Here is a 72089-nt window from a genome sequence, read left to right on the forward strand (position 1 = left end):
AGATAGCAGTCTGGATTAAAAGCCAAAATCCTACAATATGTTCTTTAAATTTTTTAAAATTTTATTTATAATTTTTTGACAGTATATATGCATGAGTAATTTTTTATAACATTATCCCTTGTATTCATTTTTCCAAATTATCCCCTCCCTCCCTCTACTCCCTCCCCTTGATGACAGGCAATCCTGTACATTTTACATGTGTTACAATATAACTAGATACAATATATGTGTGTAAATACCATTTTCTTGTTGCACATTAAGTATTACATTATGAAGGTATAAGTAACCTGGGTAGACAGACAGTAGCGCTAACAATTTACATTCACTTCCCAGTGTTCCTTCTCTGGGTGTAGTTGTTTCTGTCCATCATTGATCAACTGGAAGTGAGTTGGATCTTCTTTATGTTGAAGATATTCACTTCCATCAAAATACATCTTCATACAAGATTGAAATGTACAGCGATCTTCTGGTTCTATTCATTTCACTCAGCATCAGTTGATGTAAGTCTCCCCAAGCCTCTCTATATTCCTCCTGCTGGTCATTTCTTACAGAACAATAATATTCCATAACATTCATATATCATAATTTACCCAACCATTCTCCAATTGATGGATATCCATTCATCTTCCAGTTTCTAGCCACTACGAAAAGAGCTGCCACAAACATTTTGGCACACAGAGGTCCCTTTTCCCTCTTTAGTATTTCTTTGGGATATAAGCCCAATAGCAGCAATGCTGCATCAAAGGGTATGCACAGTTTGATAACTTTTTGGGCATAGTTCCAAATTGGATTCTTTCACAACTCCACCAACAATGTATTAGTGTCCCAGTTTTCCCACATCCCCTCCAACATTCATCATTATTTGTTCCTGTCATCTTAGCCAATCTGGCAGGTGTATAGTGATATCTCAGAGTTGTCTTAATTTGCATTTCTCTTATCAGTAGTGATTTGAAACACTCTTTCATAAGAGTGGATATAGTTTCAATTTCATTATCTGAGAATTGTCTGTTGACCATTTATCAATTGGAGAACGGTTTGATTTCTTATAAATTAGGATTAATTCTCCATATATTTTGGAAATTAGACCTTTATCAGCACCTTTAAATGTAAAAATATTTCCCCAATTTGTTACTTCCCTTCTAATCTTGTTTGCATCAGTATTGTTTGTACAGAAACTTTTTAGTTTGATGTAATCAAAATCTTCTATTTTGTGATCAGTAATGATCTCTAGTTCTTCTCTAGTCATAAATTCCTTTCTCCTCCACAGGTCTGAGAGATACACTATCCTCTGTTCCTCTAACCTATTTATGATCTCATTCTTTATGCCTAAATCATGGACCCATTTTGATCTTATCTTGGTGTATGGTGTTAAGTGTGGGTCCATATCTAATTTCTGCCATACTAATTTCCAGTTTTCTCAACAGTTTTTTCCAAATAATGAATTTTTATCCCTAATGTTGGTATCTTTGGGTTTGTCAAAGATTAGATTGCTATTGATGTACCCTTTTTTGTTCTTTGTATCTAATCTCTTCCAATGATCAATGGATCTATTTCTTAGCCAATACCAAATGGTATTGCTATATAATATAGCTTTAGATCAGGTACACTTAGACCACCTTCCTCTGACTTTTTTTTTTATTAGTTCCCTTGCAATTCTCGACCTTTTATTCTTCCATATGAATTTTGTTGTTATTTTTTCTAGGTCATTAAAATAGTTTCTTGGGAGTCTGATTGGTATAGCACTAAATAAATAGAGTAGTTTAGGGAGTATTGTCTTCTTAATTATATTTGCTCGGCCTATCCAAGAGCACTGAATGTCTTTCCAATTATTTAAATCTGACTTTATTTTTTGTGGCAAGTGTTTCATAATTTTGCTCATATAATTCCTGACTATTATTTGGTAGAGGGATTCCCAAACATTTTATACTCTCAACATTTTTTTGGAATGGAATTTCTCTTTGTATCTCTTGCTGTTGCATTTTGTTGGTGATATATAAAAATGCTGAGGATTTATGTGGATTTATTTTGTATCCTGCCATTTTGCTAAAATTCTGAATTATTTCTAATAGCTTTTTAGCAGAGTCTTTAGGGTTCTCTAAGTATACCATCATGTCATCTTCAAAGAGTGATAGTTTGATTTCCTTATTTCCTACTCTAATTCCTTGAATCTCTTTCTCGGCTCTTATTGCCGAGGCTAGAGTTTCTAGTACTATATTGAATAGTAATGGTGATAGTGGGCAAACTTGTTTCACTCCTGATCTTACTGGGAAAGGTTCCAGTTTATTTCTATTGCATATTATGCTTATTGACGGTCTTAAATATATGCTCCTGATTATTCTGAGGAAGAGTCCATTTATTCCTATACTTTCAAGAGTTTTTAGTAGGAATGTATGTTGGATTTTATCAAATGCTTTTTCTGCATCTATTGAGATGATCATATTTTTTTATTAATTTGATTATTAATATGGTCAATTATACTAATAGTTTTCCTAATATTAAACCAGCCCTGCATTCCTGGTATAAATCCTACTTGATCATAGTATATTATCCTGGGGATGATTTTCTGAAGTCTTTTTGCTAATATCTTATTTAAGATTTTAGCATCAATATTCATTAAGGAAATTGGTCTATAATTTTCTTTCTCAGTTTTCGATCTATCTGGTTTAGGTATTAATACCATGTCTGTATCATAAAAGGAGTTTGGTAGGACTCCTTCATCCCCTATTTTTTCAAATAGTTTATATAACATTGGGGCTAATTGTTCTTTAAATGTTTGGTAGAATTCATATGTAAATCCATCTGGTCCTGGGGATTTTTTCCTGGGGAGTTGGCTAATAGCTTGTTCTATTTCTTTTTCTGAAATGGGGCTATTTAAGCAATTTATCTCCTCCTTTGTTAATCTAGGAAGCCTATATTTTTGGAGGAAGTCATCCATTTCACTTAAGTCATCAAATTTATTGGCATAAAGTTGGGCAAAGTAACTCCTTATTATTTCTCTAATTTCCTCTTCATTGGTGGAAAGATCCCCCTTTTCATTTGTAAGACTAACAATTTGATTTTCCTCTTTCCTTTTTCTGATCAGATTTACCAAAGATTTATCTATTTTATTGGCTTTTTCATAAAACCAACTCTTGGTTTTATTTATTAATTCAATACTGTTTTTTACTTTCAATATTATTGATTTCTCCTTTTAATTTTTGTATTTCACGTTTGATTTTTGGTTGGGGGTTTTTAATTTGGACTTTTTCTAGCTTTTTAAATTGCAGGCCCAGTTTGTTAATCTTCTCTTTCTCTATTTTGTTCAAATAAGCCTCTAAAGATATAAAATTTCCCCTTATTACCACTTTAGCTGCATCCCACAAAATTTGGTATGATGTCTCATCATTGTCATTATCTTGGGTGAAATTATTAATTGTTTCTATAATTTGCTGTTTCACCCAGTCATTCTTTAAGATGAGATTATTCAGTTTCCAATTACTTTTTGGTCTATTTACCCCTAACTTTTACTGTATGTAGGTTTTATTGCATTGTGATCTGAGAAGAAGGCATTTATTATTTCTGCCTTCCTACATTTAATTTTGATATCTTTATGTCCTAATGTATGGTCAATTTTTTTTTGGATCCATGAACTGCTGAGAAGAAAGTATATTCCTTTCTATCACCATTCAGTTTTCTCCAAAGGTCTACCATACCTAGTTTTTTTAATGTTCTATTTACTTTTTAAATTTCTTTCTTATTTGTTTTGTGGTTTGATTTGTCTAAATCTGAGAGTGCAAGGTTGAGATCTCCCACTATTATTGTTTTACTGTCTATTTCTTCTTGCAATTCTCTTAACTTTTCCTTTAGAAAGTTAGATGCTATACCACTTGGTGCATATATATTTAGTATTGATATGGCTTCATTGTTTATGCTACCTTTTAGCAGGATATAGTTTCCTTCCTTATCTCTTTTAATTAGATCAACTTCTGCTTTTGCTTGATCTGAGATAAGGATGGCTACCCCTGCTTTTTTGGCTTTACCTGAAATATAATAGATTCTGCTCCAACCTTTTACCTTTACTCTGTATGTATCTCCCTGTTTTAAGTGTGTTTCCTGTAAACAACATATTGTAGGGTTCTGACATTTGATCCAGTCTGCTATCCGTCTCCGTTTGATGGGAGAGTTCATCCCATTCACATTTACAGTTAAAATTACTAATTTTGTATTTCCTGTCATCATATTATCCCTAGATTATCCTTTTTCCCTTGACCCCCCTGAACCCCTTCCCTGATATTTAATTTATAGACCCCACTTGTGATGCACAGCCCTCCCTTTTTTAGTATCCCTCCCCCTCCTTCCAAGTCCCTTCCCTTATTCCCCTTTTTCTTTTCCATTTTCCTCTCCCCTCTTTTAATGAGGGGAGAGAGAATTCTCTGAAAAACAAATATGTCAATTATTTACTCTTTGAGCCTCTTCTGATGAGAGTAAGATTCACACAATGTTTCTCCCCCTCTCTAAATCCCCTCAGATATGGTGTATTTTCTATGCCTCTTCCTGGGATGTAGTTTCCCTCTTTTTATCACTCCTTCCCCTTTTTCTGATACTACCCCCTTCCCTTTATTACACCCCCCTTTTTATATCAGTAAAATCAAATTATCCATGAGGACTTTCTATATATCCACAACAGAGATACAGTTCTCAAGGGTTCTGTGCACCTTTTTCTGTTTCTCTTCAGTCTTGTGGATGTAGAACAAATTTTTTGTTTAAGAATGGTTTTTTTCTTAGAAACAAATGGAATTCCTCTGTTTCATTGAATGACCATCTTCTTCCATGGAAGAAGATGCTAAACTTAGCTGGGTAGTTTATTCTTGGTTGCAATCCTTGTTCTTTTGCCTTTTGGAATATCAGGTTCCAGGCCCTTCGATCTTTTAATGTGAAGGCAGCCAGATCTTGAGTGATCCTTATTGTGGCCCCTTGATATTTGAATTGCTTTTTTCTAGCTGCTTGCAATATTCTTTCCTTTGTGTGGTAATTCTGCAGCTTAGCCTCAATATTCCATGGAGCTTTTTTTTAGGGTCTTTTTCAGAAGGTGTTTGATGAATTCTTTCCAAGGCTATTTTCCCTTCTGTTTTTATTATCTCTGGAAAGTTCTCTTTGATGATTTCCTGTAACATAGAATCTAGGCTCTTTTTTTGGTCATAGTTTTCGGGAAGTCCAATGATCCTCAGATTATCTCTCCAAGATCTATTTTCCAGGTCTATAGATTTTCCCAGTAAGTATTTGATGTTATTCTCCAGCTTTTCTTTTTTTTTTTTTTTTTTTGTTTTGTTTGACTGATTCTTGGGTTCTCAATGAATCATTCATTCTATTTGTTCCGTCCTGATTTTTAAGGAGTTATTTTCTTCATTCACATTTTTTAGTTCTTTTTGTATATGCCCAATTGAGTTTTTAAATGAATTATTTTGCTCTATTGAATTTTTTCCTTTTCCCTAATTTTTTAGAGAATTATTTTCTCTTTCCAATTCAGAAATCCTACTTTCTTGAGAATTTTTTATCTTTTCCAATTCAGAAATCCTACTTTCTTGAGAATTTTTTGTCTTTTCCAATTCAGAAATCCTACTTTCCTGTGATTTTTTAACCTTTTCTAATTCACAAATTTTGTTTCCCTGAATCTCCTGTGAATTCTTTATTTTTTCCAACTCAAATTTCAGAACATTGTTATTCTCTATCGTAGCTTCTCTTTCATTTCCCCATTTTTCTTCAAACTCTCTTAATTTTTTAATAGTCTCTAATAGGAGAGAGTTATGTGATTGGGGCAGGTATCGTTCCCCTTTAAGCTGTTATCTGCTGACTCTCTGCTATTAACTTCCTTGGGTTTGGATACCCACTCATTCTCTGTGTAGAATCAATGGTTCTCTTTAGCTTTTTACTCATATTTTAAAAAATCTTTTGGGGTCAGTTCTTGGGGTAAGAAATAATTTATTTATTACTTTACCAGATTCCTCCCAGACCAGATGGATGCAGTGGCTCCTGTGCCTGAGCTAAGAGAGAGCTCTCGGAGAGAGTTCCCCTCCCCATCCCTCGAAGTGCCTCAGAGGTGATTAGTATGGCTGTGGCTGTGCTGTGAGTGTTGCCCAGTGAAGGACCCCGCTGTGTGTCCTAGAGACTTCCCTGAGGTTTAAGACTGAACAGTAAAGGTGACACAAAGCCCAGCCAATGCGTCCTGTGGGGCGTGGATATCAGCAGCTGATGTGAAAAGCCCCTGCGCTCAAACTGGAAGTGTCTGCCCAGAAACCGTGGTCCCTATTTTAAAGGTTCTGCTTCTCTGGGGCTTCTGCAGCTGAGTTCCACAACCTCCAGCCAAGCCAGGCACTACGTGAATTATATGTTGCCTTGGGCTGTGTCCCCACTCTTATCCACCCCCAAGGTGAAGCCCTGGACAGCAGATGGAGGCTTCACAGCCATGCCAAGATCTGTTAGGTCACTTCAGGATTGGGGTGGTTCTAGGATCTGGCTTTATATTTTAAAGTGGCTTGATTTCTCTTCTGGACTGCTGTTTTATAAGCAGAGAAGAACTAACAGCCTGTGCCAGATTCTTCTATCTCAGTGGCTTCTCTGATTGCAGAGTTCTCCCCAGATCGATTGGCGCAGTGTGCTAGCACCTAACCCTGTCTTTACTGGCCTTTTTTTTTTCCTCCCCTGGGAACTGACCTTTTCTGTTGAAACTCCAGATTTTCTTCAGCTGGTAAGTTGTGCTTCAGAGCTTGTGGTTTCTATCAGTCCAGTGTTATTTTTGAGGCTGATTTAACTAATTGGTATTGAGGGAAGAAAGGAGCTCACAAAATCGCGTGTATCTTCTCCTCCATCTTGGCTCCGCCCCACAAGAAACACATTTAAAGCAGAGTTATACACACAGACTAAAGGTGAAAGGCTGGAGCAGAATCTATTATGCTTCAGGTGAAGTAAAAAAAAAAAAAAAGCAGGGGTAGCCATCTTGATCTCAGTTAAGATAAAGCAAAAATTGATCTAATTAAAAGAGATAACTAAGGAAACTGTATCTTATTAAAGGGTACCACATATAATGAAGCAATATCAAGCATATAGGCATCAAGTTGTGTAGCATTTAAATTCCTAAAGGAGAAGTTAAAAGAGTTGCAAGAAGAAATAGACAGCAAAATTATAATGGTGGGAGACCTCAACCTTGCTCTCTCAGAACTAGATAAATCAAACCACAAAATAAACAAAAAAAGAAGTTAAAGAAGTAAATAGAATACTAGAAAAGTTAGGTATGATAGGTGTTTGGAGAAAACTGAATGAAGACATAAAGGAATACATTTTCTTCTCGGCAGTTCATGACACCTATACAAAAACTGACCATATATTATGACATAAAGACCTCAAAATCAAATGCAGAAAGGCAGAAATAGTAAATGAATTTTTTCAGATCACAGTGCAATAAAAAATTACAATCAATGAAAGGCCAGGGGAAAATAGACCAAAAGTAATTGGAAACTAAATAATCTCATCCTAAAGAATGAATGAGTGAAACAGTAAACCATAGACATAATCAATAATTTCATGCAAGAGAATGATAATAATGAGACAACATGCCAAAATTTGTGGGATGCAGCCAAAGCAGTAATAAGGGGAAATTTTATATCTGTAGAGGCTTACTTGCATAAAATAGAGTAAGAGAAGATCAATGAATTGGGCTTGCAACTAAAATAGCTAGAAAAAGAACAAATTTAAAATCCCCAAATCAAATACCAAACTTGAAATTCTAAAACTACAAAGAGATTAATAAAATTGAAAGCAAAAAAAAACCTATTGAATTAAAAAATAAAAGATTTGGTTTATGAAAAAAATAACATACTAGAGAAACCTTTAGTTACTTTGATTAGAAAAAGGAAAAAGGAAAATCAACTTGTTAGTCACAAAAACGAAAAAGGAGAACTTTCCACCAATGAAGAGGAAATTAGAGCAATAATTAGGATTAATTTGCCCAACTTTATGCCAATAAATTTGATAACCTAAGTGAAATGGAGGAATACTTACAAAAATATAGACTGCCCAGATTAACAGAGGAGAAAATAAATTACTTAAATAATCACATTTTAGAAAAAGAAATAGAACAAACTATTAATTAATTCCCTAAGAAAAAATCTCCAGGACCAGGTGGAATCACATGTGAATTCTACCAAACATTTCAAAAATGATTAACTCTAACACTCTATAAACTATTTTTAAAAATAGGGAATGATGGACTTCTACCTATTTCCTTTTATGTCACACACATGGTATTGATACCTAAACTAGGTAGGACAAAAACAGAGAAAGAAAATTACAGGTCAATCTCCCTAATGGATACTGATGCAAAAATAAATATGTAATTTAGCATGGTTCAGTATGATTGATCTGATCCTACAAAGAGATGTCATAGGCCAGAACTTGAAAGAAGGTACTAATTGAAATTGAAGAGACAGTCATTTAATACTACAACAAATAATGGTTTCTTAGTGATATAATGATGGTGTGTACTCAGTATACAGAATATAAGCAGGAAGCTCTCAGGGCCAGACACACAAGCCCACTAGATGCTATTGGAGGAGGAGACAGATTCATTCCATCTTCCACCTTTGTTGTAGTTAGAGACTAAGCACAAACCCTTGGAAGTCGGGGAGATTTAGAAGCCAGAGCGCAAGCTCTCAGAACCAAGACTACAGAAGGCCCCTAAGAAAGCTAACCAGGCTGCAAGAAAGGAGACAAGACTTGGAAAGAGACCATAAAGGATTTGGACTTTAATCCCTGGCTGCATTTGGGTGATTACACTGAACTGAAAATGAGGCTGCCTCCAGAAGCCCCCCAAGAAACTTGCTCCCAGAAAATATTAACATTACATAATACACTATAACTAAATTCAATTTTACCGGAATGCAGGACTGATTCAATATTAGGAAAACTATTAGCATAATTGGTTATATCAATAACCAAATTATCAAAAACCATATGATTATCTCAATAGATGCAAAAAGCACTTGATAAAATCCAATACCCATTCATAAAAACAATTGAGAGTATAGGAATAAATGGACTATTCCTTAAAATAGTCAGGAGCACATATGTAAAACTGTCAATAAATGTCATATGTAAGGGCTATAAACTGGAATCTTTCCCAGTAAGATCAGGAGTGAAACAAGGTTGACCACTATCACCATTACTATTCAATATTGTACTAGAAATGCTAGCCTTGGCAATAAGAGTCGAGAAAGAGATTCAAGGAATTAGAGTAGGTAATGAGTAAAGGAAACTATCACTCTTTGCAGATGACATGATGGTATACTTAGAGAACCCCCAAAGACTCTGCTAAAAAGCTATTAGAAATAATTCAGAACTTTAGTAAAGTTTCAGGATACAAAATAAATCCACATAAATCCTCAGCATTTTTATACATTACCAACACAATCCAACAGCAAAAGAAACAAAGAGAGATTCCATTCAAATTAATTGTCAATAGTATAAAATATTTGGGAAAGTCAGGAATTATGTGAGCAAAATTACAAAACATTTGCCACAAAAAAAAATCAGATTTAAATAATTGGAAAAACATTCAGTGCTCATGGATAGGCTGAGTGAATATAATCAAGATGACAATACTCCCCAAATTAATCTATTTATTTAGTGCTATACCAATCAGACTCCCAAGAAACTATTTTAATGACCTAGAAAAACCAACAACAAAATTCATATGGAAGAACAAAAGATCGAGAATTTCAAGGGAAGTAATGAAAAGAAAAATCAAATGAAGGTGGCCTACCTGTACTAGATCTAGAACTATATTATAAAGCAGTAGTCATCAAAACCATTTGGTATTGGCTAAGAAATAGACTAGTTGATCAGTGGCATAGGTTAGGTTCACAGGACAAGATAGTGAATAAAAAGAGCAATCTAGTGTTTGACAAACCCAAAGATCCCAACATTTGGGATAAGAATTCATTATTTGACAAAAACTGTTGGGAAAATTGGAAATTAGTATGGCAGAAACTAGGGATGGACCCACACTTAACACCATATACTAAGATAAGATCAAAATGGGTCCATGATTTAGGCATAAAGAACGAGATCATAAATAAATTAGAGGAACATAGGATCGTTTACCTCTCAGACTTGTGAAGGAGGAAGGAATTTGTGTCCAAAGGAGAACTAGAGATCATTATTGGATCACAAAATAGAAAATTTTGATTACATCAAATTAAGAAGCTTTTGTACAACCAAAACTAATGCAAACAAGATTCAAAGATAACAAATTGGGAAAACATTAAAGGTTCTGATAAAGTCCTCATCTCCAAAATATGCAGAGAATTGACTCTAATTTATAAGAAATCAAATCATTCTCCAATTGATAAATGGTCAAAGGATATGAACAGACAATTTTCAGATGATGAAATTAAAACTATTTCCACTCATATGAAAGTGTTCCAAATCACTATTGATCAAAGAAATGCAAATTAAGACAACTACATACCTGTCAGATTGGCTAAGATGACAGGAACAAATAATGATGAATGTTGGAGGGGATGTGGGAAAACTGGAACACTGATGCATTGTTGGTGGAGTTGTGAAAGAATCCAACTATTCTGGAGAGCAATATGGAATTATGCCCAAAATGTTGTCAAACTGTGCATACCCTTTGATCCAGCAGTGCTCCTACTGGGCTTATGTCCCAAAGAAATACTAAAGATGAGAAAGGGACCTCTGTGTGCCAAAATGTTTGTGGCAGCTCTTTTCATAGTGGCTAGAAACTGGAAGATAAATAGATGTCCATCAATGGGAGAATGGTTGGGTAAATTATGGTATATGAATGTTATGGATTATTGCTCTGTAAGAAATGACCAGCAGGATGAATTCAGAAAGATTTGGAGAGACTTACATGAACTGATGCTGAGTGAAATGAGCAGAACCAGAAGATCACTATACACTTCAACAGCAATACTGTATGAAGACATATTCTGATGGAAGTGGATATCTTCAACATAAAGATCCAACTCACATCCAGTTGATCAATGATGGACAGAAACAACTATACCCAGAGAAGGAACACTGAGAATTGAATGTAAAATGTTAGCATTTTTTTCTCCCCAGGTTATTTTAACCTTCCAAATCCAATTCTTCCTTTGCAACAACAACAACAATAAAATTCGGTTCTGCACATATATATTGTACCTAGGATATACAATAACATATTTAATATGTATGAGAATGCCTGCCATCTAGGGAAGGGGGTGGAGGGAAGGAGGAGAAAAATTCGGAAGAGAAGGAGTACATTTATCATTATTTGTTCCTGTCATCTTAGCCAATCTGACAGGTGTGTAATGATATCTCAGAGTTGTCTTAATTTGCATTTCTCTGATCAATAGTGATTTGGAACACTCTTTCATATGAGTGGAAATAGTTTTAATTTCATAATCTTTAACTGTAAAAATGTTTTCCCAATTTGTTACTTCCCTTCTAAACTTGTTTGAATTAGTTTTGTTTGTGCAGAAACTTTTTAATTTGGTTTAATCAAAAATTTCTATTTTGTGATCAATAATAGTCTCTATTTCTCCCTTGGACACAAATTCCTTCCTCCTCCACAAGTCCGAGAGGTAAACGATCCCATGTTCCTCCAATTTATTTATGATTTCATTTTTTATGCCTAAATCTTGGACCCATTTTGACCTTATCTTAGTATGTGGTGTTAAATGTGGGTCCATGCCTAGTTTGCAGTTTTCCCAGCAGTTTTTGTCAAATAATAAATTCTTAACCCAAAATTTGGGATCTTTGGGTTTGTCAAACACAAGATTGCTATTTTTATTCACTATCTTGCCCTGTGAAACTAACCTATGCCATTGATCAACTAGTCTATTTCTTAGCCAATATCCAATGGTTTTGGTGACTTGTTTTATAATATAGTTCTAGATCAGGTACAGTTAGAGCACCTTCATTTAATTTTTTTTTCATTACTTCCCTTGAAATTCTCAACCTTTTGTTGTTCCATATGAATTCTGTTGTTATTTTTTCTAGGTCATTAAAATAGTTTCTTGGGAGTCTGGTTGGTATAGCACTAAATAAATAGATTAGTTTATGGAATATTGTCATCTTAATTATATTCGCTTGGCCTATCCAAGAGCACTGAATGTCTTTCCAATTATTTAAATCTGACTTTATTTTTGTGGCAAGTGTTTTGTAATTTTTCTCATATAATTCCTGACTATTCTTTGGTAGATGGATTCCCAAATACTTTATACTATCGACAGTTATTTTGAATGGAATTTCTCTTTGTATCTCTTGCTGTTGGATTGTGTTGGTAATGTATAAAAATGCTGAGGATTTATGTGGACTTATTTTTTATCCTGCAACTTTTCTAAAGTTCTGAATTATTTCTAATAGCTTTTAGCAGAGTCTTTGGGGTTCTCTCAGTACACCATCATGTCATCTGCAAAGAGTGATAATTTGATTTCCTCATTTCCTACTCTAATTCCTTGAATCTCTTTCTCGACTCTTATTGCCGAGGCTATAATTTTTAATACGATATTGAATAATAATGGTGATAGTGCGTAACCTTGTTTTACTCCTGATCTTACAGGGAAAGGTTCTAGTTCATTGCCATTACATATGATGTTTACTGAAGGTTTTAAATATATGCTCGTTATTATTTTAAGGAATAGTCCATTTATTCCTATACTCTCAAGCATTTTTGGTAGGAATGGATGTTGGATTTTATCAAATGCTTTTTCTGCATCTATTGAGATGATCATATGGTTTTTATTAATTTGATTATTAATATGGTCAATTATACTAATAGTTTTCCTAATATTAAACCAGCCCTGCATTCCTGGTATAAATCCCACTTGGTCATAGTTTATTATCCTGGGGATGATTTTCTGAAGTCTTTTTGCTAATATCTTATTTAAGATTTTAGCATCAATATTCATTAAGGAAATTGGTCTATAATTTTCTTTCTCAGTTTTTGATCTACCTGGTTTAGGTATCAGTACCATGTCTGTGTCATAAAAGGACAATCTCTATTTTTTCAAATAGTTTATATAACATTAGAGTTAGTTGTTCCTTAAATGTTTGGTAGAATTCACATGTAAATCCATCTGGTCCTGAGGATTTTTTCTTAGGAAGTTGATTAATAGCTTGTTCTATTTCTTTTTCTGAGATGCGACTATTTAAACTACTTATTTCTTCCTGTCTTAATCTGGGCAAGCTATATTTTTGAAGGTATTCTTCCATTTCATTTAAGTTATCGAATTTATTGGCATAAAGTTGAGCAAAGTAGCTCCTAACTATTGTTTTAATTTCCTCTTCATTAGTGGTGAGTTCACCCTTTTCATTTTCAAGACTAACAATTTGCTTTTTCTCTTTCCTTTTTTAAATCAGATTTACTAAGGATTTGTCTATTTTGTTGTTTTTTTTCATAGAACCAACTCTTAGTTTTATTAATTAATTCAATAGTTTTTTTACTTTCAATTTTATTAATCTCACCTTTTATTTTTTGAATTTCAAGTTTTGTGTTAATCTAGGGGTTTTTAATTTGTTCCTTTTCTAGTAATTTTAGTTGTAAGCCCCGTTCTTTGGCTCTCTCTTTCTCTATTTTATGCAAGTAGGCCTGTAGAGATATAAAACTTCCCCTTATTACTGCTTTGGCTGTATCCCACACATTTTGGTATGATTTCTCATTATTGTCATTTTCTTGGGTGAAGTTATTAATTATGTCTATGATTTGCTGTTTTACCCAATCATTCTTTAGTATAAGATTATTTAGTTTCCAATTATTTTTGGCCTATTTTCCTCTGGCTTTTTATTAAATGTAATTTTGATTGCATTGTGGTCTGAAAAGGATGCATTTACTATTTCTGCCTTACTGCATTTGATTTTGAGGTTTTTATGCCCTAGTATATGATCAATTTTTGTATAGGTTCCATGAACTGCTGAGAAGAAAGTATACTCCTTTCTGTCTCCATTTAGCTTTCACAAAACATCTATCATATCAAACTTTTCTAGTATTCTATTAACCTCTTTGACTTCTTTCTTATTTATTCTGTGGTTTGATTGATCTAATTCTGAGAGTGCAAGGTTGAGATCTCCCAGTATTATAGTTTTGCTGTCTATTTCTTCTTGCAGCTCTCTTAATTTCTCTTTTAAGAATTTAGAGGCTGCACCACTTGGTGCATATATGTTTAATATTGATACTGCTTCATTATTGATGCTACCCTTTAGCAGGATATAATGCCCTTCCTTATCTCTTTTAATTAGATCAATTTTTGTTTTTGCTTGATCTGAGATGAGGATGGCTACTCCTGCTTTTTTGGCTTTTCCTGAAGCATAGTAGATTCTGCTCCACCTTTTTACTTTTAGTTTGAATGTCTCACCCTGTTTCAGGTGTGTTTCCTGTAAACAACATATAGTAGGATTCTGACTTTTAATCCAGTCTGCTAACTGATTCCTCTTTATGAGGCACTTTGCCCCATTCACATTTATGGTTAGAAGGACTAATTCTATATTGCTTGCCATCCTATTAACCCCTGCTTATGCTTTTCCCCTTTCCTTCCCTCTTACCCCTCTACCTAGTATTAAATTTGTGAACACCCCTTGCTTTTCACAGCCCTCCCTTTTTAATATCCCTCCCCCACCTTAAAGTTCCTCCTCTTATTTTACGCCTTTTCCTCACAATTTCTCTTTTCTCTTCCCCTTAGCTTACTCCTTCCCTCTCACTTTTCAATGAAGTGGAAGAAGTTTCACCATAAATTGAATATGTCTATTGATACACACTATGTTCATCTCCCTCCTTTCTTTCTCTCAGATATAATAGGTCATCTTTGCCTCTTCATGAGATGTAGTACCACCACTTTACCCTTTTTTATGATATAATTTCCTTTCCACCTCTAGTTTCTAGGACAAATTATACATGTGTTCTTTACATATCTTTATGGCAGAAATATAGTTCTCAAGATTTCTTTTTACCTTTTTAGAAATCTCTGGAGTTCTGTATTTGAAGATTAAACATTTTGTGTAGGTGTGGTTTTTTCATCAAGAATAGATGGAATTCATTTATTTCGTTAAATGTCCATCTTCTTCCCTGGAAAATGATGCTCATTTTTGCTGGGTAAGTTATTCTTGGCTGCATACCAAGTTCCTTAGCCTTTCAGAATATCATGTTCCAGGCCCTTCGTTCTTTTAATGTGGACGCTGCTAGATCCTGGATTATCCTTATTGTGGCTCCTCCATATCTGAATTACTTTTTTCTAGCAGCTTCCAATATTTTTTCTTTTGTCTGATGGTTCTTGAACTTGGCCACTATATTTCTTGGCGTTTTGATTTTAGGGTCCCTTTCAGTAGGTGATCGATGAATTTTTTCAATGTCTATTTTACCCTCTGTTTCCAAAACGTCTGAACAGTTCTCTTTGATAATTTCCTCAAAATAGTGTCCAAGCTCTTTTTTTCCTAACATTTCTCATGGAGTCCATTATTCTCAAATTGTCTCTCCTGAATCTGTTTTCCAGGTCTGTTGTCTTTCTAATAAGTTACTTGACATTCTTTTCAATTGTTTCATTTCTCTGGTTTTGCTTGACTACCTCTTGGTTTCTCCTTGAGTCATTCATTTCTACTTGTTCCAGTCTAATTTTCAATGATGTATTTTCTTCACTCACTTTTTTATAGCTTTTTGTAATTGTCCAATTGTGTTTTTGAGTTTTTTTCTTCTATGGAATTTTTTTCCATTTTATCCATTTTATTTTTTAGAGAGCTGATATCTTTATCCATCTCACTAATCCTGTTTTCCTTTGAGTTTTTTACCTTTTCCAGCTCACTAATCATATTTTCCTTGGAGTTGTTTGCCTTTTCTAATTCACTAATTTTATTTCTCAATGATTTGATCTCTTTTTCTACTCTGGATGACTTCTCCAGGCTCTCTTTCCAAGCTTCCCTTTCCTTTTCCAATTTCTCTTCTACCTCTCTTGTGAGAGCCTTTTTGATTTCCTCTATGAGATTCTTTTGTATTGAGGAGCAGATCATATCCCCCTTAGGGGATTCCTCTGGGGACAGTCTGTTTTTAGTCTCCTCAGTATTTGAAGTCTGCTCTCTCTCCATACAGAAGCTGTCAATGGTTAGAGCCCTTTTGAATTTTTTGTACATTTTGTCAAGAGCGGAATCGAAGAAAACAAATTGACAAGAGAAACAATTGGTCTGTTTTGGGGGGATGGGGCTGGATGGTGTTCATGGGCTTCCTCTACAGACTGGAGGTAGGGCAGCAGAGAGCCACTAACAGGACAGTGATGGCTGGGCTGCATCTGTGCTCTGAGGCTCTGAGAACTCAGAGTCACTCCAGGTGGGGGTTGGGGGTGGCCAGGTTCTGAGATGCTAGCTTTCCAAGGTTTTAATCTTCACCTCCAGTGTTTACACCCTCCCCACTGCTCCTGGCTTGCTGCCAAGATGGAATACAAATACTGGGGTAAAAGTCTTTTCTCAGTAATGGCAGAGATTGTACCCCTCCCCCCTCTGGTCTGAGCTGTGAGCTGTCTGTCTTGCCCTGGCTTGCCTGCCCTCAGTCTGCACCCAGTCTGTTTGACCCTTCCATGAGCAAACACAGACCTTCTCTGGCGAATTTCAAGGATGTCTTCTGTTGGTGAATATTTGTGGGTTTCTTTCCCAGTCAAGCATTAACTTTGAGGCTTGTCATGAAGTAAGTCCTGAGAGAGAACACAGAGTTCAGGCAGCTGTCTGCCTCCACGCCGCCATCTTGGTCGGAAGTCCTTTACTTAATTTTTTAAATCAATATTCATTTGGGAGATTGGTCTGAAATTTTGTTTCTCTGTTTTGGCTCTTCCTCCTTTAGGTATCAGTACCATAGTGGTGTCATAGAAGGAATTTGGCAAGGCTCCTTCTTTCCCTATTTTTTTCAAATAATTTACATAGTATTAGAATTAATTGTTCTTTAAATGTTTGGAAGAATTAATTTGTTAATCTATCTGGTTCTAGACTTTTTTTTCTCAGAAGTTCATTAATGGCTTGTTCAATATGGTTTTCTAAATTGAGTTATTTATTTTTTCTTCTGTTAATCCAGGCAGTTTATATATTTTTATAAATATTCATCCATTTCAATTAGATTGTTATATTTGCTTCCATATAGTTGGGGAAAATAGCCTAATTATTTCTTTAATAATTTATTTTTCATTGGTAGGAAGTTCATCTTTTTTCATTTTTGATGCTGGTGATTTATTTTTCTTTTTCTAATCAAATTATCCAAAGGTTTATTTTTTTTTTCCATAGAACTAACTTTTCGTTTCTTTATTAGTTCAATAGTTTTCTTAGTTTCAATTTTATTAATCTTTCCTTTGAATTTCAGAATTTCTAAATGTATTTAAATGAAGGTTTTTAATTTTTTCCCTAACTCTTTTAGTTGCTTGACTAATTCATTCATCTCCTCTTTTTCGTAACTACTTAGAAATTTAGAATTTTCTCTTAAAGAACTGCTTTGTCTGCATACTATAGATTTTGTAATGTTATCTCGTTGTCATTATCTTGGATGAAATTATAGATTGTTTTTGTGATTTTTTTAATTTGACTCAATCATTATTTAGAATTAGATTGTTTAATTTACAGTTGGTTTTCAGTCTATTTTTCCTTGGCTCTTTATTGAATATAATTTATTGTGTTGTGGTATGAAAAGGAAGCATTTACCATTCTGCCTTTATGCATTTGATTGTGAGGTTTTTGTGCCCTAATACATAGTCAATTTTTGTGTAGATGCCATGTACTACCAAGAAAAAGATGTATTTATTTCTGTTTCTATTCAGTTTTTTCTAGAGGTCTATCATAGGTAGGTTTTTTAGAATCCTATTAACCTCCCTAGTTTCTTTCTTGTTTATTTTGTGGTTAGATTGATATGATTCTGAGAGATTCTGAGAGAAGAAAGTTGAAGACTCTCACTGTTTTCTATTTCTTTTTGTAACTGGCTTAATATATTTTGTAAGAATTTATATGCTCTACCACTTGGTGCATATACACTTAGTATCATTAATACTTCATTGTTTATGGTCCCCATTATGAAGATGTATTTTATTTCTTTATCTCTTTTAGTTATTAATCTAATATTAATTACTAATTTAATTTATTTTTATTTTTGCTTTATCTGAGATCAGACTTTATAACTCTGCTTTTTTTTTTACTTCAGCTGAAGCATAATAAATTCTGTTGCAGCCTTTACATTTATTCTCTATATGTCTCTGTCTCAAATGTGTTTCTTGTAGACAACATATTTCAGGATTCTGTTTTTTTTTTATCTATTTGTTTCCATTTTGTGGGAAAGTTCATCCTATTCACATTCACAGCTTTGTATTTCCCTCTATCTTTTTAATCCCTTTTATATACTTTTGTTCTCTTTTTTCCATCCTGTGCTTAGTAGTGTTTTTGACCTATTGCAGCCATTACCTTATTTTCTATCATCCTTTCCCCTTCTCTAACCTTTTTTTCCTAGTATTTCTGTTCTCCCTTCTATCTATATTATATAGCAGTAGTCACCAAAACCATTTGGTATTGGCTAAGAAATACACCAGTCTATCAGTGGAACAGATTAGGTACAAAGGACAAAAAAGGGTACAACTTTAGCAATCTAGTGTTTGACAATCCCACAGATAACAACATTTGGGATAAAAATTCATTATTTGAAAAAAACTGTTGGGAAAACTGGAAATTAGTATGACAGGAATTAGATATGGACCCACATTTAACATCATATACCAAGATAAGATCAAAATGGGTCCATGATTAGGCATAAAGAATGAGATCATAAATAAGTTAGAGGAACAGAGGATAGTCTACCTCTCAGACCTGTGGAGGAGGAATAAATTTGTGTCCAAAGGAGAACTAGAGATCATTATTGATCACAAAATAGAAGATTTTGATTACATCAAATTAAAAAGCTTTTGTACAAACAAAACTAATGCAAACAAGATTAGAAGGGAAGTAACACATTGGGAAAACATTTTTACAGTTAAAGGTTCTGATAAAGGCCTTATCTCCAAAATATATAGAGAACTGACCCTAATTTATAAGAAATCAAACCATTTTCCAATTGATAAATGGTCAAAGGATATGAACAGACAATTCTCAGATAATGAAATTGAAACTATTTCCATTCATATGAAAGAGTGTTCCAAATCACTATTGAGCAGAGAAATGCAAATTAAGACAACTCTGAGATACCATTACTCACCTGTTAGATTGGCTAAGATGACAGGAACAAATAATGATGAATGTTGGAGGGGATGTGGGAAAACTGGAACACTGATGCATTGTTGGTGGAGTTGTGAAAGAATCCAACTATTCTGGAGAGCAATCTTATGCCCAAATTATGCCCAAAAAGTTATCAAACTGTGCATACCCTTTGATCCAGCAGTGCTCCTACTGGGCTTATATCCCAAAGAAATACTAAAGATGAGAAAGGGACCTCTGTGTGCCAAAATGTTTGTGGCAGCTCTTTTCATAGTGGCTAGAAACTGGAAGATGAATAGATGTCCATCAATGGGAGAATGGTTGGGTAAATTATGGTATATGAATGTTATGGATTATTGCTCTGTAAGAAATGACCAGCAGGATGAATTCAGAAAGATTTGGAGAGACTTACATGAACTGATGCTGAGTGAAATAAGCAGAACCAGAAGATCACTATACACTTCAACAGCAATACTGTATGAAGGCATATTCTGATGGAAGTGGATATCTTCAACATAAAGAAGATCCAACTCACTTCTAGTTGATGGACAGAAACAACTACACCCAGAGAAGGAATACTGGGAATTGAATATAAACTGTTAGCACTACTCTCTATCTACCCAGGTTACTTATACCTTCGGAATCCAATACTTAACATGCAACAAGAAAATTGCATTTACACACATATATTGTATCTAGGTTATACTGTAACAGATGTAAAATGTATGGGTGGGCATGGCTGGGTCCCAAGCGCTAGCTTTCCTGGTTTTATTCTTTACCTCCAGTGTTTATACCTTCTCTGCTGCTCCTGGCTTGCTGCCAAGAAGGAATATCCTCTCCACCATCTTGTTCGGAAGTCTAAAGTAGAATAAAAAACTATTAAAAAAAAAAAAAAAGATTGTGATCCAAGTGTACTTGAAACAAGTAATCTTACAACAAGATGGGGCATGATGGCAGCCAAGGTTAAACTCAGAGAGTCTTTAGAAGTTCCATACCCTGACATTATCAATCAGCCAAAAAGCAATCTGATGGAAGAAAGGGATTACATGATATATCAGCCAAGAAGCAATCAGATGGGGAAAAGGGATTGCAATCAAGGAGAGTAGAGTTGTATGCAGTTGGAACTACTGAGATATCCCCTTAAAAGGTGAAATTTTCTATGGTTAAAGTTCTTTTCTATTTCTTAATCATTTTTTCCTTTTCTTTTAGCATTTCCTCTTTTTTTGAATTTTAATGTTGATCTCTGTTCCTGGAATACAGAGAGAACTGACCCAAGCTTCCTGTTCAGCTCTGAGCCTTGGATTTGAATATAGGGAGGTTTTGTGTTTGATATTTTGCTCACAGCAGTAAGTACCTTTACCTGATCTTTCCATGAAAAGCCTAGTATTCCTAAATTTGACTTCTGATCTGGGACTGGAGACTGCATCACTGATTTGTTTCTCTATTGAGCCAGGACCAAGGGTCTCAGTTGCTGACTTTCCCAAACCATTTCTGAGCTGGGCTGAACATCCCTTTCACCCTATTAAAACTGACCTTTCTTGAAGTCCTTCCAACCTATTGTGAACTGGAGTGTGGCTTTATTCCATGATACTCTGTTCAGAGGCTTAGTTTCATGTGATTTTCAAGGGAAATTGGGAGAGCTTGAGCAGTTTTCTGGCTTTTCTCCACCATCTTGAATCTGACTCTGAAGATTTTCTTTCTTTGGTCCACATTCATTCTCCATAATTCTCTCTCTGATGTAGATGGCATCAGAATTGTTTATTACTTATTATTTAATAATTATATTTATTATTATTATTATTTATCTATTGGAATTGTTTAGAATAGCCACATTGTTGAGAAGAGCCAATTTCTTTATAGCTGGTCATCAGTTCATGTAACTTTCTCCAGTCCTCTTGGAAATCAGCCTGCTCATAATTTCTTATAGAACAATAATATTCCATAGCATTCATATACCATAACTTATTCAGCCATTTCCCAATTGATGGGCATCCTCTCACTTTCCAATTCTTTGTCACTACAGAAAAAATGCTGCTAAAAATCTGTACATGTACATCTTCCTCTCTTTTATGATCTCTTTGGGGGCAGAGATTTAGAAGTAAGACTGCTGAATCAAAGTTTATACACAGTTTTATAGTCCTTTGGGCTTATTTCCAAATTGCTCTCCAGAATGGTTTGATCATTTCACAACTACCAATAATACATTAGTGTTCCAATTTTTCCACATCCCCTCCAACATTTATCATTAACATTTCCTGTCACCTTGTGCTTTTCTTTCTACAGTTATTTGTGCATATGCTTACATTTCTGACATAGGTTCATACTTTGTTCTTTCGCTCATTAGACTGTAAGCTTTCAAGGGTAGTGATCATAGGTTTTTTGTCTTTGTAACTTTTCATAGTGCCTACTGGAATAGATACTCAATAGATGTTTTTGATAGAGTTTTCTAATTCACTATTTAACAAGAGTAATTTGGACTAGTGAATCCAAGTTTTGAGTATAAAGATCACTTCATTAATCATATGACTAGTCTATGTATGAAACATTCATTATTTTAAGCTTTCTTAAAGGCCACTAAGGGTTCTACCTTCTCCATGAAGTTTTCTGAAAGACCCAAGTTACACCACCAAAGTCCATGAACTATGGAAATAAGCATTTCTCATAATATAAAGAAAGTTTCAGATGGTATTTTAAAGTTTCAGTGTTTTTTACCTTAAGTGCTATATAACAACAGCTAATTTCCATTGTTGTATATTGTACCTATACTGTCTCCAAGGATATACCCAACACAACTGAATACATTCAGAGCCCTCAGACTTCCTGGGTCTATACTGTTTTGCTACACAGAGATCTTAACCTATTAAATTATATGAAGACTATGGATCTTATCTTGCCTTTCTGACAATGCAGGAATTTCCACATGATGAGGACCAGTTTAAAAATATTGGATCAAAAGTTTGAACTACTTTATCTTACATAATTTGGCTATTAATGTTCAGTGGTTTCAGTCTTATCTGACTCTTTGTGAACCCATTTGAAGTTTTCTTGGCAAAGATTTTAGAGTAGTTTGCCATTTCTTTCTCCAGTTTATTTTACAGATGAGGAAACTGTTAATGTCTGAGGCCAGATTTGAACTCAGGACCAATGAGTCTTCCTGATTCCAAGCCCAGAACTTTATCCACTGTGCAACCTAGCTGCCCTTAGCTATAAATACTTATCTCAAGGAAGGCATTTTTGTTATCTTCCTATTTTCCAGACCAATTATCCTACATTCTGACTATAGTAACTAACTGATGTGGGGATTTGTACTACTCTAAGAGTTTATTAACTGACCTCTCTGAATCTAATTTCTCTCTGGTTCAAAACATTCTTCACACAGCTGCTAAATTAATTTTCCCAAGGCACAAGCTTTAGCATGTTAATATCCTACTTCAAAAATCTTCAATGACTGTTAGTGCCTTTAGAAAAAAGAACAAATCCCACAGTCTGACATTTAAAGCCATCCCAAATCTGACTTCAACTTCCCCTTCCATATTACTTTCCCTCATACACTCAATGTTCTAGCCAATGTTCTGCTCACTGGCTGTTCTCTGAACTTGACACTTTATCTTCTGTTTCTGCATTTCTGGAGCACACTTTCATCTTACATCCATCTTTTGGAATACAAGTTTCCTTCAAAGGCCAGCTAAGGGACCACCCTCTATTTTAATTTACCCTGTTGCTTAAATGATTTCCCATTTATATCCTCCCAAATGAAGATAAATTAATTCCTCAAGGAATTTTCCACCACCTTGAATGTTGCTCAGAACTTCAATGCCACTTTTAGTCTATTGGCCTTATTTTCCACCTCTTGTAATCACCCTTACATTATTTTAATCTTTATTTCTATTCAATACAATAATCATTTATTAATCATCTACAGTGTATGAAACATTATTTTGGCAATGTGGTTACAAAAATGAAATACAAAACAATCTACACAATTGACAATTTTATAGCTATAGGAGAACCTGACTTTGAATGCCATCTCTGACACTAGTTTTGTGAGATTGGACAAGTCATACTTCTCCAAATTTCATTTTCCTTTTCTGAGAAATAGCACATTAGAAATACTAACAAAATATTAGTTGAGAGATGTATGGATCATTTTGTTATATAGGTTAGCCATCCAATTAACAAGCATTCACTAAGTACTTGCAGAATCCAGATACTTTGCTGTGATAGATATATTTTTAAAATTTAAATTTTTATTTATACAGAATTAAGCTTACATGAATATTTAATCAGCAAGGCTATAAAAAAATAAAAATCACTGAGAAGACCACTGAATTGGGAGATTGTTGTGATTTTGGACAAATCACTTCTTTTCTGGGACTTAGTTTTCTTATTTGTAAAATGAGAGCTTTGGATAACATGATTTCTAAGGCTTTTTTAATTTTAAAAGCTATGATCTGAAGGGGGGAATATGTTCTTCAAAGCATTTATATTTAAATTTTGAGATTTCCTCTTGCAAACCATACTTTAATTATAAGTAGTAAAAGAAAATAAAGGAGTATCAACTGTTTGATTCATGTGAACGTTATTTAATAGTGAATTCTCTTAAAAATTTCAAAGAATAAAACTTTAATTAAAATTCTAAAAGCCATATCTATATAAATGTTTACATATACATTGTTATAATTAATCATATGTGAGTATCTATTGAGAAGTAATTATGAACATGGCATGGTATAAGGTGCTAAATATAGTTAGAAAAAATGCCTCCTTAACATAACAAAAACATTATTTTGTAGCTACTCTTTGGTGTGTGCTCACTATGGAAATCATTTAGTATATATGGCCTTAAATCTACATGGTAACAATTAAAGTTTAAAAGAAAATGTACATTATGTGCTTCTCTGATGGTAAAACACATTTCATATAAATGGAATAAGGAAACTTTAATGAACTGAGCTTCATGTATGTGAAAGCCAACAGCAATATTAGAAATGGTGTTTATTTTATAGCTCAGAAACTGCATTTTAAATGCCAGTATATGTTTATATGACAGTTCTATTAAATATAAAATAGTCCCATTACAAAGAAAACCCTTTACATAGGTTTTTATCTATGTCTAAATGGCATACCCAGCCCTGCAACTTCTCAAGTGAGACATTTTTAGAACCTTATTTATGTTAAAGCCATAACAAACTAGCAACTCGAAAACTATAATGGGCACAAACGGCTAATAAAAATGAGATTGTTGAAAAATACTTCTTAATAGCAACTTAGGAAAGATCCTGATAAAACAAAGTTTCCCTGGAAGCCTGCCACCTCAGTAATCATAGCTTTTGGACCACAGGTACTATTCCCCCTACCCCTTCTATATCTTTTCATATTCTTTGCTCTCCTGTCTGGGAACTCAATAGTCTATGTAACTTAGTCTTTCCTCTATTTATCATCTTATTACCTATTTAACCAGAGGTGCTCTGGAAAGAATCCTTCTTTCCTTCTCTATCCTGTTCATACACTGAGTGACCCCTGTGGAATAGTTTCAGCAGATGCTGAGAATTTGTTCAGTCAAGGCAAGATGCCAGAATGTTCTCCAGGAGTGTGTGTGTGTGTGTGTGTGTGTGTGTGTGTGTGTGTGTGTGTGTATGCCCCCTCTCTGTTGAAACCTGGATCACTTCTCTACTGAACTGCTGTGTTTAGACAAGCAGGCTAAAATGAAGAGGTCAAACCCTCTGTTTATAGACCAAAAACTATTTGATCTGGGATAGATATCAGTTCTACAGGCAAACATATTGGGCAGGAGTCATTTTTATAGCTACATCTTGCAGAAATCTAAAAAAAGTTCATGTGGTTGTCCATGTGAGCAGGGGAAATATCCCCATGGAGAAATGATCCTATGTCATATAAAAGTCTCACTTGGGACAATCTAGAAAGAAGCCTGTGTATGTGTATATGAGTGCAAGTGTAATGTGATGGGATGGAGAAATCCATGCTAATTACTTTTCCAATTATTCCTGCTATCCTGCCCTCTTGTACTTTTAGGTTTATTGCAGGTGTCAACTGTCAGATCCCGCATTTTCTTTTCAGGTTAGAACACTGGTTCTTAATCTGAGGTCCATAAAGTTAAAAAAATACTTTAATAATTGTTTTTCAATAGAATTGATTTCCTTTGTAATCTTATGTCTTATATTTTATGTTTTTTTAGCATTATTTCCGTTAGAGATCCAGAGGCATCATCAAACTGTCCATGCAAGAAAAAGAGTCAAGAATCCCAGGAATTGTTTTTAGGCATCTTGTCTACTATGGACTTATTTTTATCCATACAATGATCATTCTCCCCATTGGAGACAGTATGGATACAGCCATATGCAGCTTGCAATTGGGATACTCCACATTCACTGGCTGTATGATCACATTAGAATCTTAACTTCATCTGCCAAATCTGTTATCTGTCAAAATGGGATGATAAGTAATACTCATACCACCTATCTCATAGTGCTGCTTTGAAGACAGCACTTAGTAAACATTAAAGCATTATGTGACTATAATGCTGTTTTCTCCATCCTATTCAAAGAAGATGTCCTAGGGAAAGCAAATATTCTGGTATTATTTTTATTTTTAATATTCTATAGATTATTATGTTTATGGAGAAAATGAATAATTTTATAAATGAATTAAGGTATTGGGAATATAATCCCAATCCTTATCTTCTGAATACTCATTGAAAGCATTTCTGAGGCAGCTTTGATAACAGATAAGATGATATGTACTTTAACATACTCCCATATGATTTCTATTTCTTTTGACAGGTCTCTGTATTTTGAAAGCTTATCATTGCATAGTTTGGAGATTATGAATATTTGGCATGGCAAAATTCATTAAAATATTGTTCTTAAACTTTTATGGAGGGGGCAGCTAGGTGGTGCAGTGGATAGAGCACCAACCCTGAATTCAGGAGGACCTGAGTTCAAATCTGGTCTCAGACACTTAACCCTTCCTAGCTGTGTGACCCAGGGGAAGTCACTTAACTCCAGCCTGGGGGAGGGGGGATTGCTGAGGTAATTGGGGTTAAGTGACTTGCTCAGAGTCACACAGCTAGGAAGTGTTAAGTGTCTGAGATCAGATTTGAACTCAGGTCGTCCTGAGAGGAGAGGTTGTGCAGATCCTGAGTCACTCTATCCACTGCATCATCTAGTTGCCCCTATATATACTTTTAGGGTATCTGACAGTGTTCTTTAAGTATTATTATTATTTGCCATGCCATTTTTCTCTTTTAAAATTTTATTTTCTCTTTTTTTGATGGGTTTAAAATAGAAATGATCCCTAGGATATCATAATTATGATACTATTCTTTCATACATAATGTTCAATATTTTATTGTACAGATGGATAAAATAGCTTTTTAATAGCTAAATAAAATTATAAAGGGCTGAAACTCTGAGTTGATGCACTGAGGTTGGACAACTGAGTATTTAAGGCTAATTACCGATTGGACAATACCCTATCAGCATATGCTTGGAAAATGGCTCTTCCTGCTATTTTGTGCTGGTTCAATCTTTTGGTGTATACAGAGAATTGTGGGAGGATTAGGGGGTGGAATAAGACAAGACAGAATCATTTTGGGTGGTAGAAGAGAGGAGAGGTCGTGCAGATCCTGAGTCAATCCAATTCACTTCTACGACTAATACCAAGAATAAAGACCAAGGACTTTTGCTTATCCTAACTCTGGCTGATTCTAAGGTATCCAGGGTGCTAACTTGGTCTTCACATAAAATTATTAAGATGCAAGTTCATCCTCTATAAGAACAATGAAAACATACTTGGTGTGACTTCAGTGCACATTTTATTTCATACAACTTTTAATTTAAAAAGTTTTTTTCTTATAATTATTATTCTTAAGATTTTATGACTCAATGTTAAGCCCAGGCAATTGTGGGCAAAAATTTTGTCCATGCTAATGCATGACAGTTTCAGTATGATTTATTGTTTAAGTTCTCCAGGTTATGTTGAGGTTTATATTTGTAATATGGGGATATCTTCCTCTCTGGAGGAGAATAAGGTATATATGATGAAGGAGCTATTAAATTTATTTTCTTCTATTCTGTTCTCCAGATTGTTCTATATAGTTTGATGTTATATATATATATATATATATATATATATATATATATATATATATATATATATATATATCTGCATACACACACACACACACACACACACACACATATATATATATATATATATATATATATATATATATATAGAATGATTCATAAGATGTTTTAGTTCAATTCCTTTCTCAATATGGAAACCATACTTCGTTCTCTGAAGAGATGATAATAGATTTAGGGCTAGGCAGAAATTTAATAGGATTAAACTGTCTATAAAAAAGGCCACATTTCACATGAATCGGTGTTGATATTATATTGTGTTGGTAACTTGTCTTAAATAGACTAATTTCCACATGGACAAATACTGAAGTATTCTCATGATATTTGGACTGTTTCAATTATTAGAGGCACCTGATGTTGATACAAATAAATCACTAGAACTAGAATCAGAAAGACTTGAGATCATCTAGTCTTTGATACTTACTAGCTATAGAACTCTAGGCTAGTATGTCTCTTAACCTGTTTTCCTCAGCTGTAAAATGTCAATAACAATAGTACCTACTCTACTGGGTTTGTGTTGAGATTGAAACAAGGCAATATTTGTACTGCTTAGCACAGTGCCTGGCATACAGTAGATGTTATATAAATGCTTATTTCCTTCCCTTCCCTACTGTTTGCACCTATGTTTCCACCAAAGAGTGGAAATGAGTCCATAGACTTGAAATAATAGGTAAAAGCAGCACACATGTCATGGAATTTTAGGAAAGCTTTTTCAATAATTTCCCAGTAGATAATTGTTTGTTGAACCTGAAATTTATTTGAATTCTCTTTTTGATTATCTGCCAATATATTATTTTTTCATGTTTGTGGATTTTTAAATCATGTTTTATATTAATTTTATAAGTATGTCCTTAGAGCATATTGGAAGATTTCCTTTGGATCAAATCCTTTGGATAATAGTTATTTGATACCTTTTCTTAGGTAAAGTGAAATAAGAGTTGAGTGAAAAAGAAAGCTATAACTTTAGTATTTATGTACTGATTATCTTTGTGGAACCAGAGTATAAAGGAGTATAACTTGTACAATGACAGTAGATTGATCGGGATGCTAATTTAATCAAATGTGTCACCAGAACCTAATTGATCAATGTTTATGAACTTCTTCCATATATTCATAGCATCTATAATGGCCTAAAGGCCCCCAAAGTTCCAAATATATGTTGCTTTGTTTATTATTCTTTTGATTGGTTGTTTTCTATCTCCAGCTTCTTATAACATAGACAAGGTTTGTACTTCTTATCATCATCATCATCAGCAGCAACAGCTCTATTCTCAATATTACCACCACAACCATGACCATTGTCATCATCATCATTGCTATTACTACTATTATTGTTGTTGCTGTTGCTGCTATGCTACTATTGGCTAACAACACTGCCTTGACTTGCTGACAATTTCTCAGAGAGAGGCTTCCTTTTTTCCATCTCTCTAATGCTAGTTTCTCATTTCTATAGAACATGATTTTTAAAAAATCATGACAACTTCCACAAGTGTATAAAAATGAGATATCATTCTTGAAACATTGTTTAAAATATTGATGAACTATTTATTTCTTCCAGCTTAGAATATTGGGTGAACTCAGTATTAATTTCTAATATTGACTCCTTTTCCCTTTGCTTTGTTTTGAATCTTTGTCTTTTTGTCTTCACCCACTTACCTTCCAGAAGATTTTTGGGAAAGGGACAGAATAAATTGTCAAATATAAATACAAAATTGACATTTTTTCTGTTACCTAGAAACATAATAGTTTGATTTGGTACCTAGTTTATAACCATTTTACAAAAAGATGAATTCTTTATCATTCCTTCTCCAGCCTTATCTCATGCAACTACTCCCTATTATATACTTTATGATACAATTAAATTGGAATATATGTTTAAGTTTTAATGCCAGAACAGTTGCAATGCTTTGATGGGCATGGATGATCAAAAAACTATATCTGTATATGAGAACAGCAAAGAAAGCTATAACATTATAACCGTGAACATTTGCCATTATAGTTCCATACTTCTTTTGAAATGTAATTCAATGTTTACAGCTCCCTTTCTCCATGGATGTTTCCTGGATCTCAATAGTCAGATACATTGCTTCCTTCTCACTATTTCCAACTATAGGTCAAATTTCCTCAAATATATTTTGGAAACAAAATTCAAAAAATTATTATTTTGTTATTCTTACTTTTTCAAATATCAAAAACATGAAAGCATATAAGAAAAAGATGATTGATTGTATATGAAACCACAAATTTCTTATATGTAGCTTGTTTTTTTTCTATTATACTCGTTCAAACTCCTAATTATCCTTGTAAGAAAAAAAACATTCATTCATTTATAATGGCATCTATGAAAAATAACTAAGCAAAACAAAACCATACATTAGCTATGTGTGTGTCCAACTTTACTTCCTTGTAAATTTATTTTGTTCTCTGCTGTGTATCTTTTTTTAACTTTATTCTTTTTTGTCCCCTTTCATTCTTCCCCACCCTTAAACAGGCTATAGTTAAGAAAGGATATATTTATATAGAGATATGTAGATATATACATACACATACATACACACACACACACCATCTACATACACATATAGCTTTCCTACCCTTGCTAAGTCTTTGATTTAATTCTGCTCCATAACTTGCCTTGCTATTGCTTAACTTCCCCCCCACTTATGGATTCTTCCTTTGTCTTCTTTCTTCACCCTTTTTCTTCCCTTCTGCCTATCCCTCCTACCTATTTCTTTATATATTTTGAAGGATACTATCCCCTCCTCTCCCCTCTCATCTCTGTGTCTATTCTTCTTCTGAATCTCATTTGTATAACATGATTGCTATTTTTATCTTAACTCAGCCCCAGTCTTTCTTTTGAGCTACCCTATTGTTGATGCCAGTCTTAAAACATTTCCTTAAAAAATAAAAACATTTTATCCATGTTGAGTTTCTTGAAATTGATCTTTGGTATTGGTTCTTATATGGTAAATTTTTATTAAGTTCAGGTTTGTTGATAGAAAGTTCTGAAAATATTCAAGTTAGTTACATGTCCATTTTTTTCTCATTTTTTTCTCAATGTTATAGAAAATCTTGCTGGCATTTTTGGCCATAGACGTCCTTCTTTTGATTATTAGTAGATATGATTTCCAGGAACTGTGGTCTTTTATTGTGGCTACTGATAAGTCCTGTATAATTTTAATTTTAGTTTCAGAATATTTAAATTGTTTTTCTTGTTTCTAGCAAAATTTTCTCTTTGATCTGGGATTTCAAAATTTGACAATAATATTCTTGAGTATTTTCCATAAAGGATCTCTTTGAGGTGGTGATTGGTGGATATATATTTTTTCTATTTCTACTTTCTCCTCATGTTCTATTACTCCAGGATAATTTTCTAGGATTATTACTTGCATTATTGTGTCAAGTTCTTTTTTTGGTCACAACTTTCAGGCAGCCCAATTATTCTTATGTTTTCTCTTCTTGATCTGTTTTCAGATATGTCATTTTTATAGGCTGTTTCAAATTCTTTAGACTTCATTTTTACATTCTTTAGTTTCACTGGCTTCCCCTTGCCCAATTATAATTTTCAAAGATTATTTTCATCTTTGAGATTCTGTGTCTTCTTTCCTAGTTAATGTTTTTTTTTTCATAATACTGTTTTTCTTAGATGGTTTTTATTTTTTTTAAGTTTTTTCTCAATGTCTCTCATTTAATCTCTAAATTCTTTTTGGAGTTCTATAAATTCTTTCTGGTCAGGAAGCCATTTCATCTTATTCTTTGGGGTAAAAGCCTTTTTTTTTTTTTTTTTTTTTTTTACTTCAGTGTCCTCCTCCGAAGATGAACCCAGATCTTCTGTGTTTCCATAATAAGTTTCTATGATGAGTTATTTCTTCTTTGTTGATCCATTTTTTTTCCAATAAGAGATATTAGTATAAGCACCTCTAATCATGGGGTGGGGAGTTGGTGTCTGAAGCTTCCCTTCAGCTCTCCCCTGAAACACTAAACCAAAAACTCCACTTTTCTTCAAGTGTCCATAGCCAGTAGTGCCCTTCCCCTCCTGTCTCTGCACTCACTGGGTGTTGGTTCCTTCTCACCTAGGGCATTGTCTCAGCAGCACAGCTGGATCTGGCACACAGTCTTCATTAGTTGACACTCAGTCTTCATAAACTCATACCCCCAACTCCATAGACAGTCCAAGAGGTGAGAATTTCTGTAATTCTTGCTGAAGCTCCAGCCAAACCCAGATAGCCCTATGCTCCCCACTTTATGTTTCTGTGGAGCTAGCCAGGAGGTGTTTTCACTTAGATCTTTCTTCAAATCTTCTCAGGTTATATCTGGAGGATCTCTGTCGTTCCCCAAATCTTCTTAATTTTTTACATGTCTGTGTTTGTCCTGAGGTACAAATTTGTTCTATTTGTGAGAGGAAATCTGGAGAGCTTGACATTTATCAACCTATCCTGCCATCTTCCCAAAATCCTCTTACATCAGCTATGTCTGAAAATGTATATCTCATTTTGTAGGTCAGATGTATCATTCCATCAAGATGTGAGAAGCATGCTTTCACATTGATTTTTTTAGAATTGTGATTAGCCATTGAAACAATTAATGTTCTTAATGCTTTTTTTTTCCTTTTTTGATTACAGTTAAGTGACTTGCCCAGGGTCACACGGCTAGTAAGTGTTAAGTGTCTGACATGTGATTTGGACTCAGGTCCTCCTGACTTCAGGACTGATGCTGTATCCACTGTGCCACCTAGGTGCCTCGTTCTTAAAATTTTCAAAACTTTTTGTTTGTTTCAGTTCTACATTGTCATCATTGGATGAATTGTTCTCATAGTTTTGTTCATTTCCCTTTCTATTCCATTTTGTTCCCCTCCTTTCTGTTATAGACAAGCTCATCTCAATCATATTCATACCTATTCTATCCTCAGAAATTGGTTGATTCTCCTTCTAACTCCTATTCCCTTCCTCATTCTTCACTCTTTTTGTATCCACGTGTTTTGCTGTTGAGTTTAATAAATTTCTATATCAAAATTTTTGTGTATATGTGTTGTGTATGTATTGTTGCATCTCAGTCATCTTGTTCTTTATCCTGATGTTTTTCCATTTTGTCCAGAACAATGAAAATGGTTTTAAGGCCTTTATACCATGACTTAAATCAACCTTTCTAGTCATATTTTTATTGGTTCACTTTGACCACCTTGCAATTCAGTCAAACTAGTGTTCTTGCTGTTTCATACATGAGACAATCAATCTCTTGTCTCTCTTCCTTTTGCACTGATTGTTGTCCATGTCTGAAAGGCACTCTCTCCTTACTTCTACCTCTATATCTCTTAGATTGTTTTAAAGCTTTATTTAAGTGCCCCTCCTACACAAAGCCACTTTTGGTGTATCCCTCCAAAATTTTTCTTGCATTTATTTTGCATATAGTTACACATGCTCATGTGCTTCCTCTAATAGTATGCAGTCTTTCTGAGATAAAGGACTATTTCATTTTTATTTTTGTATTCTAGCAATAAGTGTCCATAAAGGTTTAATACATTGATTAAATGCCTTGTCAAATTCTAGGTGTGAAGTCTACAACATTTTCTTGTATGGTCTACAAGTCTATAAAAAGAGGAAATGTGATGAGTTATACATGACTTGTTATTACTAAACTCCTTACTAAATTCCTCTTCCTTTCATTCCTCCCTTCCCCCTCTTTCTCCCTCTCTCAATGTTTGCTCAACTCCAGAAATGACTTCTGGTATTTCTTCCATTCTCCATGATTTCTTGTAGAAAACTACTTAGTGGTTTACTGTCGGAAAAAGTACAAAACAATAATCACATTATATGATAGATACTTATTGCATAAATGTAAATTTGATTTAATTTATGTTTTGTGAAGTCTCACCTTTTGGTACCTTCTGGCCTCTGATTGTCAAAGTGTAAGGCTATAAACTTATCCCTACCCTTTGATTCAGCAATAACATTACCATGTCTGTGTTCCAAAGAGGGTTCTTTTTGGAGGGGAAAAGAGTCTATTCAAACATCCAAAATATTTTTACAGCTATAATTCTCAGATGGCTGAGAATTTAAAATTGAGGGGACATCCATTAATTAGGGAATTCCTGAACAGGATGCGGTATATTGTGATGGAATTGTGATGGAATATTATTGTGTTATAAGAAGTGACAAGCAAAATTATTTCAGAAAATACTTGACTTACATGAACAGATGGGAAGTGAAATGAGCAGAACTAGAACATTGGAATTTGAAACTCAGAACTTGAAAAAATGTTAAAAATTATTTTGACATATAATGGGGGAAAATAAACCATTATTTTAAAAAGAAAAACACTAACAAATGAAATTAAATCATTTTTTAATTTATGTGACCTCCAATTTTTGCTCTGTATATCAACATCTCTAGTCTTTTGATAGATAAATTCTATGTATACTATATTAATATATTTTTCTTATTTTTAGATGACATTATTAGAACATAATTGTGGGCTCCTTGTCTCCACATGAGATTGCACATATATACTTATTGCTTTTCCTTTAAAAATGTTGGCTAAAATATTTTGATTATGTATGAAAAACAGATCATTAGTATAAAGCTAGTTATCAGAGTTAAGCAAGTGGTTTGTTTATTTAATAAAATCCTTGGAATACAACCCAAAAAAGGAAATAAATTATTTGGCAAATTCATGTAAGTTATGAAATCAGTAGTAGTTACTGAGAAACATTCTAAAAAGAGCTACCTCAAAAGGATTGACTTTAACCATTTTCTTTATCCTTTTCTTGAGGGAGAGAACCTAATTGTGACTTCACTATTTGTGCTGGGAGAACATCAAAGAACCTCATTTTAGAAATTCAGTTTTATATAATACAAGATGCCTGAACTTCTAAGAAAGTTCACTTCTCCAGTTATCACTAATCATCTGTGAGTCTGGTGCTTTACCAACTAAAACACAGAACAATGAATAATGGCTTTTATCAACAATTGAAGCACAATATGAATAGCAAATATATGAAAGCAAATGGCAATAATGTTATAAGACATTGTTTTGTACCTCTTTGGCAGAGTTATTAAAAGATAACTGGTTACTTCTTTTAAGAATACCTTATAGACTTGGTTAATTCTGTGAGAACTCCTAGAAAGGCCTTTGTTTGAAAACATGGGTCTCTCTGGTTATAAATTAAATTATATTATTTTATCATGGAAAATAAACACTATAAAAAAGAAAAAGGGAATTTCCTTTCCCTGAAACATGAGTTAAATAGGGAGACTGTCACTGTTCCCCTCATGGTATCATCCTCTTTCTCTATATCCTCTTATTCTGGGGTTTCTTGAGTATGTTATGATATTTATGACATTTTCAGTCTTACACCCACCTGGGGCAATAGGACTAAAGGATGGGAGTGTTTCCAAGAGAGTTCAGCCACATTCCCTCTGACCTTGGTGGATATAAAACAGCCACTCAGTGACAGATGAAGGCAAAGCCCCTTTAAAAATATCCAACACTTTCAGAAAGTGCCTTTACTCTCCTCCCACCCCACCGATTGCCATTTGAAGAACAACAATGAGATTTCAACACTCTGTTGATGCCACTTGTGTGGATCAACTCTGACCCTTTTCTTCCCAGTTGATAGAATTTCTACATCAGATTTGGAAAGAAGAAAAGGCAGAAGGTCAGAACAGTCATCTCAGTGGGAGAGAAAAAAAAAACTCACAAAGGAGCCAGAAGTGAGTTCTGCCTTGGTTGCTACAATGTGTCAAGAGAACAAATCTCTCATTTCAGTCATTATGTTCATCATATTCAGTCATTCACCTAACAAGCTTATTTTAGCCCAACCAATTTTTTTTCTTTTTTCCTCTTTTCTTTGTGTTTCTCTCCATCTATTGAAAAAATTCAGTGAGGAATTCAGCTCTCCAAGCATGTGGTGAAAAGGTAAAGGTTAGGGAACCACATTCTCCAAATATGAAAACCACTATGAATGTCTTCTTTAGATAGGAAAAATAGGCATTAGACACCATTAAATTTTAACATGATATAAATGAAAAGGCAGATTGCTAGACACTTTCAGTTTTTCCCTCTTTTTTGCTTTCCCTTATCCTAGTAACTTGAACTTAGCCTTAGACTCTCTTGAAGGAAGGACTTACCCTTTTGGGGTATTACTGCATAGTGGTGCTGTAATTGGAAAAGTGGATATTAGTCATTTTTGTCACCAATTCTAATCCACGATTTTGGACCTGTTACCAAGAGGTTATAAAATTTTCACAACCAGTAATTATAGATTAAGGTACTCTGAATCCCATGTAGTGAAATGCCATGCAGGTGAAGATGATTCCTTGAAAGTATGGGATTGAGGGAGATCACTTCCAAAGATGGGCCTCCAGAATCCTAGCCTTATTGGTTTCCTGTTGTACTATTTATGAATCTTAAGGAAAGTTTACCTTAGCTGGTGGTCTAAATTGTTCTGAGTAGAAAATAAAGTTGCTAAATTTTACAACAGTGACACACATTTCTTTTTTGTTATTTATTAAGATGAAACATTAGTCCTTGCCCTTTGGATAAAATTAAAATCATCTGGCTAATATAAATAGTATCTAAAGTGTGTATATTAATCATACCATAACACACATGTTCTCACAGGCTGTAACATCTATTTAGGAATAAGAATGATCAATGAGTATTCTTTGGGAAAAAATGGAAATTAAATTCAATAATTTATTTGAAAAAGTTTACTTTGCTAAAACTTAGATTTAATATTTAAACATTATTAAATTTTGGAATGACAGATTGGAAGATATTACTCAAAAATAAAAGATTAACAAAATCAAAAACAATAAACAGTCTAAGACATTAAAAATGAACTGCATAAGAGAGAGTATCACACATTTATTTTAATAGCTCACATTAATACATGGCCTTATTTTAATTGCAATAATAGACATTATTTTATATGGTATTTTAAAATTTGCAAAATACTTTCCACACATTATCTCATTTGAGCTTCAGAAAAGTTGAGATTGACTATGATAAAATAATCAGTTAAGTATTAAAAATCAGGATTTATACCTAGCTCCACATTGTCCACAATACTACACTATTTACTTGCATTATTTTCTCTTTTTTAATAGATGCTTTAGTATTTAAAAACAAAGCGACAGAGGTAAGTATAAATTTTTTCTTGCTATTTCAATGGCAGCATGAACTTTGTACACAATCAGGCTATATCAGTGAACATTATTTCAACCCTGATAGACTTTTTGTTTATCAATATCAATAGTTTCTTGAATTTTAAAGGATGTAAATAAATATTTATATTCAAATGAAACTGGTTCAATGATAAGAAGAGGGATTTAAGACCAGAAGTTTGAAAAGTTTGAGGACAGGAAAGCAAAACCATGATTGCAACTGTCTAAGTAAAAAGAAATGAGGGCCTTGATTAGGGTGTTATCTGATTGAGTAGAAAGAAGGGGATAGATTCAAGAGATATTGTGATGGTGAAAATGATAAAATAGGATATTAATTGGCTATGGAGTTGAGGATGACATCGAGAATCATGTAAGTCTCAATGGCTATATCAATAAGTATGCCACTTCTCATTTCAGGTAGAAATGGCTCATCATTCCAATTCACATATAATACATCATATATGAAGGGCCATTTTTATTCATATGCAATAGAAATTAATGGATGACAAGTGACAACAAAATATATTGCAGGTGACCTATGTGAACATAACACTAGTATCTCAACTTTCATCATACATTATTTATTTGGAAAACTTCATGTGGACTGATTTATTTTAAATTGATTATAATTTGTTCGTTCAACAAATATTTTTGAGTGTGGATCAAATGCAAAGTGCTGTCACATAGAAAAATCTCATATCTTTGTTAATTATATTTTGGGGAAAATCTTAACATCCTCTCCCACACAAACATACATAAACCACAGAGAGTGTGTCTGTGTATTGAAATGATGTGTATTTGGTGATATGTATTTATATATGCATTCATAAATATGTGGTTTTGTGCATCTTCTTGTGTCTTTGATTAAAAGATTATGAATTTAGGGCTATAAAGGATCATAAAGGTAATCTATTCTAGCCTTTCACTTTGTATATGTAAAAATTAAGCTCCAGAAAGATTAAATGATTTATTTGATACCACTTCTACAACTGAAAAGGCAGAATTTGAAACAAAGTCCCAAAGTCAGTGCCCTTTTTACTATTTTCCACATCCTTGACAAAAGTGATGGGGCCAATTTGCACATAGATACTTAGAAGGGAAAAATTATACAATCACAAAGAACAATAGTAGGAAATCCAGGAGGAATTTTTCTTCCTGGAAAATGTGTTTTCATTTGTGTTCAAAGAAGAGACTTCTGACAGTGTGTTAACCATGGGTGCAGATAGAGCTGACAGGCCTGATGCATTACCAGACAATTGTGCTTCAATGAAAGGCTATCTTATGGCCTGTTATGGTCTGCAGCTGCAACTACTATTAACAAAAGTGGGCCTTTACCACCATTGTGGATATCAAAGTTACATTAAAAACAAAACAGATACTATGATTTCAAGAATGCTTTTCCCTGAAATTTTATTTGTAATAAATGATTGTAATAACAGACATAAATTTGAAATATCTAAATATACATGCATATTGGAAATAAAATATACAATACATATATTCAGTAAACAAAAGATACATTTGCTTATTTATGGATTTACATATGGATTCCTAGACCCTTTCCCTCCTTCTCCAGGGTTCCTGACCCACAGGTTAAGGACCACTGCTCTGAATATCACTCCCAAATTCTTATCTATATGTGATTGATGGATTGCTTTCATTGAATTAATTGCTCATTTCAACTTCAAAATTAAACAAATCAACTAAATGACTAGTTTTACAGATTAAAAAAATACATCAAATTCTCAGAAATCTAGAATCTCAGGGTTGGAAGTAAAACTCAAGTCTTCTAACTCTACGTTCATTTCTCCTTTCCATTGTACTATATTGTTTCTCTCAAAGACACAAATCTTAATTTTCTTCTTTTAAAATAACAAAGATTGCATGAAATTCTTAAGAAATGGAAGGAGTGTTCTTGTTAAACCACATTGTGTCTAGAGTTCTCTTTGCAACATATTCTATAAATGATTAAATAATCTTGTTTGAAGACCTCTAAAGAGAGGCAACTAACTCAAGAGAGAAATTGTAGCATAATGGAAAGATATTGGACTTGGAGTCCGGAAAAGGCTTGAATTTACATTCTGCCTCTGAAAATTACTAGCTTTGTGAACATGGTTTTGTCATTCAACTCAATTAACTTTGTTAATTTATTAATCAACAATTAATTCATTAATTAGTGTCAGTATTATTGATTATCTACCATGTATGAGATTTTGTGCTAGAGATGCTGAGAATACAAAGAAAACAAAAAAAATTAGTTTTTGTCTTCAAAGAAACTGCATTTTACTTAACCTCTTTGGTTTCCTTAAATCCTTAACCTCAGTTTCCTTACCTATAAAATGGAATTAATAATGCTTAACTTATCACATTGTTGTGACATTTGAAAGAAATAAAGTAAATAGAGCACTTTACAAACCTCAAAGTGCTATAATTATGTAAGTTATTTTTATATTTGGGGGTAGTCAATTTTATTTTTCAGTAGTTCTAATTACTGGGAAGATTTCCTTACGTTAAACCTAACTTTGCGTCTTTCCAATTTCTTCTCTATTTTGGGGCCAGTTAAAACACATAAAAACTCTCTTCCTCCTGTGAATTCCATAAGTATTTGAAGATAGTTATTATTTAGTGGAAATAGGCATATTAATTTAACATTAATTACTTTATTTTCTTTTTAACTTTTTGGGAGCAAGTAGTTGTTATGTAAAGTGTTTTATATTATAAAATAAGTGCTTTTGTACAGTTTGGCAATGATGTATGTATCCTCAAAATCTGGCAAGGAAAAACTAATGACATATATTCCCCCAAAATGGGTGAATAACTAACAAACATCTGCTAATGATATGCATGGACTTCAATTTGGTTTTTAAAAAATCTGACAAATATTAGCTAATGAAAGTAGGAAATGAACATTTTGGTAGTTTTTTTTTTTAATCAAAGTTCAGGTGACTGATTACTGATAAGAATCTAATTTTTAATTTAATGTTTACTTCCCTGAGGTAGAACCATAAACATCTGCCAAAGGCCTCAGCCATCAATTTGCTTCTGAGTAGGCACTGACTGATACCTACCTTTCATGCACTAGAAGTTTAAAGCACTCCAAGAACAGTATTGATTGATAGAGACTTGTCAGAATGCCACTTCCTAGGGCAACATGTAGTCTTTCTGGGCAGAGACACACTCTTGTCATGAACATGTAGGAGACATGTTTACCAAGACTTTTAGCAGTTATGTTGTTGATTTGTCTGTAGAGAGGTTTTTTATGTATTATCATATGGATAATGTCAATTAATGAAAAGTTGTTGTATGCATAGACAAGTAAATCTGATTTAGTATTTCCATTGCACTGTTCACAATAGGAAATGGTAAACTGGTTTGGCATATGTATGGAATATTACAAATGGCACCACTAAGTCTTCTTTCCTTTGCATTAAACACCCATGATTTAAAACAAACCTCATATTTGAGGAACTTTAGGTCCTTCACCATCCTGATTGCTCTTTTTGGGATATTTGTCACTTATCAAAATACTTGTTCAAACAGTATGTAGAACTAACCCTGAAACTTGTGATGTTGTGATGCTACTACTGGGCTTATATCCCAAAGAAATTCTAAAGATGAGAAAGGGACCTGTATGTGCCAAAATGTTTGTGGCAGCTCTTTTTGTAGTGGCTAGAAACTGGAAAATGAATGGATGTCCATCAATTGGAGAATGGTTGGGTAAATTGTGGTATATACTGTTATGGAATATTATTGTTCTGTAAGAAATGACCAGCAGGATGAATACAGAGAGGTTTGCAGAGACTTACATGAACTGATGCTGAGTGAAATGAACAGAACCAGAAGATCACTATACACTTCAACAACAATACTGTATGAAGATATATTCTGATGGAAGTGGATATCTTCAACATAAAGAAGATCCAACTCACTTCCAGTTGATCAATGATGGACAGAAACAGCTACACCCAGAGAAGCAACACTGGGAATTGAATGTAAACTATTAGCACTACTGTCTTTCTACCCAGGTTATTTATACCTTCAGAATCCAATTCTTATTGTGCAACAAGAAAATTGGATTTACACACATATATTGCACCAAGGTTATATTGTAACACATTTAATATGTATGGGATTGCCTGTTATCTAGGAGAGGGAGTAGAGAGAGGGAGGGGAAAATTTGGAAAAATGAATACAAGGTTTAATGTTATAAAAAATTACTCATGCATATGTATTGTCAAAAAATTTTATAATTATAAAATTAATAAAAAAGACTATCCTTTCTCTAATACTAGACATTATTATATTCAATTCATTTTAAGAGTGTATTTTCATTATGGTATTCAATTCATTTCAAGTATGTAAGCATTTTCAAAAATATTTATTGGTATATACACATATATATACATCTGTATTTGGGTGCCTTAATATATGTGCATAGATGTATACATATGTAGGTATGTGTGCATCCATGCACATATACATACATACATTATCTCTGTATCTTTTCTTTTCTCTCTTTCTTTCTCTCTCTCCATCTGTCTTTCTGTCTCTGTTTCTCTCTTTTATCTCTCTCTCTCTCCTTTTCTCTCTCTGTCCCTGTCTATCTCTATCCTTGAGGCCAAAGGTTGTTTTTATTTTTTCTTTTGTAGTTCTAGGGACTAGTACAAAAGAAGTGTTTAAGAAAATGCATATTGAGTTGAAGTGACATGTGACATGTTTATGACTAAGTAGGAAACTTTTGAGTTGCTTTTGTTAGAAAATAAAAAGCATCATAATGCAGCCAATTTGGTGACTAGAAGATCACAAATCAATAGCTGGAAGAGGCCTTTAGTCCAACTTCTTCCTTTTGCAGAGGAGGAATGGCATAGCCAGACAGGTGAAGGAATTTTGTTTACATGATAGAAATTAATGGATCAAAAAGGGTACCCTGCTGTTCTCATCCCAGATATAAAGTTATTGTCACCCATCTTTTTAAACTCCCTAATTTGTGGTATGGTCATTCTTCTAGTCACCTTGATTAACAACTTAGTCATTTTTAGGTCCTCAACCTTCCTAATCCAATATATCCATTCTGATTCTGAGGATTGTCAATTCCAACTCCTCAACACTTTTCTATCTTTCTACTCACAATGCCACCACCCTTAGTTTGGGTCTTTGCCACTCTTCATCAGGACAGTTGTAGTCCTCTAATTAGTAGACCTGCCTCTCAAATATCTGTCTTCTCTCCAGTTCATTCTTCAAGTAGTTGACAAAATGATATTTCTAAACATAAGTCTGATCATGTCATCATACTTCTCAATTAGTATTAGTTTCAGGGGCTTCTTCTTGCCACTGGATCAAATACAAACTCTTTCTTGATATTTAAAGGTCTTCAAGCCTAGCTTCAGCCTACTTTCACAGGTTTATTAAATATCATTCCTTTTCATACAGTTAATTGCCACAATGTATAGAGCATTGGATTTGGTCTCAGGAAGATGAGTTCTCTTCACTCCCTTTCCTTTTCCTTTCTCTTTCTCTATTCTGTTTTCTCACTCCACTTTTTAGTCCACTTGACCTATTGCTGTTCCTTGCATGAGATATTCCATCTTCTATCTCTGTGTCTTTGAACTGGTTGATCTTTATTCCTGGAAGATAACGTTCTTTATTTCTGATTCTTGGAATGTATAATTTTCTTCAAAGCTCAGATCATATGCCTTCTTCTACCTGATTCCCCCAATAGATAATGCCTTTATTTTGTATAAAATATGTATTTAGTTATTTGAGCATATATTATTTCATCTATTAGAATGTAAGCTTCTTAAGGCAGAAATTCGTTGTTGTCCCTATGTTTTTAGTACCTAGGATAGTTCCTAGAACAAAATCAGAGCTTAATAAAGGCTGGCAACTTAATTTCTACTACACCATATTTCTATAAGTTTTCAAATAATAGGTCATAAGGAAGCATTTGTGTAATTCAACAAGCATTCATTAAACAACTATTATGTGCAAGGTACTGTTCTAGGAAACTGAGTATACACAGAGGAAAATAATGGCTCTGTTCTGAATGAGTATTCATATTACTGTACTAAATTATTCACTAGCTTGAAACCTTAGCCTTTTAAGATATTTTGAGATAGTCCTTTGTAATATAGTCTGGTGAAAGGAAAGATTTTGTTTTCTGGAGAGGAAACAAAAAGTGAAATGCTAAAAACTTTGAAAGGAAGCCCATTTAACTCACTCTGATACTAATTCACTAATTCTGAATCTTCCATTTGTTAAAATAAAGAAAATGATGATAATAATTAATTTGTCTTTATATAATGCTTAAAATTTTACAATGGGGTGTTATCACCACAGCTTTACCATGTTCTTATAATCATTTTACATATTGTGGAAGCTGAGGTCTGAAAGGTTAAATAATTAAAGTATGCTAGAGAGAGCCATTGCTATCAAAAGTTGATTGTTATATTTTCAATGTGAGCATCTACACCTTGAAAATTATCAAATGAGGGCTTGATATATTGCTTTGCTGATTGATTAGATTTAAGAAAAGAAAGGAGAAAATTTCAGTAATGTAAATAAAACTTAAATGTATATAGTGTCTCTCTCTCTCTCTATATATATATATACATATATACATATATATTTTTTTCTGCTAGAGAGACACTTGTTAAATATTTACCATTTACATAACTAGTAAGAAATGGAGGCCTACGACTTGGATCTCCTGATTCTGAGCTCAGCATTCTTTTTTATCAGATCAACTTATTTCTACAGAGAAAGACTAGCTCAAAGATGGGAATGAATCAAATTATATAATACAATTCTTGATAAAAGTAGGGAGAGTTCTTAATGCTTGATAAACTGCTATGTGCAAAGTGAAAAACATTTGTATAATTTTTTCTCAGCTTAATACCTAACCTGTCCTTTCTCCTATCCCTAGAACTAAAGATTTACTTATCATTTCAACCTTCAAAACAACCAAAGCTAGAGTTTAGTCAATGATTGTATGCTTTCTTAGAGGTGCATAAAACCCACTCAGGGCTTCTTCAAAATTAATAAGTTCTTGACTGTCAAAAAAGATCAGACATACTAGGCATTCATTATCTGAAATTATAACAATGATGACTTCAACAACTTAAACTAACATTTATAAGGGATATTTACATTTCAGTAAGAAGAATAGAACTGGGGGTAGCTAGGTGGTCCAGTGGATAGAGTACCAGCCCTGAAATTGGGAGGACCTGCGTTCAAATGTGGCCTCAGACACTTAATACTACCTAGAGGTATGACCCTAGGCAAGTCACTTAACCCTAATTGCCTCAGCAAAAATAATGATAACAACAACAATAATAAAGAACAGAGCTGGATAATATAAAGTAAATGATCATTTTCTACATTCTTTTCCAAGTGGTCTCATAGAAGAGATAGATCAAAAATCAGTATGACAGAAACCCTTTATAACACAGGTGGAAGTTTGAAGTCATGTTTTTTTCTTGTTGTTTCCAATATTTTCTGCTTAACTTGGGAGTTTTGAAACTTGGCTATGATATTACTATAAGTTTTCTTCCTGGGTGGTGGTTGGTGGTTTTTTTCTATTTCTGCTTTGTTTCCTTATCTAGAATTTCAGAGCAATTTTAATTGATGATTTTTGTAATAGTATATCAAGAGTCCTTTTTATAAATTATAATTTCCAATTACATATAATTTCTTCTTATATTATTTCTCTATAATCTGTTCTCCAGATCAGTTGTTTTTCTGGTGTTTCACTTTCTCTTCTATTTTTTCATTCTTTTATTTGTGTTTTATAATTTCTTTGTGAATCAGAATGACATTAGTTTCCCTTTGCCCAATTCTAGTTTTCAAGAAATTATTTTCTTCCTTAAGTATTTGTTTCTCTATTTCAAGTTAATAATTTTCTCTTCATAATTTTCTGTATTTTCTTGAATTTCTCTTATATTTTCCTTTATTTAGCTCCTCAATCTCTCTTAATTGATTTTAAGTACTTTTAAAATTTTTCTGAGAAACCCTCTTGTGCTTAAGACCATTTGGCATCTTTCATTAAAAAGAGTGGATTTTTTTTTAGCTCCATTATATTCCTTTGCATATGAACCCACTTCTCTTTCCCGATAGTAGCGATCTATGGCTGGATTTTTGCTTGCTCATTTTTCTTTTCTTTTCTCTTTTTCTTTACGGTGTGACCAAGTTCTATACCTGAGCTATGGGGAATTAAGCCCTAAGCTTCAATCCTCTTCTTACTGTTATTTTCTAAGGTCTGTCTTGGCCTTAATCTTGGGCTCTCCTTTCCTTCTAAGCCTTTACTAACTACTCCAGTCATTGTTTTTCTGCAAATGATCTTACTCCCTATGGTCCCTCTGGTGGCTCCAAACTGGTTCTCCTCCCTTCCTTCAAACAGAAACAAAGGACTCTGTTCATCTCGATGTGCCCTCAGCCAGCAGGGTCCCTGCCCCCTGTTTCAGCACTCATGAGAGTTGTATGCTAGCTCCACCCCGCACCTCCCACATCCATGGCTTAGCCAGGGACATGTCTGGTCAGCACAACTATGCTAGGCATCCCTTGACAGTGGAAGGTCCTTCAATCTTCTCCCACTCTGCCATCAGACCTTCACATTGTCCATAAGATAAGTTTCTAAGGTTCAGGATGCCTTTTAACCCCAGATGTCCCCAGGGTTTCTTATTTGTTGACTCCCCAGAGTTGCCTTTAAGATTTTTATATTTCACTCAAGTTGAACTTCTGTCCCTGGAGGTCAGGTCTTTCCTGCAGTTTCCTTAGGTTGTTTTAGAGAAGAATCATTTTACTCTCACTCTTGTTTATTTCTGTTGCTTTACATTTGCTATGAAGCAAAGTTCTGTCTTTTTCTGTGGAGGAAATTTGGAGACCTGGGAATTTTCTGACTTACTCTGCCATCTTTCCAGAATGCTATCTTAAAGCTTTTCTTGACTACTCTAGTTCATCATAGGTATCCTTTAGTTGATGAAAATGGCCATATTTAATTTAGAGGAAAAAAGGAGTTGGTGATGAATATGGGAATGAAGTATGATTCTTATTTCTAAACTGTTATATGAAACAGTTATATGTTTTGAAAGCTGTTATATGTTTTGTTTCTCTTCCCAGATTATTTTTATCTTGCTAATACAATCCTTCCTTTGCAACAACAACAACAACAACTAAATTCGGTTCTGCACATATATATTGTACCTAGGATATACTATAAGATATTTAATATGTATGGGAATGCCTGCCATCTAGGGGAGGGGTGGAGAGAAGGAGGGGAAAAACTCGGAACAGAAGGGAGTACAAGGGATAATGTTGTAAAAAAATTTTACCTATGCATATGTACTGTCAAAGAAAATGTTATAATTATAAAAATTAATAAAAAACAAAATAAACAAAAGAAAGCTGTTATATGAAAGATTGTTCGGTTTGGGAACAGAAGGTTAAACTAGGAAAAAAGATGACAACTGTAGAAAGTAATTCCCAAATAACTAGAACAGTCCAAAAATGAAATAGGCTTTCTTGAGTGATGTAATTTCCTCCTTTACTAGAAGTCTTTAAGGCAAATAATGGTCTTTAAGTAAAGTATTTTCTATACCAGAGACTCTGTGATCCTAGTTTCCCTCTTCTATATGTATATAACAAATCCACTGGCTTTATCATTTATTTGGTACTTATATCTGTTATTACATCATTAATTAATTTTCAAGACTTTTTCATATCATCATATTTCTCTTTTCATCTCCTTCATATCATGTAAGTTCCATTGATGCAGGGGTCATATCTTATCCCACATATCCCACAACACATTCCATGATATTTTGTATAGTCACAGTTAATTAATTAACCAAAATGTTGATGATGACTAATTATGTACATAAAGTATCATAACCAAAGCCATGTGTTAGACTACCTTCATTTCAGTATTATATAAACCACGGACTAATTAGAAATATTTTAATCCAAACCAATTAACACTTTTCAAGTGTCTGTTGTATGTCAGGTACTATGCTAAGTGCTGGGGATTTGTTGTTCAGCCATTTCAGTTGTGTCCTACTCTTTGTGATCCCATTAGGGATTTTCTTTGCAAAGATACTGAAGTGATTTGTTATTTCTTTCAACAGTTCATTTGATAGATGAGGAAGGTAAAGAAAATAGGGTTGTTCAGGGTCACAAAACTAGTAAGTGGCTAAGGTCATGTTTGAATTCAGGAAGATGAGTCTTCCGGACTTTAGGCCAAGCACTCTATTTACTGGCCAAATTAGCTATCCCAGTATTGAGAATACAATTAATAAAGAAAAAGACAATCCCTGCTCTCAAAGAGTTTACAATCTAATTGGGAAAGGAAACACACAAAAGGAGACAGAAAATCGTAGGATAAAGTGGTTGGGATCAATCTTGTTCAGTGGAATTGAAACCAGAGTGGAAGTCAGATGTAAATTGAAATAAACTTTGAAAATTCTTATTTCCAAGAAATGATCTCTATTAGAAGGAATTTCATCCATTGAGTTAATATATATTTAAATGATAATTATACAAAATACTGCTTGCTAAGCATTGTGGTGGATTAAACAAATCAACAGAACATGGTTTCTTTCTTCAAGGAGCTCATAGTCTTATGTGAGAAAAATATAGCTGCCTAATATAATCATTGCTCTAAAAACTTGAATATCTCAAGTCTGAAGAGACATTAAACAATATGTAAAAGTGACTCCAAAATTTGCTTTACATTGACTCCAAAGAGCAGAATTAGGATAACTAGGTGAAAGTTGTAAAGAAGTAAGTTTAAACTTCCTGTCCAGTTTCAGGTCAACCAGAATAAAATATAGGGAGATTTTCATTTTTGTCACTGTGAAAACTATATATTTCAATTAGCCTAGCCACATCAGCTTTTTGTTGGCTAATATTAAGAATTCAGTCTATTAGAATATATGTATGTATGTACATATATACATACATACATACATATTTCAGAGGAACTATTTTCTAATCACATTGTATTGCTCTCTGCTGCCACTATTGCTTCATATCTTATAATGGAAAAATCAATTTATTGAACCCAATTATAAAACTTCATAATTATTTCATGAAATTTTTATCTTATGAGATTCAGTCCATTCTAGTAAGTCAAGATGACCATGACTCTCATCCAATTTGTTAATTTTCTATCTTTATTAATTTCATATTGTTTTAAAATTTTAGTAAGCATTACCTCTATGCTTTATTCAAATTGATGATGAAGAATTAGATATTTTAAAATGACAGATTTCTGGGACATTTCACTAGAGAACTTCAGCTATTGAATACTCTTTGAGACTATTCAACCATTTCTTAATCTACTTAACTATATTATCACCTAGTCTAAATTTTTTCTCTTTTCTGCACAGATAGTATGAAAAGCTTTATCAAATGCTTTTCTGAAATAGGGGAAAACTATATTTTAAGTATTCTGTCAATCTACCAATATACCCCATCAAAAAAGAAAATTATCTTATATTAGTATGGCTTATTCTTAATGGAATGTTGCTGGCTAACAATAATAATAACTAATATTCATATAGTGCTTAATGTGTTAGATATTATGCTAAGCACTTAAATTATTATTTCATTTAATCGTCACAACAACTCTGGGAGATAGGTACTATTATTCCATTTTATAGTTGAGGAAACTGAGATAAATAATAGTGGTTAAGTGACTTATTTAGGATCACATAGGTGATAAGTGTCTGAAATGAGATCTGAACTCAGTACTTCAGGCTCCATCCCTTTAATAATACAATTTAGAATTTTTGTCAGGAACTGAAAAAAAATACTGATCTATAGTTTCTAGACTTGGAGCTATTTTTTCAGACTCACTTCTTTTCTCCCTTCCCCTTTTAAAAATTATGACCTTGTTTACAATTCTCCAACATTTCTAAAGAGTTAATTTCGGAGATGTCTGAGAGTGGCTAAGCAGTTACACATATTCATTATTTAAGTACCCTAGTACATAACTCATTTTGTCTGTTTAGAATTTTGAATTGGTTGATGAGCTCCCTGTCTATACACTGTTATTCTATGCCTGGAAAACACTTTTCTTTCCTTGCTTCTCCCTAGAATATTCTCCTTCTGAAAGATAAATGCAACTTAAACACTATGTTTTAATGAAGCTTTTCCTGATCTTCATTAGTCTATTCTATTGTACTCTTTATTTAACTACTCTCAGTATAGATATTTATTAAATTTATGTTGACACTGTATATATTTTTATATGTACTTGCCTCACCATTAGAAGCTCATTGCAAGGAGGATAATTTCATTCTTTGCACTTGTAAACAGTGCCTACTATAGTGCCTGACCTTCTTTGCTATCTGTACCATGAATTCTAAGATGTTGAGTTATCTTCTCCCCCATTAAAGTACATCATCATCATCATCATTATTGTCAATGGATGAATATAATACTTAAGCCCATGTCAGTCTTTTTGAAGAAAGATATATCAAACACAAAATTAAGGAGAAAAAAAGAGTAAGTTTGTCGTAAGATAAACTAGCATGCTTAAGTCAATGTTGAATCAGAAGAAGAACAAATTCAGGGAAAGTATTACCTTCACAATACCAGCCACTTTAGCATAATAGCATGTAAATTTATGTATAGAAATTATCCAAAGAAAACTTGCATAATATCAAAACAGAGGTCCCACAGCATTTAAACAGCTTTAGAAAAATCACTATTGTCTTATCAAAAAGGAAGAAGAAAACTGATGGATGGTCTCAGTTTGAATGACAAAAAAATTCAAAATGTGTAAAAATATGTCCTGAACAAACCAATATCACTTTACAGAAAAATAGTAAAGACTAATAAGAGATCCATGCCACTGTACTTAGCAAAAGTAGCTGCCATTGGTTTACAATCCAATGGATCTTTAGAAACTGCAAGATAGAAGAATGGAATCAAAAAGCCTTCTTTAGAAGGCAACTAAGTGGTGCATACTAGATGAATAGACTACCTACTGACTCTGGAATCAGAAAGAGTCTCCTTCCTACGTTCAAATTTGACTTCAAACACATACAAGCTGTGTGATGCCTCTCTACTTCTGTTTCCTTATCTATAAAATGATCTGGAGAAGGAAATGGAAAACCACCCCAGTTTCTTTGCCCACAAAATCCCCAAAAGGATCACAAAGATTCAGATATGACTGAACAACAATATGTGTCAACAAAGAAAGGCCAAACAAATGCCTAAGTTGAGCAGTTTTTTTTTTAATAGAACAATAGAAGTTTATGATAGAATTTAGAATCTAATTCTTATTTCCAGAACTACAGAAAACTCAATCTTAATGAAACTGGACTCTATGACAAGAGCTTTGAGAAAATGGTACAAATGATACATGTTGCTTCATGTGGCTCAAATTATTATCTACTGAATAACTATAGACATAGACTTGTCAGAATTACATATCAGAGACTCTATATTTTCCATAAACTAAGATGACAAGTTTCCCAGCTTCAAATATAATCCTCAAATTATCCATGAGAATTCAATTATAAACCACAGTATTATCTCAAATAAAATTATTTCTCATAATCATGCAGATGTAATATCAATTACATAAATAAAATAAATAAAAATTTGTGAGCATTTTAAATGGATGTTTCTGTACTCTAAACTATGTGCAATAAAATTCTCTCCCAAATATTGAAACCTAATAGCAGAGATCAAAACCTTGTGGTAAGAATGAGGGGAAGAAATTTCTATCATTCCCATCATCCTTATTTGTAAATTACTTTGAAGATGCTTTTTGTTGCACTACAGAAGATGAGCTGCATCCTAATTCTTTCAGCCACCAAAAAATCAATCATTTTATCTACCCCAACAATAGTTTGCTGAACTCCAAACATAAAATAATAATCATAGAATAGCTACTTGTCCTAGGAACACTTATAACTGTGTTCCTTCTGACATAAACATTGGAAGAATGAAATAACTGGCATTTATATAGTGCTTTAAAGTTTGTGTAGTACTTTACACACATCATCTCATTTTCCTTCATCAAACAGTTCATCTTTATTAGTAAGACTCAACTACAAAATTGCACCTCCCTTTTTGTATTTATAACCATTTAAAGAATCATATTATCATTTTTGTGCTAAGAAGTTATTGGCTTTGCTTTCAGAAACAAGAATATCAGTAAATATCTGGATCATTGAAGTCGCCTGTCACTACTCTATCATGCCTCTCTCTCTACCAGAATTGTAAACTGTTTCCTTAACTCTTCATATATTTTGTCCTCACTGGGCCATCCATATATAACATCAACAACAATAACAACATCAATACCAACAACAAATATCAAATGACAACAACAACAAAAACAACTAGCATTTAAATAGTGTTTTATGGTTTGTGAAATCTTTTGCATATATTAATTCACTTTAACCTCACAACAACTTTGGCAGGTAGGTGCTAGTAATGTCATCATTTTATAGATGAGGAAACTAAGGAAGAGATTAAATGATTTTTTAGGGTCAGAAGGATAGTAAGTATCTTAGGATAGATTTGAACTCAGAGTCCTCTCCCTAAGTTGACAGTTGCTGTTTTTAGTGATTCACAAACCTCTTGGGGGAGGTTCATAATGGTGGAATAAAGGGTTCATGCTAAAATTGTTTAATAGTACCTTAAGCAGTAGGTCATGACCCAAATTACGTTACAAATATATATATATATGATATATATATGCATTCTACTGTGAAAATAAGCATGTGAATATTTGATTATAGATTTATTCCATGGCAATTCAAAACTGTCTTAATCATTCACACAATAATTTTGATCTATTAAACTAAAATAACAATTGGCATTCAGTGTTGGAGGGGATATGGGAAAAGTGAGACACTAATACATTGCTGGTGGAACTGTGAACAGACCCAACAATTCTAGAGAACGATTTGGAATTATGCTCAAAAATTTTTCAAACTGTGAATACCCTTTGATCCAGCAGTGTTTCTATTGGACTTATGTCCCAAAGAGATCTTAAAGGAGGGAAAGGGACTCACATGTGCAAAAATGTTTGTGTCAATCCTTTTTGTAGTGACAAGAAACTGGAAACAATGGATGCCCATCAATTGGAGAATGGCTGAATAAATTATGGTATATAAATGTTGTGGAATATTATTGTTCTGTAAGAAACTACCAACAGGATAATTTCAGGGAGTCCTGGGAGTCCTGGAGAGACTTACATGATCTGATGCTAAGTGAAATGAGCAGAACCAGGAGATCATTATACACAACAACAACAGGTTTATACAATGATTAATTCTGATGGGCATGGCTCTCTTCAGCAAGGAGATGATTCAAACCAGTTCCAATTGTTCAGTGATGAAGAGAGCCATCTACACCCAGAGAGAAGACTGTGGGTACTGAGTGTGAGCCACAACATAGCATTCTCACTCTTCTTGTTTTATGCTTGCATTTTATTTTGCTTCTCTTTTTATCTTGTGCAGCACAATAATTGTATAAATATGTATGCATTTATGGGCTTTAACATATATTTCTACCATGTTTAACATGTATTGGATTACTTGCCATCTAGGGGAGAGTGTGGGAGAATTGAGAGAAATTGGAACATAGAGTTTTGCAAGGGTTAATGTTGAAGAATTGTTCATGTTTTGCAAAACAAAAAAACCATTAATAAAAAACAAACAAACAAAAAGAAATTGACATTCAAGTGCAAACTGATTCCCAGAAGCTGAACAAATTCATGCCACACTCTCATTTTCATTTTTTACATTATGCCAGAGTGACTCCCTTGTTTCTTTCTCTGTGTTACCATTTCATAGTAATTCATCACCTATGTAGCTGTAAAATATTATACATATTTGTATTCTTACAGCACAAATGTCAGACTGTTTAAAAAATTTTATCACAGGACATGCATATTATAAGCCATTATTAAATTGTCATGGACCATCACCAATGTTCTGTGTAAAAAAAATCTTATATGGCCTCTCATTGCTGTATTGAAGTTTAAAAAACTGTAAACTTATCATTTGTATATATTACTATTTATCTTTCATGACTTTTCAAATAAAGTAGTTGTCAACACTGGTCATTTGGTTCATATAATATATCTGGTTTGCCAGTATTAAAAGAGAAGAAAGTAATATCTGAAAAGACTTTTTTCTTTATAAAAGGCATATATATATATATATATATATATGTATATGTATATATATACCTCATTAAAATAAAAGAATACATATAATTTAACTTTAAGTACATTTAATGTTTTATATAGCATTTATCATTAGCCAGTAGAAAAGTAAATATTTTATATTGTAATGTGCTATTTATTTTCGTTGATTGGTTACTGGGTTAAATGTAAAAAAAAAATTCCATCTTTCAGCAAAAGAGCTTGTGAAATCTTTTTTTACCAATTTCTGCTACATATTTATGTGAGCAAGTATTTTCACTTTATTCTTGTTTTAAATCAAAATCCAGAAATAATATTGATGCATAACTATGTTTAAGAATGGATTTGTTTAATATTGAACTAAATAATGCAATCCTTCGTTTAAATAAAAGAAGTCCAACATCATGGACTTCTTTTATTTGAACAAAGGTGAGCACTAGTTAGCTCAACAGAAGAAAAGCTGTAAATTATTATGAATGTTTATATTCTTCAATATTTGGAAAAAAGGAAATTTAATATGAAATCTTGCATATAATAAATAGCAAGCATGTGATCTTGCTGTATTACTTTCAATTCTTACTAAATGTTCTACACAAAATATTCATAATTATTTCATAATTATTTTTCTAGTTTATATAATTATAGATAGAATAAGATCTGATCTTTTATTTTTGTAGTATCATGTAAATTTTAGTTTGGAGCTCTTTAGTGCAAAATATATCATGATAGTTATTTTAAACACAATGTATAGATTTTTAAAAAATATATAAGCAATATATTAAATCACTCTAGAGGTTTATAAACTTTTTGGGGGTTGCTGCTATTGATAAGGGTTTGTGGAACAAAATACGTTGATTTCCATTATAGTGCTTTATGTACTGTTATCCAAATCTCTCTCCCCCCCCTCATTCCGTTAATTTTTATGTAAATACTTTCAGTAATGTTTCTTTTCCTAGTTGATTAATGCATTTTCTTACATGAGTATATCTTAAAATAGGTAACTAAATAGCACAGTGGATAGAATAACAGGTCATAGTTTAAGAAGACATCTCCCTAAGTTAAAATCTATTCTCAGACACTTTATAGCTGTGTGACCCTAGATAAGTCACTTAACCCTATTTGCTTTGGTTTTCTGATTTGTAAAATGAGCTGAAGAAATAAATTGCAAACCACTGCAGTATGTTTGCTGAGAAAATCTCAGATGGGATCATAAAGAATCAGACACAACTAAAACAAGTGAACCATAACAAATATCTTCTTAAAATTAAACTCTGCCCTCAATTTTCTCTGTTCTGCTCTCTTTGAAAATGGAACACAGTTTAGTTTTTTTCTTCATTGGGATCTCTATTTTATATTATCTTCCATATTTTGTGGTTTTAGTAATGATTACATTTTTAGAACTTGTTTTTTTGTAAATTATTGGTTCTTCATTATTTCTTTGTTGCAAATGCTTTTCTCTCTGGTACCTATCTAGCTTGAAAGTCACAAATAGGAAATTTCCTCCTTTTCATTTGTTTTTAGTTTAAATCTTGATCAGATTTTAAGACTCCATGAAAACATTTTACTAGCTGTTGCTAGAGGTACTTCAACCTTTTCCAAGAGCCTGTAATATCTGCATTTTAAGCACTGACCCAGAAATTCAAATCTTAATCTCAAGCACCATTTAAAAAAATTAGCTGGTTAGTTCCAAAAAAATTCCTTTCTTTTTTTTAATTATCTAGCTTCAAAGAGTAATATTGGTAGGAATGTTACCAGTATCTCTCATACCTTTAGTTTCTTGCCCAGAATTTTATAATCTCAAGAAACAATCTTTGTTTTGTTGTTCACAATGTCATTTGTTCCAATATTAATTGCCAGAATTAGGTAGTACTTATTAGATTTGGGAAGTCTTGAAAAACTTTCTGGCACTTTTCATATAAACTGAATACTGGTTCATTCTTCACATAGACAGATATGATTCAAGGATATTAAAAAATGGTTACCTGATGAAAATGAAGGTAGGAAAGAATAAAAATGTTCAGAGTAGATGAAACAGGGAACACAACAGGGAATTAACAAAGAATATATAGAAAGATTGCTAAAAATACATGGGTCCTAATTCAGTTTACCTAGTGTGAATTTACACCAGACCTATTCAGCACGGTTTGTGGACTCTCTCTAGCAATGTTCAGATGTTCAAGAGTATTGAATATAATTAGTTGAACATAGATAATTCAGGTTTGAGCTTTAAAAGGTGGGAATGAAAGATCAAAGTGTTAAGGAGTTCCACTTCATAACTGCATTATTGTAACAGAGTACTGTAAGTTTAAGAAAAGCAAGGAAGCTATTGAAACTCAAATGGAATAAATCAATTGATTGTTAGGGAGAGGTATAAGGACTTAAGGTCAAGACAAGTATGCAGATTAGACATGGAAGAATTGAGGTTTGTGATAAAGAGATAGAAATTTGTGGTGAAAGAAAAGATTTTCAGAAATATTAGAAATGAAGAATAGTGATGAATGAGATTGGTGATAAGTAAGTGAGTCAGAGTATTAAAAGAGTTATTTCCTGGAAGACAAGAATTTTAATCATTGCATATCGAGAACCTCACTAGTACTATGCATTTTATGTATTAGACAATATATACTTGTTGCTGCAACAAATAGTGAACTTCAGATTTAACAAGGATGAAGATAGGAGATGGAATATGGAGGAAGATTATGAATTAAGTTATTGAAGAAAATATTAGAATATTCCTAAGAAGAGTGATGAGTGGAGTAATTTAGTTGCATGGATTTCAAAAGAGAGTACTGAAGAACAATATACCATGAAGACTAAATCTGGTTTAATTAAAAGCATTGCTACAAGGCGAATTGTGCTAACCCAATCTTGAGATGAACTATAATTTTGTAACCTTACTGACTTATAATTTCATTTTCTGACTGGCTTATCTCTGTAACATGCTCTGAAAGAGCATGGGTTCATTTGGGAGACTCCATTAAACACTAACCTTAGAGCTTTTTTCTTGATTCTGCAATTCTAAAAACACTTTGAAATGTTAAAGACTTTTTGCCTCATAGATGTAACTTTAGTTGATTTATGGTATAGGAAACTCAGTAAAAACTTGTTCATTCAGGTAGCCTGCTATATAACTTTACCTTGGATAGTAGGTTTCCAATCTGGGTCTCCTGGCCAGAGAAGTATACATATTGGTGGCTGACTCTAGAGCAGTCTGTAATATTGAATGCCATGTTTGGGAATATTTAAATGAACATTATAACAATTTTGGAAAGAGCAAAAATATGAAATTACTGAACAAAGCAGCAATTATCTGGTTCAGAAAAGGTCTCAGAATTGTGACACATTCCTCCAAAAAGCTAAGAATCAGCATTAGTCTCAGAGAACAGCTATGTGTATTTGTGGGCTACTACAAACTTCTATCAAAATTACTTGTAGCTACAGTATGTTTGGGAATCTGGAGGTGAGGTAAAAGGTCCATGTTCCTCTTGATCATTCTTGGCAAATAAACAATTGCACAGTCATTTCAGTCACATCTGACTCTGTGATCTCCTTTGAGATTTTCTTGAAAATATACCAGAATGATTTGCCATTTTTTTCTCCAATATATTTTATAGATGAAGAAACTGAGACAAACAGCATTAAGTGATTTGTCCAAAGTCACACAGGTTATAAGTGTGAGACTAGAGAAAATGGTGAGCACAAAAGAAATTCTAGTTTAATTGTTAAGAAAACCAACCTGAGCACAAATCCTAATTCCACATGACTCTGCAAAATCACTTTAGCTCCCAGGGCCTCATTCTAAATTTCTTCTTTGGCTCAGACTTAGAACTGGACTTATGACTGACAATAAGCATTTTCTTGTCTCAGGCTACCTAGTACAAACTTAAACTGAATATAATAAAATGATTTTTGATTTATTGTTTTATTCATTTACTAATGGGAAATGCTTTCATATCACCATTTTTTGATAGTGAAATAATGTTACAGCATCTCAAGTCTTTTTTTTTAATTTTTTAATAGCTTTTTATTTACAAAACATATGCATGGGTAATTTTTCAACACTGACCCTTGCAAAACCTTATTTCCAAATTTTCCCCTCCTTTCTTCAATTCCCCTCCCCTAGATGGCAGGTATTCTGTTTTTTGTTTATTTAATTTTTATTTTATTTTATAATTATAACTTTTTTTTTGACAGTGCATATGCATGGGTAATTTTTTACAACATTATCCCTTGCACTTACTTCTATTCAGATTTTTTTCCCTTCTTCCCCCAACCCCCTGCCCCAGATGGCAGGCAGTCTTATACATGTTAAATATATTACAGTATATTCTAGATACAATATATGTGTGTAGAACCAAATTGCTTGTTGCACAGGAAGAATTGGATTCAGAAGGTAAAAATTACAGTTTACACTCTTTTCCCAGTGTTCCTTTTCTGGATGTAGCTGATTCTGTCCATCATTAATCAACTGGAATTGGATTAGCTCTTCTCTATGTTGAAGATATCCACTTCCATCAGCATACATCCTCATACAGTATCATTGTTGAAGTGTATAATGATCTTCTGGTTCTGCTCGTTTCACTCAGCATCAGTTGATGTAAGTCTCTCCAAGCCTCTCTGTATTTCTCCTGTTGGTCATTTCTTACAGAACAATAATATTCCATAACATTCATATACCATAATTTACCCAACCATTCTCCAATTGATGGACATCCATTCATCTTCCAGCTTCTAGCCACTATGAAAAGGGCTGCCACAAACATTTGGCACATACAGGTCCCTTTCCCTTCTTTAGTATTTCCTTGGGATATAAGCCCAGTAGTAGTATGGCTGGGTCAAAGGGTATGCACATTTTGATAACTTTTTGGGCATAATTCCTGATTGCTCTCCAGAATGGTTGGATTCTTTCACAACTCCACCAACAATGTATTAGTGTCCCAGTTTTCCCACAGCCCCTCCAACATTCATCGTTATTTGTTCCTGTCATCTTAGCCAATCTGACAGGTGTGAAATGATATCTCAGAGTTGTCTTAATTTGCATTTCTTTGATCAATAGTGATTTGGAACACTCTTTCATATGAGTAGAAATAGTTTTATTCATCATCTGAAAATTGTCTGTTCATATCCTTTGACCATTTATCAATTGGAGAATGGCTTGATTTCTTATAAATCAAAGTCAATTCTGTATATTTTGGAGATGAGGCCTTTATCAGAACCTTTAACTGTAAAAATTTTTTCCCAATTTGTTACTTCCCTTCTAATCTTGTTTGCATTAGTTTTGTTTGTGCAGAAACTTTTTAATTTGATGTAATCAAAATGTTCTATTTTGTGATCAATAATGCTCTCTAGTTCTCCCTTGGACACAAACTCCTTCCTCCTCCACAAATCTGAGAGGTAAACCATCCCATGTTCCTCTAATTTATTTATGATTTCGTTCTTTATGCCTAAATCTTGGACCCATTTTGATCTAATCTTAGTATGTGGTGTTAAATGTGGGTCCATGCCAAGTTTCAGCCATACTAATTTCCAGTTTTCCTAGCAATTTTTGTCAAATAATGAATTCTTATCCCAAAATTTGGGATCTCTGGGTTTGTCAAACACTAGATTGCTATTTTTATTCACTATCTTGCCCTGTGAACCTAACCTATGCCACTGATCAACTAGTCTATTTCTTAGCCAATACCAAATGGTTTTGGTGACTGTTGCTTTATAATATAGTTCTAGATCAGGTACAGCTAGACCACCTTCACTTAATTTTTTTTCATTACTTCCCTTGAAATTCTCTACCTTTTGTTGTTCCATATGAATTCTGTTGTTATTTTTTCTAGGTTATTTAAATAGTTTCTTGGAAGTCTGATTGGTATAGCACTAAATAAATAGATTAGTTTAGGGAGTATTGTCATCTTAATTATATTCGCTCGGCCTATCCAAGAGCACTGAATGTCTTTCCAATTATTTAAATCTGACTTTATTTTTGTGGCAAGTGTTTTGTAATTTTGCTCATATAATTCCTGACTCTCCTTTGGTAGATATATTCCCAAATATTTTATACTATCGACCGTTATTTTGAATGGAATTTCTCTTTGCATCTCTTGTTGTTGGATTGTGTTGTTAATGTATAAAAATGCTGAGAATTTATGTGGCTTTATTTTGTATCCTGCAACTTTGCTAAAATTCTGAATTATTTCTAATAGCTTTTTAGCAGAGTCTTTGGGGTTCTCTAAGTATACCATCATGTCATCTGCAAAAGCATCTCAAGTCTTTAATGAAAATAGGCAACTTATACTTCTAAATTTATTGATGGTATTGAACAATATTATTAGTGATAATAATTACTGTCATTCATATAGTGCTTAAAGATCTGCAAAGCAGTTTTAAAATACCCTGATTTTGTTCTCAAAATCTTTGGGATGTAGGTTCTATTATCATCTCCATTTAAGGATAAGGAATCCAAGGTTGACAGTTTAATTGACTTGCTCAGAGCCACACAACTAAGTAGTGTCTGAGATTGGATTTAAACATGTATGCCACCCAGTTGCCTCCAATTCAGTAAATATAAGACAGTGTACTTGAAGGTTTTTTTTTCATTGCTTCTTTATTTGATTTGAAGTAAAAACATATCCAGTATCCTATGCTGTTATTTAAAAGCCACGTGGTGACACCATTAGAATTAGAATGTAGAATCAGAGGTACTAAGATAGGGGAAGTCTACAGGAAGGACATTAGATGACCAAATTTGTCCTCAAAGACAAGATAAAATGCACCTTTCCCCCTTTGTATAGATGTGCAAACTCTAAGGACTATAACATAGGAATACTCATATACTGAAGGATTCAATTAATAGGCTGGTTATTTTTGTTGAATAGGGCAATTAGGTGGTAGAATGGTTAGATAATTGTTCCTGAAGTCAAGGAAGACTCATCTTCCTGAGTTCAAATCTGATCTCAAGAAGCTTATTTACTATGTAACTCTGTACAAGCACTTAATCCTATTTATCTCAGTTTCTTCATCTATAAAATAAGCTAAAGAAAACAATGGCAAATCACATCAGCATATTTAACAAGAAAATCAAGTTACACTTAATAGAAAATAATTGAATAACAAAACATTTTTGAATTTTTTCCCCCTTTGTTATTCTTTGTTGTGACTATTGAGGTCACACAACAAAGGAAGATAGATTCAGAAATGAAGATGATATAAATACACAATATAAAAAAAGAATAATATTTTTGTAGTCAGAATTTTATCCCTGAAACTTGCTTCACTCCTCTGGGCCTCAGTTTACTTAATGTGAGATTGAGGATGCAGAATATATGATCTTCAAGTACCTTCCATATGTGAATTCTATGATCTAATGATTCCACCATCTTTTTTTTGAGTACTGCATATCCAGGTCACATTAGGGCCTTTAGGTTGCTGTCTCATTGTAATCCTGGCCCCTTCCAGAAATACTCTAAATTACAAACTTTTCTTGATACTCTCTTTCTCAATGATTATTTGTTCTATGATTCAGTTTTCTAGAATTTCACTAAATGGCTGACTAAGGTGTTACAGGGTAGTTACTATACTCTTCTTACATAATATGACTCATTAAGTAATTGTGGGAATTCTAGGCACTAGAGAGAGAGGGGGGTATGTGTAAGGAACCTTTCAGCACTTTTCAAGTGATACCATTTAAGGGGCTATTGATGGAATCAATTCAAAACTGACTTCAAGAGCACAGTTGTGTGATTCAATGTAGAAATTGGACATTCCAGCAAAAGTAAAGAGAGAAAAGCTATAATTCTTGATGCAGTCATGTTCACCTTTTCTTTCAAAGAAAGCACCGAATGACAGCTTGACAGATTTTTATAAATTTATCACAATTAAGTTTCCATTAGAGAAAGTCTGTTTCAAAAACAAACAAAACCTCTCCTGAATCTCTGAAAACAACATCTCCATCGTGACTTCTAGAATCTAAAACATGCATTTATTTTTCATATTGTGTCTTAATGATTTGAAATAGAGATTTGTGAATAGAGATAATGAAAATTGTTCTCTTCATAAATGGATTTATTTTCTTTCAAAAGTACAGAGTGGTATAGTGTCTAGCATGCTAGACTTGGAGTCAGGAAAACTTGAATTCAAATCTTTCTAATTGTGTATATATATGTTCAAGTATCTTAATTTTTTGGAGCCTCAATTACCTCTTGTATAGTATTGAGAGAATAATAACACAAAGTGTCTCAGAGGGTTGTTGTGAGATCCAAATGAGATAAGAAATATGAATTTTCTTTTGAGTTGTTCACTCTCATTTCATTTGTGTCTGAATCTTTGTGACCCGATTTGGGGTTTTCTTGGCAAAGATAATGAAGTGATTTGCTATTTCCTTCTGTAGTTCATTTTATAGATAAGGATCTAAGGCAAATAGGGTTAACTGATTTGCCAAGGGTCACATTTCCAATTTAGATGTTAATAATGTCTTTCCCTCCAAAATTAACCTGTATTTATTAGTATATATATATATGTGCGTGTATATATATATACATATATATATAGCATATGTGCACATATATCACATTCATTTTATTATTATATAACATAAATATATGTACACACAAACACACATTTTATATATATATATAGATAGATAGAGAAGAGAGAGAGAGATATAGATTATCTATCTATATATATACACACAGATTTTTGTGTGTATATATATGTGTGTGTGTGTGTGTGTGTGTGTGTGTGTGTGTGTGTGTATGTATACATACATACTTCCATAGTCTCCTCATTATGGAATTTCCTGGAGGAAAGGTACAATTTTATTTTTCATTTTACTTAGCACTCAATGGATGCCTAATAAATGCTTTTTAGATGAACTGAAATCATTTTGGGGGCATTTAAGTCCATTTACAACCTGATTTCAATTGGTCTTTCCAGGGATTTTGTCCTTTTGTAGACCTTAGATTAAATGGCCATCAGGGCCATCTCCAGTCATTTTGTTCTATATCTGGCTGCTGGACCCAGGTGGCTCTGGAGAGAAAGGTAAGGGAGGTGATCTTGTACAGCCTTCCATCACTCAAAACCAATTCACTTGCATATCATGGCATCACTTCCCTGATGTCATGGTCCTCTTTGAGAACAAAAGAAATACAACCACAATAGTTTGCAAGTACCGAAAGTCAGATTTAAACTCAGGGAAATTCATCATTCTGACTCCAGATCTGGCACTCTGTCCACTATACTATCTATCTGTCTCATCTTCACAAACCTTAGGAAACCATAGAAATGTCACTCATTATTTCAGAACCTTTTTGCTCCCCATTATTTATAGATCTTATTGCACAAGTACATATTTGAAGCCCAAATTTTTTCTCAGCTCTAGGCTCAGACATTTCTTAGTCTTCTTATCAGGTCCTGAAAACAAACAAATAATATCTCTCTCTCTCTCTCTCTCTCTCTCTCTCTCTCTCTCTCTCTCTCTCTCTCTCTCTCTCTCTCTCCTCTCCATACATATATATACATATATATATTATATATGACATATATAATATATATATATATATATACATATATATTATATGACACATATAATATATATGTATATATGTGTATATCTATAATCTCAAGAAACAAACTAACATTTTATAAATTTGTCCCAAAATTAATTTTCTCTGATTCTGAGGAATTTGTAACCTATTTAAGACCATAAACACTTCAATTCGTTGCCCACTAAATGATTTGTTGGCTTTTCATCAAGTTTATTTGGGTTACTGTAGGAAAGCAATAGGCCTGGCCATGCAGTCATTCTCAAATATATTATTAGCAGTTATGTGAACAAGGTTGTCCAGAAATATTCATCTGTTTCCCACTACCCTTGTCAGATATCGATTACATGAGTAACAGTACATTTCATAGAATAAAAAAGAAAAATGAAGTTACAGCATCTTTCTTGAAAAACAAAAAGAGGATATGATTAAACAGACATTAGTCACTTTCTAGGTCAGAATAGATTTCTGAACTGTGACACAGTATTTCAAGAAGCTAAGGATAAGTGTAACAACAACAAAAGTTAACATTTATATAATACTTACTATCTGCCAGGCACTATTTAAGTATTTTAAAGTACCAAGGAATAACTGCACACATTTTTGATATATTTGTATTAATATGCTAAAGCAATTTATTTTTTCTCCAAGATATTATCCTCACACTCACCTGCTACAACAATGAATCATCTGGAAAATTTCTGCTTAATTGAATATCTCCTAATTAATAGGCATAGTGTTTGGTCCTAGAAAAGTGCTTATATTCCTTAGAAGAAACTATTATAGCATCTATAATAAAATTCTGTGTTGGGCCATGTATTGTTCACATTTACCTTCTTTTAAATTTTTTTTGTTGCACTTTAAGTTATGAACTATCTTCCTGCATTCCCATTCTGACTAAAGGAGGCTACCATTTAACACACACACACACACACACACACACACACACACACACACACACACATATATATATATATTGGAATACTTCTACTTATCAGTTCTTTCTCCGTAAGGGAATAAAACTTCCTTGATAAGTCCTTTGTAGTATATTTGAGTATTTAAAATACTTAAACTAACAGTAATATTGCTGTTACTATATAGAATGTTCCCTTGAGGAAGGAGGTAGTATCAGAAAAAGGGGAAGAGTAATAAAAAGAGGGAAACTACATCCCAGGAAGAGGCATAGAAAATACACCATATCTGAGGGAATTTAGAGAGGGGGAGAAACATTGTGTGAATCTTACTCTCATCAGAAGAGGCTCAAAGAGTAAATAATTGACATATTTGTTTTTCAAAGAATTCTCTCTCACCTCATTAAAAGGGGGGAGAGGAAAAGGGAAAAGGAAAAGGAGAATAAGTGAAGGGACTTGGAGGGAGGGGGGAGGGATACTAAAAAAAGGGAGGGCTGTGCATCACAAGTGGGGTCTATAAATTAAATATCGGGGAAGGGGTTCAGGGGGGTCAAGGGAAAAAGCATAATTTGGGGATAATATGATGGCAGGAAATACAGAATTAGTAATTTTAACTGTAAATGTGAATGGGATGAATGCTCCCATCAAACGGAGACAGATAGCAGACTGGATCAAAAATCAGAACCCTACAATATGTTGTTTACAGGAAACACACTTAAAGCAGGGAGATACATACAGAGTAAAGGTAAAAGGTTGGAGCAGAATCTATTATGCTTCAGGTAAAGCCAAAAAAGCAGGGGTAGCTATCCTTATCTCAGATCAAGCAAAAGCAGAAGTTGATCTAATTAAAAGAGATAAGGAAGGAAACTATATCCTGCTGAAAGGTAGCATAAATAATGAAGCCATATCAATACTAAACATATATGCACCAAGTGGTATAGCATCTAACTTTCCAAAGGAAAAGTTAAGAGAATTGCAAGAAGAAATAGACAGTAAAACTATAATAGTGGGAGAAAAAAAAAAAAAAAAAAGAATGTTCCCTTGAATATGTTCACTTCAGTCTTCATTATTTCATATGTCTTTCTAGGTTTTTCTAAAAATAACCAGCTTGTCACTTCTTACAGCACACAAATATTAAAAATAAAAATTTCTGACGTTCATAAAATATCAAAAGAATATTTCCTTTTTTTTTCATTTGGCCTGCCTTACTTGCATTCTTTCTTTCTTTTCAGTGCCTAAGGAGTATTTTTTTAATGTAAGAGACTCTCTGAATTACCAAGAAAAATATATATAAGGTAAGATATATGTGTTTGAGAAGAGATGCACTAAAATACTGACTTCAAAGCAAATGAGGGAGAAAAAAGGCAGGCCTTTTCTTTTCAAAAAGCAAAGAAAGAATTTCTTTCAAGTTTTTTTAATTTGTTTTTCAAATCATAGTCCTCAATTTTTAAAAATAATAATCCTCTTTGACAGTCATTTAATAATTGTGAGTGATCTATGGTTTTATTATAAAGTATTCTTCTAATGATGTATTTCCTTTACCCCAGAGGCCAAGTACAAAGCAGGGAAATTATCTCGGTGATACGTTTAATAACTTCCTGTGGGATTGTAAGCTTTGGCCGAAGCTGTCTCTGCAAAAGAGTTAATCATGTAATTTCACAGATTAGACAACACAGGGTTACTAATGAGAAACTTCAGTCCGGTGATAAACTTTTTTTTTTCTTCCAGGAATATTTTGAGAGGACTGTAACCTTTGGCTGACACCCAGCAAGGCTATTAGTTTAACCATGCGATGCACTAGAAAATGTTCAAGAGTCAGCAGAACCTCTAGTTTGGAAAACCATTTGTAATGTTTGTGAAGAAGTCTTCAGAACCAAAACTGGTCAAAAGGGGGGAAAAGCCCCCCAAGATTGAGAAATGGACTTATCAACTTCCGTTGGTTGGCATGGCTTCAGTTTCCAATTCTTTTCAAGAGCGGTCTTGCTATAGCAAGCACAGATCCCATTTAAATGTCATGCTGCCCTTGGTTCTATAAACAGGGATCATCCATCACTAAATATTTAGATCTGAATTGTTGGAACTAAGTTCTGTGCCAGGGCTATGGGGATTAATTCCTTTCAAGGTCCTCACATGATGGATCTTTCACTGAAGTAAACATCCGAGAAGAGCTCACACTATGACCATAAAATATATAAATAAAGTTTAAAGTTTAATTAAGTCAACATTATTTAAAGTGGTTGTCATATTTTATGGTGAACTCTTCATGTTTATTTTGTATGGCTCCTAATAAATAGCCTCCCCAATCAGACAAAAGGCACAGCAAGGTTAACGTTTAAATTCAATGCATGGTACAAGAGGGGAAGTATATTTGTGGACTGAGTTGCTATTTTATTTCTGCTTCATGAACTACAATTCTGTGCAGATACTGAGAAAATAGAGTAATGTCTAAGATGCTGAGAAATCCTTTAGTGCTTTGTGAGATTGGGGGACATGAGGTTTTGCTACATTATCACAAACTAGATACTTTGGGAAATAGAAAAAAAAATAGTGGGTAACTTTCTAGTCACTACTCAAAGGATCAGACAACTATAGATATAAAACAGAAAAGGTACAGGAAAGATATCTAAACCAAAATTCCTGTTTCATAGATAAGAAAGCTGAATCTTAAAAAAAGATGAGATCCTCTTCAGTTTGGAAACAATAGAAAGGTACAGAAGAAATGTCTTGGATTTAAATCAGAGATAGTTTTCTGCTGGATTACTTTAAAATAATAGCTTTTTAAAAAGGAGAAAATAATCTTTAAAAAAGAAAACATAAAAGAAACACCAATTTAGTGAATTTATTTCTCTACCTTATGTTCACTAGAAATCCAACAACTCATGTTCTGGTGTATTCTGGATGGGGAATTTCTGGAAGAAAAAATGAATGCAAGTCGATTTGTAGTGCAAGCAAAGAAACGAACTCTAGTGCATAGAGTCAAATGAGAGCCTATTGTTTTAAAGGGCCAGCTCAGTAAATACCCAGAATTATGATTGATCTAAAAAAAAAACACATTTATAAGACTATGGAATCCTAATGTGGATATCAATAAAAAAGTTTAATCAAAAGTGTCACTTTTTTTTTCCAGGACAAACTCACAAAGCAATGTAGATTGATAGTAATACTACAGTATTTCTAGCTACATATATTATATTAAGTCTCCTTAAATTTATATATTAGAAACTATCAATTCAGAGTGCAGTATGGGCAAAATAGCTATTCTCATCCATGTAGTCAGTAAGAATGACTGTCATTTCCTCTTCCATGTAAGATAACCTTTTGTTTATTAACATCATAACAGTCACTCTCTTCTGAGTAGGTAGGAGAGTCAATATACATTTGTTTCATAAGAAAAAATAGTCTAAACTTTTTTTAAGAGGAATGGAAATAAAAATAATATTTGATAACATTAGACTAAGAATCTGGGGTCTTCATGAACTGAACAAATTCTGAAACTTTCCATGCAAACCTTTCTGGAAAGAGATGAAACAAGATACAAAAGGGGATGTTATAATAAATGAAGTGAGAGCTCTAGATGCAAGAGACTAAATGTTTAGCACAGAAATTGCAAAATCTTGTATAAGTAATAGCCATCCAGAAAATAATAAGATACCAAACAGAAAAAATAATTTTATGTGACAAGAAATATAAGCACAAAGTAAAAAGACTGAAAAACAGAAAAGAAAAAAAAAAGTTAAGGCATCTCTATGAAAATATTTGACCTAGAAAACGAGTTTTCAAATAATGTAAGAATCATCCATCTGAAAATCATAACCAAAAACAAGAAAACAAAAATTGGCACTATGTTTCAAGGAATCACAAAATACTGTCAAGATTTATGAGAAAGAGAAGACAAATAGAAAAAGAAATATTCCACTGGATACTTTCTGAAAGAAACTACTAGGAATGCTATAACCAAATTCCAGATCTTATACATTAAAGGAAAACAATACCGTGAATAATAAGAAAAAAACTGTTCAAGTACCATTGGTCTTGGCAGCTATCTCTACAAAGTCCTGGAGAAATGAGAATTTGATATTATAAAATAAGAAAAATAAAAAGTTTTAAAGGCAACCAAGATCAATGTATTTCAGAAAACTGAATGTAATACATGCAGGGGAAATGGGTCTTTAATGAACGAGAACTTCCAAACATTTTTTATGAAAAAAAATCATAGTTAAGGATGACTTTTGAAATCCAGATATATAAATTGAGAGAAATGAAAAAAAGTAATTACATTGAAGTAACAAGAATAGGAGATGAAAGAGAGTTCATGATAGAGGAAGAAAAAAGAAAAAGAACAAAGCCTCCAGAACCTTATTTTTCAACTCATAGAAATCAAATGAAAGGACTTGGAAAGTTGGATTTTTTGCATTTTTTGTTCCCTTTTAATGATCTTAATTGAAGAAGAAAAAGGAAGGGAAAAAATAAATAATTTGGAAAAGAAAGAAGAAATGAAATGCTACTTTCTACTTCATATAATCATAGTAGATCAAGAAAAGTCAACACAAGGTGGAAGAATAGATGAGAAAGGTGGATCCCACATAAACCTCATTTTCATTTGAAATGAGGACAAAATGAAATTGAGTAAATAGAAAATATTTTGTTTTTGTTTTTGTAGACAAAATATGAAATAATGGGGAAACCAAAAGAGAAACATGAAGTGAGGAGGTAAGATTTAAAGAGCATGTGTGTTTGAAATTACAGAAGAATCACAAGCAAAACAAACTTTAATCTTGAAATGGAAAACAACATAGGATACAAAAGAAATCCACATAAATAATGCTGATTTTTATATATTACCAACAAAGTCTATCAGCAAGAGATACAAAAAAAAATCCATTCAAAGTAACAGTCGATAGCATAAATATTTGAGAATTTATCTACCAAGGTAAAGTTAGGAACCATACAAACACAACTACAAAACACTTTCCACACAAATAAAGTCAGATCTAATCAGTTGGAAAAATATGAAGGGATTATGGGTAGACTGAGTGAATATAATAAAAATGACAATACTACCTAAATTAATCTACTTACTTAGTGCCATACCAACCAAACCCCCAAGAAATTATTTTACAGATATAGAAAAAATAGTAACAAACTTTATCTAGAAGAACAAAAGGTCAAGAATTTCAAGGGAATCAATGAAAAAAGTGCTAATGCAGATGTGCCAGACCTAAAACTAATATTATAAAGCAGTGGTCATCAAAATCATTTGGTACTGGCTAAGAAATAGAGTAGTCGATCAATGGAATAGGTTAGGATCACAGGACAAAATAACCAATAACTATAGCAATCTAGTGTTTGACAAACCCAGCTTTTGCAATAAGAACTCACTATTTGGTAAAAACTGCTGGGAAAATTGGAAACAAGTATGGAAGAAATTAGAGCTCCAACCACACCTAACACCACATACTAAGATAAGATCTAAATGGGTTCATGATTTAGACATAGAGTGATATTATATGCAAATTAGAGGTACATAGGCTAGTTTACCTTTCAGATATTTGGAGAAGGAAGGAATTTGTGCCCAAAGGAGAACTAGAGCTCATAATTGAACACCAGATAGATGATCTTGATTATATTAAATTTAAAAGTTTTGTACAAGCAAAACAAATACAGAAAAGATCAGAAAGGAAGCAATAAGCTGGGAAATCATTTTATATTTAAGGGTTTTAATAAAGGCTTAATTTCTAAAATATGTAAAGAATTGACTCAAATTTATAAGAATTCAAGACATTCTTCAGTTGATAAATGGTCAAAAGTTATGAACAATTTTCAGAATGGATCCAGCCATTCTGGAGAGCAATTTAGAATGATATTCAAAAAGTTATCAAACTATACATACCCTTTGACACAGCAGTATTTCTATTGAGCCTATATCCAAAAGAGATCTTAAAGGAAAGAAAGGGACCCACATGTGCAAAAAATGTTCGTGGCAACCCTTTTTGTAGTGGCAAGAAACAGGAAACTGAGTGGATGCCCACCAATTGGAGAATGGCTGAATAAGATATAATATATGAATGTTATGGAATATTATAAGAAATGATCAGGAGGATGTTTTTAGAAAGACCTGGAAATACTTACATGAACTGGTGCAAAGTGAAATGAGCAGAACCAGATCATTGTACACAACAATATCAATATTATACAACAATCAATTCTGTTGAATGTGACTCTTTCCAACAAAAGATGATTGAGGCAAATTCCAATGATCTTGTGATGAAGAAAGCCATCTACAACCAGAGAGAGGACTATAGGAACTGAATGGAGATTACAATATAACATTCTTACTTTTTTGTTATTGCTCTCTTGCATTATGTTTTCTTACTCATGTATTTGCTTTTTTTGATTTGATTTTTTTTGTGCAGCAATAGAATTGTATAAATCTTTATACATAAAAAAACTAAAAATAAAAAAATGAAAAGAAACAAAAAAACAGCACAAAAATTTATAATCTGCATCTGGGCAAGGGAAATAAGAGTAGAAAGGAATTCAAAGGAATAGTCAAATGTTATCTCCTACTTAAAACTTTTTAAAATCATTCTCAATTGTTAATTTTTTCTTTGTAATGAAATTATATACTTTAATTTGCTTACACATGTACATATCATGTTCTCCCATTATCCTATAACTTCCTTGAGAGAAGGAACTGCTCTATTTTTGTTTTCAATCCCCTATGTCCTGTCTAGTGGCCATTAAATAAATATTATTTAAATTTAACTTGATTGATGTTGTATGTAATTTCAATAAGAACAGAGTGGTGTCCATGATATAGTAGAAAAGTTTCCTGGCTCTAGATTCAAAGGACCTGGGTTCAAAATTCACTTTTGCTATTACATATGTGACTTGCAGCAAATGGCTCAGCCTCTCAATATCTTCAGCAGCAGAAGTTGAGTAAATTGGATTATAATCCAATTTTCCTAGTTCTAAATCTATGATCCTATGATTTGATTGAATGATAAACCAAAGTAACCACTAATGGTTTAGAGATATGTTCTGTTTCTCAAGCTTGTCATATCTTAACCAAAGAATATAGTTTGTTCTGTATATGGCAAATACGTGAAATACATAAAAGCAATTTCTAATTTTCCTTTAAATCAACATTCCTCTATTAAGAAGTACTAGGAAGAACCTGAAAAGAAGAAGAGCATACTTTCCCCACATCTCTAACCTGGTTGGCTAACCTTGCTCTGAACCATAAAACAGCTATGATCCATTTGTATATACATTATCCAGATTACAAATGATAAAATTTTATGTCTAAATCCCAAAGAATTAAAAAATGCTAATAATCAACTGCTACATTTTTACCACACAATATTTCTTAATATATCTACATGATGACAGATATAATCCAGTTCCAAAGGACTTTTGTTAATATAGATAATGTTTACATTAATAAGACCATGCTCCAGGTAATAACAAACTATATGAGGCCTTCATCTAAGTTACATGTTAAAAGCATGAAGATGTCATATGGTGACATGTTTAAATGTAATATAAGTAAATATGGCATAAAGACAATGGCATAGTGATGGGCAAACTTTGTCATATCAGGATCCTGTAGAGGATTTCATCTAGAATATAAAACTGTAAGAATAAAACTAGAAATTTCTTGGAAGATAAAGTGATTTGAGCATGTTTAAAACAAAGAAGAAGGGGTATGGGGATGGGATGAAAACCAGATGCTTGATTGCAAACATACATTAAGCCCAGAGCTTAGTTTTTAATGAACTTAAATGCCAATAGCAAAATCCCTAATTGAAAGATCATTTATTAAGTATAGTGCAGTAATAAGTAGCTAAATAATATAAGTTTAATGGTTAACACAACCATTGTATAAGTTTTTCCTTGGCTTAAATGTAAAATCAATAAATATTTAATAAGCAATTACTATGTTGTGACCATTGTACTAAACATCAGAGATGCAAAGAAAGGCAAAAACACTCTCTCTCTCCATATTAAAACAGAAGAGGTAAAATATAAACAACTGGATTCAAGCATATATATGTAATCCAAATCCCAAAACTCAAATCACTTTATCTTCCAAGAAATTTCTATAGGAAATGTCTAGGAAGACAGCGCTAGCTCTCTCTTTCTCCCCCTCCCCTCTCTTTTTCCTTCCTCCTTTCCTTCTCTCTCTCCACACAGACACACATATGTGTTTTTATCAAACTGATAATACTTATTTTTGTAAATCAATATCAAAATAAATCAAGTTAGAACTTTATATAAGTTTTATATAAAACATATTAAAAACATGGATAAGAATCCTAAAAATGGTCTGACATAGATGTGTTTCATGCCTGCAATGATAAGATATGTTATTAGGGCTCTAAAAATTTTGAAAAGGTTCTGCATCTCACCTTGGTTATAGCTAAGTGACATTTGTTCCCCCCAAAAAATCTGAAGAAGCTTATATAAGTGTATATAGCCCTTAATACATTCCTTATATGATTCCTCCCCCCCACCCAGTTCTCTATCCCAGTTAATGATATATTCTGGAAGAGGGTCAACAGTCATATAAAACCATATTTTATGACCCTGAACAATATGATTCTTCAATCACTCAATTCTGACTAGTCTAATAATGAGAAGATATACAAGTTCAAAACAAGTTTTGTTGCAAGTAAGAGACAAGTATTTCTTCTACACCCTTGGTGAAAAATGAGGATGTTTTCTCAGACTCATCCATAAATTCTGATATTACCAGTGAGAAATAGGCAGCACGAAATGAATACTTGTAAGAGAGAACATGAATGGTGGGGCAAGTGTATTGAGAGAAGTTGAAACATTCAATTCTATTGAGCTAATAATAGAATTTTAAAAACTACTTTCCTCATCAAGCTGGGGTTGTTTGCTTTTCTGCTGAGCAT

This window comes from Sminthopsis crassicaudata, chromosome 4 (genome assembly GCF_048593235.1).
Source record: "Sminthopsis crassicaudata isolate SCR6 chromosome 4, ASM4859323v1, whole genome shotgun sequence".
NCBI classification, from domain to species: domain Eukaryota; kingdom Metazoa; phylum Chordata; class Mammalia; order Dasyuromorphia; family Dasyuridae; genus Sminthopsis; species Sminthopsis crassicaudata.